The 72089-nt window shown below is 42.4% G+C and overlaps 5 protein-coding genes across 7 annotated transcripts in view; 1 reads left to right on the top strand and 4 right to left on the bottom strand.

Moving 5' to 3' along the window:
- LOC308298566 (mitogen-activated protein kinase kinase kinase 11) overlaps positions 1-9202 on the bottom strand; it is a 101208-nt gene extending 92006 nt beyond the window's left edge. The window contains exon 1 of the mRNA XM_080742207.1: positions 7098-9202. Within this exon, the coding sequence (XP_080598333.1) occupies positions 7098-7872 (775 nt within the window). The 5' untranslated portion in view covers positions 7873-9202. The remainder of the gene's footprint in view (positions 1-7097) is intronic.
- A 5083-nt stretch (positions 9203-14285) lies between these two features.
- Positions 14286-23492, bottom strand: drap1 (DR1-associated protein 1 (negative cofactor 2 alpha)). Its single transcript, XM_080742135.1, has 7 exons — positions 23344-23492; positions 22493-22565; positions 21923-22016; positions 21199-21327; positions 19335-19425; positions 16873-16958; positions 14286-15914 (listed from the first exon to the last, which is right to left on the bottom strand). Exons 1-7 carry the CDS (start codon positions 23383-23385, stop codon positions 15713-15715), a joined length of 717 nt encoding a protein of 238 aa, XP_080598261.1. The 5' UTR covers positions 23386-23492; the 3' UTR covers positions 14286-15712.
- Positions 23493-25391: 1899 nt separating this feature from the next.
- Positions 25392-28819, top strand: cUnh11orf68 (chromosome Un C11orf68 homolog). 3 transcript variants are annotated; one of them, XM_080742209.1, is made up of 3 exons: positions 25392-25500; positions 26582-26821; positions 27368-28819. In XM_080742209.1, the coding sequence occupies exons 2-3, from the start codon at positions 26636-26638 to the stop codon at positions 27941-27943; spliced, it is 762 nt and encodes a 253-aa protein (XP_080598335.1). In that variant the 5' UTR covers positions 25392-25500; positions 26582-26635; the 3' UTR covers positions 27944-28819. The 3 variants fall into 3 exon arrangements, with proteins under 3 accessions (XP_080598335.1, XP_080598337.1, XP_080598336.1); XM_080742211.1 differs by lacking the exon at positions 25392-25500 and adding an exon at positions 25522-25551; XM_080742210.1 differs by lacking the exon at positions 25392-25500 and adding an exon at positions 25646-25843.
- Positions 28820-28964: 145 nt separating this feature from the next.
- Positions 28965-59416, bottom strand: rela (v-rel avian reticuloendotheliosis viral oncogene homolog A). Its single transcript, XM_080742208.1, has 11 exons — positions 59220-59416; positions 52977-53012; positions 49876-50012; positions 46810-46955; positions 42698-42789; positions 41575-41709; positions 39521-39625; positions 34939-35154; positions 32807-32887; positions 32071-32157; positions 28965-31031 (listed from the first exon to the last, which is right to left on the bottom strand). The coding sequence occupies exons 1-11, from the start codon at positions 59224-59226 to the stop codon at positions 30187-30189; spliced, it is 1887 nt and encodes a 628-aa protein (XP_080598334.1). The 5' UTR covers positions 59227-59416; the 3' UTR covers positions 28965-30186.
- An 11427-nt stretch (positions 59417-70843) lies between these two features.
- Positions 70844-72089, bottom strand: part of LOC308298080 (tetratricopeptide repeat protein 39B-like) — a gene marked incomplete at both ends in the record, with an annotated part of 1671 nt that continues 425 nt past the window's right edge. The window contains one exon of the mRNA XM_080741641.1: positions 70844-72089. This exon is cut by the window's right edge and continues 425 nt beyond it. Coding sequence (XP_080597767.1) covers positions 70844-72089 — 1246 coding nt within the window.

Here is a 72089-nt window from a genome sequence, read left to right on the forward strand (position 1 = left end):
GTTCAAAGATATGAGCTCTGAAATGATGTGCAGTGTGTGGGTTATGGGGTGTGCACTGTGCACACAGTATATGAGGGATGGAAAGTAACTTTAACTGGTGCTTACATGATAATATGTAGGAGCGTCAATGTAAGAAATACCCGTTTCGTTTAATGGCTACAGAGATACTGTGTACCGATCTGCATGATTTTTGGACAACATCTGTAACAGGGCCAGTCACCCCGCCTCCCCCGCCCCCCCCCCCCCCCCCCACACACACACACACACACACACACACACACACACACACACATGCAGAATAGATAGTAGATACACCATAAAAACGCTAATATACAGCAAACGATTTGTGAAAGTGACAAACGGGCTTCACAGTTATGTTAGGTGTGTTCATATGTTAATGGTGATGCGATTTCAGATCAATTGCTCCAGCCACTGAGGAGAAACGCTGTTTCAGACAGACAGATTTTTGGAAAATTATATGTTTGATAAGTCGGGAAAATGTGTGCAAATCTTTGAATATATGTATTTGTAACTCAAATGTTGCTTCTGGGGGGTCCCTGGAACTAAATGTTTTGAGATGGGGGTCCGTGGCCAAATACATATAATTTTGGGGGTCCTTCACATGAGAAAGTGAGGAAGTGAGCACCACTTACATAGAACACATAGGTTTTTCAAAAAACCTTAGAAGGATTTGAAATATTCAAAGACTTTTTCAAAAATAGCAGAGCTACTGTACAAGCTCGCAGTGCCGCGCTATGAGTTTGTAGATCTGCTATTTTTCAATAGTTAAAGCACAAAATAATGCGTAATAATGCGATCCCAGTCTAAATGGGTTAAACCCTCCCCCCCGCCCTATGAAGAACATTCATGGGGGGCCCGCAGTGAATCCTTGTACCCAGGGCCCAGAATTTGGTGCAACACCCCTGATGCTGGGTAGAGGTATGTATCAGATGTTTGTCTACTTGTTGGAGAGAAGGAGAAACATGTTGATCCAAGATCTAACTGTGGCTTCTCCCTGAGGTTCTGAGTCTGCCAATGCTTAGCTTGGCATTTTCCTCTGCCATTTTCTAACTAAAGCCTCTGCAAATACACACCGCGTACCATGAGTGCAGCAGGCCGCTGCCTATAGATTTTGTTTTTTGGGGTGGGGTGTGGTGGGGGGTGGGGGAGGGTGAGAGGGGCATCTATGGGGGCTTTGTGTCATTAACTGACTGCAGGAACTCATTTTTTTACTTCAGTAAATGTTATCAATACTGCAACGTAGAAATACTCTGTTACAAGAAAAAGTCCGGAATTAAAAATGTAGGCCTACTTGAGGAAAAGCATGAAAGCTTTGGCATCAAAATGTACTAAAAGTACAAAATGTTTGAAAATAGCAGGTGTACAAGCTCACAACGAGTCGCGTCGCGGCGCTTGTAGATTTGCTTGTATTTTCAAATAGCGTAGGTATAAAATAGGGCTAAAGTGTTAAAGTATGTTTTATAATAATATTATACTTTATATCTGCAAAGTAACTAGTAACTAAGGTTTTCACATAAATGTATGCAGTGGAGTAAAAGCACACTATTTGGATCCAAGATGTAGTGGAGTAGAAGTAAAAGTATAGGATATTGGAAATACCACAAAATTGTACTTAAGTACAATACTTAAGTTAATGTGCTTAGTTACTTTACACCACTGAGAACTGAAGCAGGGGTTGACCACATAGTCGCTGTGAAGGGGTGGGGAGGGGACAATACAATCAAAAGTGAGCTAGCTAGTTATGGAACACAACCACCCTAAGGACTACAAACCATTGCGTGATCTCTAGTCTAGACCAGGGGTCGGCAACCCAAAATGTTGAAAGAGCCATATTGGACCAAAAAAAAAAAAAAAAAATGTGTCTGGAGCCGCAAAAAATTATAAAAGTCTTATATATCGTCGTTGTCGGGTGGAAACCTTGTATGTCCAAAACTTCATTTTGTATTTATCATTTAAAAAATGAACTAAACTAGTGAAAACAGCCGATCTACAAGCACACAACGCCTCGCATCGCGAGGCGTTGTGTGCGTGTAGATCTGCTGTTTTCACTACTTTTGTGTGTCAGTCTTGTATGATGAAGCAGGGGTTTAAAAAAACATACAAATTTGAAACTTGGAGATACAAGGTTTCTGCCCGACAGTGACGATAACAAAATCGTTAAAATAAAAAATCCTTTTTTCCCCCCATCTCTTTCCATTTTCATACATTTTTGAAAAAGCTCCAGGGAGCCACTAGGGTGGCGCTAAAGAGCCGCATGCGGCTCTAGAGCTGCGGGTTGCTGACCCCCGGTCTAGACCTACTGTCCCTACAAACAGAGCTGCTCCCTTTTAAACGCATTTTAAATCTGAGGCTTTGACTTGTATGCCATTTAAAATAGTTTTTCACCATTTGTGTTCCAAAACGACTTCTATTTGTTCCAAAAAGCTTTATACCCTGTATATAGTCACTGTCCAGCAGAAACCTTGTATCTCCAAGTTCAAATTTGCATGTTGTTGTTTTTTTCTTAACGTAAAGCCCTGCCTCATCATATGAGACTGTTGCACAAAACGAGTGAAAATAGCACACACTTTTGTAGATCAGCTATTTTCACTCGTTTAAAACTTTAAATCCTTATTTAAATGATAAATTCAAAGGGAACAGTTTTGGACATACAAGGTTTACACCTGACAACAACGATATATAACATGTTGTGCTGTAAACGACGAAATATGACATAGCTCTGTTTACGCAATGCTGCACCCCCTCCAACTGTATACATTCCCCTTTTTCATGTTTTCATCATATTTTGCAATGTAAACTATGTTTTCCCAGGCCAATAAAGCTCCTTGGCATTGAATTAAGTTGAATACACCGTGTCACACATCCATGCACATACAGTACAGTCCATAAAAACCAGAACGGAGAGATAAGGAGGGCCTACTCTCTCGCTCTCGTGTGTACTCGGCTGTGTATTTACCTTCAGTGGAATTCCACTTATGGTCCCTGGCTTATGTTCAAGGTCTCTCTCTCCCCCCTCCTCCCCTCTCCTCCCCCTCTCTCTCTTTCTTCAATGATCCTGTTTAATCAGCATCTTTCACACAGGCCAGTAGAGCCAACTAAACTACTGCCAGTAACCACAGTAGCTTTGGCTTTTGTTTTGCAAGTGCTCCGGGGATAATGACTGTTCGCCTTAATCAATCAATTATAACACAGCTTAGCTGATTCATTATGTTTCTCGTATTGTCTGGTGATAATCTTTTTCACATCACATTATGCTGTGCTGTAACACCTTGATTTCCCTTCGGGGGATTAATAAAGTAGCTCTCATCTTGTCTCAAAAGGAAGACGCTTTTAATAATTTAACCGAGAGTGGAGATATCAAATTATAACTTCATAATAAGTTAATGACCTTTGTCATTACTATAACTTCATGTGTTATGCGTCAAGTGCTAATCGTTCCTTTGTTTCCTTTAAGATATCCTTCAAAACAACAAGCAAGCCATCTCTTTATAAATTGAAGGCTTGTGTCAAATATAAATGAGACCTCTGCGGCTAGTTTCGCTATTTTTGAAAGTACTGTATTAGAACATTTTTAAAGTATAAAACATCATTTAAGTGATTAAAACTTGGAAAAGACAACAATCACCATATCACGACAACGATATCCAAAATCCCAGACGATATCTTTTCTCATATCATGATATCGATATATTGCCCACTGGCAGCCCCACCGCTCTTCTTCCCAACCTGCCAGCACTGTAACACACTCTGTCACTCTAGATTTTAACCACTTTTTTATACTTTAGCTATTAAAAGGTTGACTGTGAGCTTGTAGATCTGCTACTTTTTTTTTTTAATCGTGAAAATGTTTGCAAATCTTTGAATATATATATATTTTTTAAAGCGAACATTTATAACTCAAATCTTTCTTTCCCGGGGTCCCTGGGACAACATATTTTGAGATGGGGGTCCGCGGTCAAATACATATAATTCTAGGGGTCCTTGACCTAAAAAGGTTTGAGCACCACCAACATAGAAACATACATTTCATAAAACTGTTAGGATTTAGAAGACTTTTTTTCTTCTTTTTTTTTTCAAGACTTAAATGGCTTAAAACAAAGGCCTCCACTCTCTCCACAGCCTCCTCTCTCTCTCCACCACAACAGGATATACTGCTCCATGCCACACTGGAGTAGCTGTAGGGAGACAAGTAGTGGCAGGCCAGAGACAAACAAAACAAGATGCAGGAGGAGGCAGGAGGAGGAAGATTATCATCTCCACGGCACAGAGAGCCGGATTGTGTTCGCTTTAGCCCTGCTCTGTATACAAACAAAAAAAAAGTGCTTCTCTGGAGGTATTTTCCATTTCCCGGGGTGTGTTGTGCGTTGTGTGTGTGAACCCTGCACAGAGGTGAAGGGTGGGGAAGTGTGAGGAAGGTCTTTTGAAGCCATAAGACGAAGTGTAGAAAAAGTCACTGAATTGGAACAGGAAAGAAGAGTTAGAAGAAGGGAGACGTTATGGTGGCCGATCGGCGAGAATAACAGGAACGTTCGACCTACCACAAAGTCAAAGGAAGTGAAAATCAAAAGGGGCATATTTTTAGGTTATGCTGACCAAGCCGATCGTTCACCATTGAGAGAGACCTTGAACAGTGTGGAGTGTAACACCTAGTTCTCACGTCAAGGCCTTGTTCTCAGAAAAGAAACCGATGGAATGTTTGCACTTTGCAGTGTCGTTCGTTCTCTGTGAAACTAAAGAGCACTAGAGCAGCCTTGAACGTTTTCTATTTTTTGCGAAACACTCGGGGAGGGGAACGTATATGGTCATTATCCGAGGTGGCGGTGTTCTTTAGACAATTACCAGAAAGAGAGAGAGAGAGAGAGAGAGAGAGAGAGATGAGAGGAGAGGTGTCGAAAAACAACAAACTCCGGACCGTGAGATTCGGCAACTCACAGGGATTATCCACTGCGTCACAGGAATGATAATAATAGATAGGAACCTCTGAATTGTGGTGGCTCAGTGTTTAAGCTAGCCAGGAAAGGTGCCTACACTGAGTGGGAAACGTGCCACAGGGTTCAAAGAGGACAGAGCCATATTTATCAGCCACACTTCTTGGCAATGCAACAATAATGACAAGGTCCACAGAGTACGTGTCTACATACAGCTAGGGCCCGAAACACTGACGCAAGTCTTCCCACAACCCCCGGAGCGAGCGCATCAAAGTCCAATGCACCAGTTGTGACGGTGTCGGGGATAAAACGCTCCCACCAGAATTCCTGACCTTTACCATCAAAGTAGCCAACTTCTTTTTTTTATGAACGAAACTCTTTCATAATCTTCACGGGTTGCAACGTGAGCATCCGGCACACGGAAGCTTGCTTAAATGGCCTCAAGAGCAAAACATTATGAGTTACTAATGTGATGATCCAATCCAAATACGTACAATAATCACGCACAATCATCCGAACAAACTCGGAAATCAAGTCGATTATCCGCCTGCCACAACATCTGAAACTCAATTATTTATTCCCAACACCGTCGTTTCAAAAAGCAAACCGTAATTGAATTTTCCCCCCCCGCCGACTAATGACATGTTTTGAGTTTCTCCGAAAGATATTGGAGCCACACATGGAGTGGGGGAGAGATAAAGTTGCCTTTGTTCGAGGACATGCCATGCCACCGCCACCACAGGGTTGCCTACAGCAGGCAAGCAATACGTTTCACCAGGACACCATGTTCCCTCCGCGCCACAGGGCCCTTTTCCTTCTTCGCTCCAAAGCAGGGACGTGCTGGGCCCCTGATTCAGCCCGGGAAAAAGAGTTGTAGAGGCCCTCATTGCGCGCTATAGAGAGAGATCTCTCTCTATAGCGCTGCTGCTACTCAAAGATTTGCCATTTCAGATCATGGCAAGTGACAAGCCAGTGGGACAATTACTGTACATGAGTTATATTTTGTCGTTGTCGGGTGGAAACCTTGTATGTCAAAAACCGTTTGTTTTGTATTTATCATTTTAAAAATGATTTAAACTAGTGAAAACAGCCGATCTATAAGCACACAACGCCTCGCGGTGCGAGGCGTTGTGTGCTTGTAGATCTGCTGTTTTCACTACTTTTGTGCAACGGCCTTGTATGATGAAGCAGGGCTTTGCTTTGCGAAAAAATGTACACGTTTCTTTTTTCCTAATGGCCGGCCTGGACCGGCCGGGAATGAACCGGCCGTTCGGGAGTTGTCCCGCTTTTCCCAATGGCCAGCACGTCCCTGCTCCAAAGAAACCCCCAGCAAACATGTCAGCATTTTTTCATTTTTTTTTCACTGTAATTAGCAGGGAAGCTGTGCTGACTGGGAGCGGGTCAGATAGATGAATGACTCTCTACTTTGTACCATGTGGAGCCTGGGGAATTCCACCAGTAGTTTATTACACAGTAATATCCCCAGTGTTGCTTGCTGTGTGATGTCGAAGAGTGTACAAACAGGACCAAGAGGGGGATCCGTGTTGGGTCCTTTTGGTGCCGTTTGTACACGTTAATGGTGTGTTAAATGAACAGTAATGATTTTTTAGGAGACCAATCTGGCTGTTGACAACCATCTGCAGCCAACTATTGGTCCCCATGTGTAGTTGCTCTAGAGCAGTGGTTCTCAAAGGCCCCTTTTCCACCGGGGTTTTTCCAGCCTAATATTGAACCAGTTTAAAGTGTTTCCACTGAAAATGTATTGATTCAGAACCCTAAAAGTGGCCACTCCAAGGTTCCAAAAAACTAGAACGGAACCAGTTCTAGAACCAAAGTTATTTTGGTGGAAAAAGTGGATTCCAGGGCCTCTCTGGGTTCCTTCTGGCGGTGTCTAAATTGAGTCTGTAACTCTGACAGTAACTCTGAGTCTGTAACTCTGACAGTGTTACAAGTGGAACCAAATGAACCCGAGAGTGAGAGGGAGACGTTGAAATAAGTTTGAGAACCATTGCTTTAGACTTCAAAGAGTTGCGGCCCACATCAAGTCACATTTTGACCGATGTGGCCCCCAACCCAAAATGAGTTTGACACCCCAGTTTAGAGGCAGGTGTACTTGGTGTGCAAGTTTGCCGGCCGGCCAAAACTTACTGTTGTTGGACTTGAGGTCGCGGTGGATGACCGGCACGATGGCCTCGCTGTGCAGGTACAGCATGCCGCGGGCGATCTGCACGGCCCAGTTGACCAGCACGTGGGGCGCGATGCGCTGGCCTGCCAGCGCCCGGCTCAGCGCCCCGCCGGACGCGTACTCCATGATGAGGCACAGGTTGGGCTCCTGCAGGCACACGCCCTTCAGGGCGATGATGTTGGGGTGCGTGAGCATGGCGAAGAGGCGCGCCTCCTGGCGCACGTTCTGCGCCGTCACGCTGATGTCCTCGTCCGGGTCCTGCCGGGCGGCCTTGACCGCCACCAGGCCGCCGCGCCACGTGCCGCGGTACACCTTGCCGAAGCCGCCCACGCCGATCACCTCCTGCAGGCTCAGCTCGTGGAAGTCCACCTGCTCGGGCTCGAACGGGTCGACCACGGCGTGGTGGTGCCCGCAGAGCTCGCCCACCACCGTGCCCACGGCGCCGGGCAGCTTGCCGTAGCCGTTGGGCTTGAAGGAGCCATAGTTCGAGGGGAAGATGCCCACCTTGTTGTTGACCTTGCCCGCCCACCAGCCGTCGTCGCCGGAGATCTCCGAGTCCAGGGAGAGCACCTCCACCTGGTCGCCCTTGCGCAGGGTGAGCTCGTCCTTGCACGAGGCCTCATAGTCGAAGAGGGCCGTCCACACGGGGTTGGTGAAGTTCCCTCCCTTCTGGGACTGCTCCAAGTTCTTCCAGTTGGACAGCGGGCTATGGCTGAATATCTTCTTCAGAGGTTCCATGGAGCCTCCTCGAGCAGATGTTCTTTTGACCGCGTTTGATCGTGTGGTGGCCCGGGAGGGTTTGGAAATAAAGTACTACGGAGGAGTACTTTATCGCGCCTCTCTCCCTTTCCTGTCTTTCTTGTGGGTTCATCAGGGACCAGCGAAATGTGTTCAAAAGCTCCGAGCAACGAGTAGGCAGTATTAAGAGCAGGCGATTCAATGAGCACTGGATAGCAAGTGTCTTTCATTCGTCTCCACGTCGAGTGCATGGGTCTCCATTTGAAACAGCCATCATCATCATCATCATCAAACAAAGGTGATTTGTGTGACAAGGCTGTTCTTGCCCACTTGTCAGACCTCAGAAAGGCAGAATTGTCTGGCAGCCGAATAATGTGTTTCTATTAGTTTGATGTAGTGTGGCGTTGTTTCCCCAACATGCAACACATGGTTTGGAGTGCATTATCAAGCCTATTGTTGGCCCATACATGTGAGACACACAGCCACATCATCAGTGATTTTGGATATTTATATTCCCAAATTTGAAAAAGACGCTCTTATTTCAATTATATTTAGACAAATTAAATAAAAAAAAGCCTGCAAAAAATGTTTAACTTAAATAAACTCCAGAAAATAATCCTTTGTGCAATATTTAAAAAGAAAAGAAAAAAGTCTGCAATAAAAACAAAATTAAACTTTATCAAACTCCAGAAAATAAATCCTTTGTGCAATATACAACAACTCCACAAGAAGAAGTAGACTCCCAACTCCACAAGTGCATTTATAGCTTTCCCATTCGGTGGAGTTTTTCTATATTTGTAGCCATAAGTGCAGCAACACAGTGACCACCAGAAGCAGGAAGCAACCGAGAAGTGGAGAAGAATAGCAGGAAAAGGAGCATTCAGTCCTGCGATCCCGTGTTCCACTGGTTTACCAGAACTCACTGGCCAACAACTCACACACACACGCACGCACACACACACACACAGTCAGTCAGTCAGTCAGCACCCCCGGCCACATTTTTTTTTATTATTTCAACACAATCTCTGCTGCAAATCTCTGGACAAAATAGATCCCATAACCATCCATTCGCGTCAAAAAGTATCCATTTGTATCCTTGTTGTTGTGATCACTCATTAAGAAACGTTTTGTATCCACACCGAAGTTATAGTTTAACAACAGGAAGAGTAGTTTCAAACCTGCTGCAGTTTATAATCTCTCTCTCCACAAAGACACAGCAGCAGCAACAACACCAGCAGAACTCCACATGAATGCAGTCAAACCCCGGACAATAAGCTTGTTATTGTTGTTAGATCAGTAATCCAACATCATAGGAAGATAGATATGTACTCCATCATCTTCTTCCAATCCTCGGCGGTTGTGTTGTTCACTGCGTGTTGTCCCAGATCTCGCACCACTCTACGTCTGTGCTTACAGTCACACGAGAGGGTGGGGTTTGGGTTTGACTAAGTTTTTCTTTTTTTGCGTGTCTTTGGTAGATACTAGATCCCATAGCTCGAAGGAGGGGCAGCCACTGACCAGCACACTTGTAATTGGATGGTTGTGGGTTGTCCCAGGCAACGCGCTCAATAATATTGTCAGTCAACAGCAACATGTGACAGAACTATTTTATATACATATATACATATTAACCAGTAAGACTCCCTAATCGGGAGATAAGCGACCGTTGGTCGCTTATCTCCACAAATATCACAACCTCCACCTCTCACGTCATACGGGTAGCCATAGTTACACCTGGAATGTTGAATCTCCATAAATGGAGATAACCTACGCATCACACAAAGTCTGACCTCACCAGCCCATACTTGGGCATGGACGACTTATATCTCCATATACGGAGATGGCCATATATGGAGATACGATGACATCACAGAGTCCACAGCTGATGATGTGGCGTGATGTCATACAATACACAAACAAGCCCTATATAAAGGGGCAATTCTCACCAGGGAAGAGAGCATTGCCTGGAATGTTGAATCTCCATATATGGAGATAACCTACGCATCACACAAAGTCTGACCTCACCAGCCCATACTTGGGCATGGACGACTTATATCTCCATATACGGAGATGGCCATATATGGAGATACGATGACATCACAGAGTCCACAGCTGATGATGTGGCGTGATGTCATACAATAAACAAACAAGCCCTATATACTGATGCGATACGATGACATCACAGAGTCCACAGCTGATGATGTGGCGTGATGTCATACAATAAACAAACAAGCCCTATATACTGATGCGGAGATATGAGCAGGGCAAAGGTGTGACGTGTGACGTGTGACCGACCGACCGACGGACGGCCGGTGGAGGTTTTCATAGTAAACTGCTCCCTGACGGTCGCAATAACGTCAAACAAAGAGACACCAATGGCCAAATGTTGTCATAAATACCCTATAGCTAGTAGTCTGTTAGTTTAACTTTAGACTTTTAATGTATTTGTCTGTCATTCAATGTTAAGAGTTAAAGAAAAGGACCCCAATTTTAACAAGCCCAAAAGCTTTTTTCTTTTTTTGTTTGTATCCTTTTAGTCCTACTTGACCTTGTACCAGTGAACTGTACTGTCATGAAACTATTTTCCTAAACAAACTTCTAATAAAGTCTTCAATCAAGAACTTGTTAAGACCTTCTCATTTAGTATTATTCTCACCATATTCTCCATGAGATCTTTACAGATGTTGTGGCTTTCAACTACGATGTTAACTTTATTAAAACAACGACTATCAAATGCCTATAAACTTTTATATTCTGACCGCAAGGGCTAAAACCAGTGGGTGCCTGTGTCAGCTGTGTGTGTTAACAGAAGTAGCCAATCACAGCGTGGCCTGCCGTCCCTCCGATCAATGGGATCTGTACAAGTACAAGTAAAAATGCCTCAAAATTGTACTTGACTATGTTGCCAGTTTTCAATACTTTTACTTCTACTCCACTACACCTCAGAGGCAAATATTGTAGAACTACTTTGACTCCCCAACAATTATTTTCGAAAACCTTGGATACTAGTTACTTTGACGATTTTTGATGATTACAAAAACATACATTAACTAATTCAGCCCTAGATACATTTCGGCCATTTGAAAATAGCAGATCTACAAGCTCACAATGTGTCACGATGCAAAATACTTTTACACATTAGGATATATATTTTTATAAATTTGAAAACTTGTGAAACAGGACATTCTGCATAGTAGCCTACTTCATCCTTTTGGTATTTGAGGTACATTTTGATACCAATACTTTTGTACTTTTACTCAAGTGAATGTGAAATTCCGGATTTTACAGATTATTTCTACATTGCAGTATTGATACCTTTACTGAAGTAAAACATTCTAATACCTTTTCCAAAGAGAACTTTAACGGAGCCCTCTACCTGGATTAAACACTGTGTTGGAAATATTGACACATTTTTGAGCCCTACATTAAACAATAAATAAAATAAAAGATACTGACATTAAAAATTCCCCAACCAGGCTATCCAGCTGTGTGAAAACTACATTGAGACACTGTCATGTTTGTGTCTGAACTTCCTGAAGTGTTTGCGCTCCTATTTTAAGCAACAGGCACACTACTGACATGTCTATCCGTATGGCAGGTGTACCTTATTGTTCATGAACTGTCTGACACTTGGAGTGAATAAGCATTGGCAGACTTCCCCCCCACCCCACAAAGGAGAAAGAAAGTGCAAGGGGTCCAGCTCTTCATGGGAGGGGTAGTACATCTTTTTTAGCTTGATGAAGGGCGTGGGGGGGTCCACCTTTGGCCCCTGGCTGCTGTGTGGAAACAGTGTGCTTCCTTTCCCGCGAGCTCTTTGATGCTCCCCTCCTTCCCTAATGGCCAGGGACGTGCTGGCCATTGGAAAAAGCGGGACAACTCCCGAACGGCCGGTTCATTCCCGGCCGTCCAGGCTGGCCATTAGGAAAAAATTAAAAATAAAATGTCGGCCTTCGTTCCATTTTGGGGGCTAGGCGGCCAATAAAGTAAATCGTCAAAGCAGAAACCTCATATCTCCAAGCACACAACGCCTCGCGGTGTGAGGCGTTGTGTGCTTGTAGATCTGCTGTTTTCACTAGTTTAAATCATTTTTGAGCGGTGGTTACACCGTCTCCTATACGTGGCCGTGTGTGTATGCGTGCGTGTGTGTGTGTGTGTGTGCGTGTGTGTCTGTATGTAGCCTGCAGGCCTGCAGTACCTTTTATGACCACACATGTTAAGGGAGGGGCGCTGTTGTTCAGGCCAGGCCAGACCAGGCACACACACATACACACACACACACACACACGCACACAGGGGGGAAGGGGGGGGGGGGGGGGGGGGGGTAAACCACCGCTCAGTTCACACGGGTGTGATTTTTTAAATGATAAATACAAAACAAACGGTTTTGGACATACAAGGTTTCCACCCGACATTGACCAAATATAACTCATGTAATTGGCCCACTGGCTTGTCACATGTCATGATCTGAAATGGCAAATCTTTGAGTAGCAGCAGCGCTATAGAGAGATCTCTCTCTATAGCGCGCAATGAGGGCCTCTACAACTCTTTTTCCCGGGCTGAATCAGGGGCCCAGCATGTCCCTGCTAATGGCCCGTATTCGTTTGGTCACCCGACCGCCTAACTAAAGTCAACCACCTACGCCCCCTCCTCCAACCCACCCGCCCACACCCCCGCTGCCGGCATGCTGAGTCATCGCTTGTGCAGGAAGGATGCAGTTGTTTTTGTGGCCCCCTGTTCGGAGGGAGACCAACAGAGGCTGCCAGGGGCGTCACAAGGGGGGGGGAAAGGTGGGACTGAGTTACTAGGGCCCAAGGTGGAGGGGGCCTTAATTATTTTATACTTTAGCTATTGCAAAATAGCAGATATACAAGCTCACAGCGCAGCACCTAGTGCCATGCTGCAAGCTTGTAGATCTGCTATTATTGAAAAGACATGAAAATGTGTGCAAATCTTTTAATATATGTATTTTTAAGCGAACATTTGTTACTCAAATTTTGCTTCTGGGGGGGCCCCTGGAACGAAATATTTTAAGATGGGTGCCCAAATACTTATCATTTTGCGGGTCCTTCATATGAAAAAGTTTAGCACCACTGACATTGAAACATAGGGTTTTTAAAATAAAATAAAAACCTTAGAAGGATTTGAAATATTCACTTGCACAAATCTTCGGGATTTTTCTAAAACAGCAGATCTACAAGCTTGCAGTGCGGCACTCTGTCTCTGTGCCGCACTGTGAGCTTGTATATCTGCTATTTTTCCAACAGTCAAAGTACCCAGGGCCCAGAATTTGGTGTGACACCCCTGATTGCTGCTGCATTTAAACACTGCAGAACAAAACGCAGACACGGGAGGAGGAGAGGAAGGGGGCTGGCCTGGGCCTGGCCTGGGTGTGACCGTCCCCACTGAACACTGGGAGCAATGTGTGCGGCCGTGGCCCCAGTCTGTCTGAGAGTTTACATGGTGGTTGTGTGTTTCAGGTCAGGGCAATCTCTGAGACACTGTAACAGTCCACGCTCTGTGAGAGTCTCTCTCTCTCTCTCTCCTCCCAGACTTGTACCATCTTGTGCTTTATCTGATTTGCTTACCCATATAACCGACTGGTGGCAGGCAGGTCTGCGTGTATCTATTCTGCATCTAGCATGAGGCAAGACACAATTCAGAGTGAACATTTCTAACTCAAATCTTTGCTTCTGGGGGTCCCTGGAACAAAATATTTGTAGATGGGACATGACAAAGTTTGAGAACCGCTGCGTTGTTGTATATGCCGATTTCTTAAAAAAAAACCTATGTTGCTATATCGGTTCTCAAGCTTTGTCCTGTCCCCCAAAATGATATGTATTTGGCCGCAGACCCTCATCTCAAAATATTTTGTTCCAGGGACCCCCAGAAGCAAAGATTTAGCTTAAGGCAAGGACCCCCAGAAGCAAAGATCTAGCTTAAGGCAAGAGCCTTAAGCTAGATGCAGACTAGATACACTCGGCAGGTCTAGGACAGGGCGAAAAGCAGCCCGCATATAACCAGGCCCTTGTGACGCGTGAGGCCGTATGACTGAGTCACAGCCAGCATATCTACAGACGGTATGTTGTGTGCATACTTCGGTAACGTCCCCCGGAACTGCAAAAACAAAAAAAGCAACGTGTAACAAGAAACGTAGAAGGCAAGCCAGGTGTTAGCTGTCTGACGACAAACAATGGGTTTCATCACCGCATGCGAAACCATCAGGTTGAGGTCTTGCGCAATATACCGTTCCAAGTTCCAGGATCAGGCGTGCTGCCAGTTTCACTAGCCTCCGAAAACAAATAAACTTTTATGTGAAATGTGTGCATTGTCACAGATAAGCTCCGTGTGAAACATGTCAACACTCTCGCCCGGCTACGAGAAGCAGAAACAATAACAGCATCGCATGGGGGGGATTTTTTTGGACTGTTTTTTTTTTTAATTGAAATCGGAACTTTATCTCACCCATACAAAATAAAAAGAATGTTAAAAGTTTTACAATACAGTGTCAATTTCAACTGCCCATCTCGAGACATTTCATTTCGCGACAGACATTTACATGGAGGCCAATCTCTCTGCGTTTCTTCAATGGATACATTTAAAACAATCTAAAAGAAGAAAAAAATGTAGAAAAATTATAATAGACATTTATTCAAAATAGTGTGGGGGGGGGGGGGTGGCCTTAATAGCTGAGAAGCTTACAAATTATAATGGACCGGGGAATATGCTGGGGTGGGGGTGAAGGTTACACAAACTTTAAAAACAAAGTTCTGGTCCAAAGGTCAACATTGTGTGTTCTGACGGTTATAATGAACAAAACAATTACCTGGATCATCATCTGATGTGGTTTGACTTAGGGCTGAGGTGGGATGTCTTTGAGGAGTCATTAGTAAAAAACGTAAAACTAAAAATGGAAACAAAATCAACATCGCTGCCGTTGCCTACCTAACTAACCTATAGTAAAAAATATGATACACCTGCTTCCTTACACGTGTCACAGCCTATATTAAACCATTTGGAATACCAGAAAAGCTGCGACATAGCCTGGGAAGCAAGACCGACATCTTGACAACAGTATACTTGAAAGCGAAAACGTATACACCGATTTTCTGAGACGATGACCAAGCGTTCCCTTCAAGTGACGATTAACTTTCGTATAAATACTTCATAAGCTGTTGCCCTGAACTCATCTTGAGCCGTTTCCGTTGCATGATCAAAAAGGCTATATAAAGGCTTAAACCATGATTTCTGTGATTTATAACATAAGTTTCTTATACCAACCTGAGGGTTTGAGCGATGAGGTGTGTGTGATATGTATCTTTCAACAACCAATGTCCAATATTACAGAATACTTACAAACGAGAATGAGAGAGAGAGAGAGAGAGAGAGAAACCAATGTGCAAAGCAGAAATCTTACAAGGAAACAAAAAAACAAACCTATTCCTTTCTGAGGGGGTGTGGGGGGTGTGTGGGTGGTGGCTTTGCGAGAAAAAAAAAAACACTGCCGTTTTTTGTAGTCCAAATAGAATGACTGACTTTAAAAAAACACCCCGGTTGGATTCTTCGCTCTACCATAAAATAAGGACTTCTTTTTTTTTTTTATCTTTTAAAAATAAAAAGGAAAATTAAAACACTTAACAATACAACCAGTCCTAGTACATCATCCGTGGGCAGCAGCATCTCATACTGCCTGGTGTCTGACTGTTGGGGCTTCTCTGTCAACGCGGGCTCGTGTTAATCAAAGTCTTTTTCCCTCCCCGACGCAGAGCAGAAAGCCACCTTAAGAACAAACTTAAGAAAGGAAAAAATATAAAGGTAAAAGAGATGGGTTCCTTGGTGGGAGCTAAGAGTCATAGTCTTCGTCGTCGTCATCCTGGTTTTTGTGCGGCGCCGTGGTGGGAGGCGGCGGTGCGAAGGAAGGGTGAGGGGCGAAGGAGGTCAGAGGGGGCATGGCGACGTCGCTGGGGGCCTGCTGTGGCGCGGGGGCCGCCGCGAAGGGCACCATGTTGCCATACGACGGGTACTGGGAGGAGGGCACGTCTGGGCTGTGGCCGACGAGAGGGCAGAGAGATTAGAGATTAGAGATTAGAACAGTTCAAGTGTGTCTTTTGCAGTGTTGATTTCTTTTACCAAAACTATGACAAAAATGTTTTTCACTGACGAAAACTAAGTAAACTATATTAGGAAACTTCGTCCCATTATATCTCACCTTTAAAAATACCAATTTGTATTTCTTTATATATATTTTTTATCGTTGATTAGTCACATTTACAACAAGGTACAGCTCGTATGCATAGGGCATTCATGGAATGAGCAACACAGCCAAACATGTGCGTAGCTCCCTCCCAAAGAATTGTGTAAAAAATGGCCTGCAATTTGTACTGTTCTGTATTGTTATTCACCTTTGTTGCTTGGTGCATTGAATGATTGCACTCTCCCACAATAATAAGGAAAAGAAAAGACAACACATATTGGCCACTTTGTTCATTTTAAACCCAGTGTCAGGGAAGCCCGAAAAAGAGTGTGAATGCCAGCAGAACAGTATTGCAGTCCATTTTGGCAGATTTTCTGGGGGCGCTACCCACACATTTAGCTGTGTGGGTAGCGCCGCCCACACAGCTAAATGTTCCATGAATGCCCATTCCATGAATGCCCGATGCTTGCAAGCAGTACCTCGTGACTAATCAACAAGTCATTTTATGTTTGGTTCCGCTCGAGGAACGAGTTGCACTCTGAAAGTAGTAATCTACACGCTCACACGTTGTTGTGAGCTCCAGTAGAACTAAAAGACAAATCATTTGAAATAAAACAAAGATATCTAAAAGCTCACAACGTGTCGCCAGCTTTTCAGAAGACTGTTCAGGTGACCAAAACTAAATGAAATGTTATTCAAAAGACTAAAACTAAATCAAAATTCAAGTGTCAAAATGAACACTGGTACCAAAGTATATCGAGCAAATGTCACGTCAGTTACTGTATGAAGTGTGCGATGCATTTTCCCACCTGGCGAACCTGGATGCTGGCTGCAGGTTCGTGCTCGACTGCGAGCCGTCCTCCTCTTCGTCTGTCTCACTGTCTTCCGAGTCCTCCTGTTTCCACGGCAACAAGGACAACAGTGAGAAACAGCAACAAGTATCAGAGCTCGCATTGTTTGCCACCGACAATCTCCCACATCTCTCTCTCTCAAACACACACACTCATAACAGCCTATATATGCAAATGCCAAGGTTTAGCCCCTACTAGGGCTGTCACGATGATGACATTTTACTTGACGATTAATGGTCATACAAATCATAGCACCGAGGTCTGATGTCATTTACACATCCTACCAGGGTCCTGGTGTTTTCCCTCCATTCTGAATTCCCATTACATAGACCTTTTTCATATTGCGTCATTTAAGAAATATAGTGGTAACAGTCTAGGCTAGCACAGGCATGCACTGTTGTAAATTCCGTGTTGGTCCGGGGAAAGGGGGTGGACGGGTTTGTTTTTTCTCTTCTCTTTTCTTGTCTTGTTATTGTTCGAGTTGTATGTCTGTAATTTGTATTTTTTTCTGATGATTAATTATTCTTTATTTTTTCGTATTCTATTCATATGTATGTCTGTAATCTTGATTTATTCATGTTATAGAAAAACAAAAAAAGAATTGATAACAAAAATATAATAATAATAAATGTGCTCCAAAAATAAACACATTTTCTCTGAGCTTTGACTCATATGGATATGAAGAATCAACTGACAGTGAGAAACCGCTAATGTTACTGCCGCTTAATTAGTCACATTTTCACCAGAAACAGACTATCAAATATGAAACTGGCTATCGTAAACGTTACAGAGCCACCTCCCCGTTCTTGGACCAAGATTATGTAACAACAAAGATGACCCAATGTTATTCTCCATAGAGATATTACTTCCAGGAACCAGGGGATGAACGAGTGTTGTCAGGTCTTTGCTACTCTATACAGCAGGGGTCTTCAACGTTTTCAGGCCAGGGACCCCCAAACTGATGGGGAGCAGGGACCCCTTACCTCGTAGGGTGGGGGTGGGGCTACAACATATATTGGATATTTCTGTATAAAATTGTGTTTCATGTGTAAAAACATACCATGTTATTGTGCATTCAATTCTATGCTATTAAAATAATAGATTAATATATACATGCTTTTATTTTAAACACATTGTGGCCGTACCACTGCCGTTTATAAACATACCTTATTAACTCATTCCCAGCCAAATATTATTTTGTCATATTTTCTAGGAAGTCCCAATCAGCCAGGTCATCTTTCATCATCTTTTATCACATTGTGTTAACACCTGTGCAGAGGGATTAATTCAACAGGTACAGATATTTGACTGCACAGGTGTTAACAGAATGTGATGGAATATGATCAGAAATATGATGAAAGATGATCTGGCTGGCTGGGACTACCTAGAAAATAAGAACTGAGAACCAATGTCAATCCTATCATTCTATCACTAACAATCTGTCAATTGCACAATAATCATGTATACAAGGCAAGCTATTCAAAAGAAACAAAATAATGTTTTTTTTTTTATATATATATTTAAAGACAAATAATGTTGTTTTCTTAACTCATTTAATGCCACCCTTTCACCACTAGAGGGGGCCCAGTGTGCCACAGACAATCCCATAGAGATATGCTGGTATATGCAGAAGCCCTGCAGCCATGACTTGCCTAAACACTTTCCTTTGTGCATGTACAGGAAGAGGATGAAGTTAGCTTGAAGTTAGCTATTGGCTACCAAGCATTTTAAAAGCCTTATTTTCGTCAACTTAGCCATGATTAAACCTTGCACACCTCATGCATGGGAAAAAAACAGAGAAGAATGAGCTCTAAAAAATCCAATGCAATCCTGGATTGCATTGTTGTGGGTTTGTGCAGTTTGTTCACAGCTTTCAAACAAAAAAATCCGATTGGAAATCCGTTCAGGCATTCTTGAGATAATAGCCATTATGTTTTACACTGTTGTGAGCTTGGAGGTCTGCTACCTGAGTTGTATGGGGGTTGTATGGGGGTTAAACATGCAAAATCGCGATTGAAATCATGTTCACTAGTTTTGATGGGGTCCAAAAAAAAAAAATTCAAAAAAAAATTTTCAAAAAAAAATTTTTTTTTTTTTTTTTTTTTTTGAATCACGTGTATATACGTGATTGGCACTGTGGGATGCGCTAATATATCACGTGTATATACGTGATTGGCACAGAATGAGTTAAAAAAAGAAAAAGATTATGTTTTTTTTTTTTTTTTTACCAACAATATCGAGGACCCCCTGCAGTATCTCCGTGGACCCCCTAGGGGTCACGGACCCCCTGTTGAAGACCCCTGCTACTGTATACAGTGATTAACGATTTCATTGTGTGGCCTTTCGGGCCTTGTAAACACAAGTTGCACAAGGGCAGGTATGACAAAACTGAAATACACAAACAAAGCACCCGTCCGTACCTCTTGTTCCGACTCTGTGCCCGACAGCTTCTTGTCCTTTCCTTTGGAGCCGGCTCCTCCGTTCTTACGACCAGTCCCTGGTTTTCTTCCTCTGGGGACGACAAGATAATAAGTAATGATATATATGATATGAAAATTTCATATCACAATTATTGTTACTGATAAAATAGCGATTTCAAAAGATCCCCAACCAGCTGATCTACAAGCTCACGCGCTGCGTTGCCATTTTACCAATAATAGAGGCCTGTTTGCCAACCCCACCTAGGGTATGGGGACTGATGATGTGGAGGAGAACACGCCCCCAGCGTCCCCCGGCGGGAATCGAGCCCAGGACCTTCTAGCTCTGAGGCAACAGCACTACCGACTGTGCCACCTTGTCCCCGTGAGTGTTTTTTATCACGATAAACAATAATAACGATTATCGTCCCATTCCTAAAAACAAGTATTCTGAAGGTGGCTGTGAGGGAAGTTTATACCAGGGACGTGCTGGGCCCCTGATTCAGCCCGGGAAAGAGAGTTGGAGAGGCCTTCATTGCGCGCTATAGAGAGAGATCTCTCTATATAGCGCTGCTGCTACTCAAAAATTTGCCATTTCAGATCATGACAAGTGACAAGCCGGTGGGCCAATTACATGAGTTATATTTCGTTGTTGTCGGGTGGAAACCTTGTATGTCCAAAACCGTTTGTTTTGTATTTATCATTTTAAAAATGATTTAAACTAGAGAAAACAGCCGATCTACAAGCACACAATGCCTCGCACGTTGTGTGCTTGTAGATCTGCTGTTTTCACTACTTTTGTGCGACTGCCTTGTATGATGAAGCAGGGCTTTGCTTTGCGAAAACATTTACACATTTGAAACTTGGAGATACGAGGTTTCTGCCCGACAGTGACGATTTACTTTTTTGGCGGCCCAGCCCCCAAAATGGAACGAAGGCCGACATTTTATTTTTAATTTTTTCCTAATGGACGGCCTGGACTGGCCGGGAATGAACCGGCCATTCGGGAGTTGTCCCGCTTTTCCCAGTGGCCAGCACGTCCCTGGTTTATACACACACACACTCAATGCCACAGATGTCAAAAGCACTGATCCGGCATGTCCTAAATGATGATGTTATTGCTCATTAGACTAGTGCCATATTTTTTTCCTGCTGAGTCAGCAGAGTTAACTTTTCTCTTCATTATGGCTGACGGTTTTTGTCAAGGTAATGGCTTTATAATTGAAGGACTTTCTAACTTTGTTTACGCGGTCACGATTTCCGTAACCCATAAAATCTGGGAAATCATCCATGTCGTTTCGGTTAATATAGCGTCATGTCAGCGATCTTAACCATGTCAACCAGTGTCTTATACTTAACTTTGGCTAATCAAAAGTCTAATCTTTTCAAACATATAAAGTTTTAAAGCAAACATTTTTTAAAGCAAACAAACTCAAATATTAACTCCCTGGAACAAAATGAGATGCCAGATACATATCCAGGTCCTTGACATGAAAAGGTTTTGACCACCACTGATATGCTAACACACATACATATATATATATATAAATATATATATATATATTTTAACTGTTAGGATTTGGAAGACAGTTGTAGAGATTGTTTAGTCTTAGGGCTAAAGCTTAGTCCACTTTTAGAGCAGAATTTATTTCTGTTCGGCTCCATCTAAACTACAATAACCGAACCGAAACAAATCCGGCTCTAAAAGTAGAGTATGCATCGGCCCTTAGTCAACTAAATATCAAATTCGTACTCAAAATAATTAACACGGCCTCAGGTCTTAATGGGTTAATCAAGTGACTAGCAGGGAGGCAAATTGGGGTGTGTGTACACGTGTGTGTGCGTGCGTGTGTGTGTGTTCCTGCACCTGCGTGGGACCTTCTCTGCTGCTGCCCCCTCTGTGTGGTTCTCCTCGCCCTCTCCCTGCATGTCTGGTACGGTCGCTACCAGGTCCTTCAGAAAGTCAAACTGCTGCTCCAGCTCTATACACTGCTTCCTGCATGAAATGCACACGCACGCACACACACACACACACACACACACACTTACTTTACTGTGCCATTTCTTTGGCACAGACACTTTCTTTTCGGGAATCGAACCGGCAACGCCACCAGGCATCAATGCCTATGTGCTATGCGCCTGGACCTATAAGCCAGCGGGCGCCCCGGACCAGACACTTTCTGAATGTTTTTGAAGTGTGAATGTCCAGCAAGAATGCTGTATATTCATACTTTGCTGCACACAAAATCAATGACACACAGAGTGTGAGGTCATCTGGGCGAAGGTGTTTAGCTCGAGGGGAGAGAAACGTTACAACACATTTTGGACAAGCAATTAAGAGACCGAGGTGGCACTGCTGTAGGCTTGTTATCGTAATTGGAATGCATGATTGGATTAGGAAATATTCCAAATTAAATCTGCGGATGGGCGGCTTTAGCTTTCACCCACAAGATCACATTTTAAAGTGAGCAATTTGAGCAAAAGCTCAGGCTTATTGAAGTGATATACACACTCCAAAAGACATGCATACAGTACACACACACACACACACACACACACACACACACACACACACACACACAAACACTTACAGGTGTGATGTTGTCATTGTCTTGGCATTCCGAGACTGGGTGACATGACAGGCCTTGGTGAGGAGAGAATCCAGGAAAAGTTCCAGGGCTCGTGCTTAAGTAAATGTTAAGGATAATACCACACATTATGCTTATGTTCAACAACAATCCAATGCATTCACCTGTCCAATCTAATTCCCAGTGACACAGAGACAAAAAGTAGTGAAATTTGAGTTAGAAACATGATCTATTTTATTTTATCATTGGTCTTAAAGGACGACTTCAGACATTTTCAACCCATCTAACCAATTCTGGTTGAACCAATTCTGACAACCAATACAGTGCACCCAATGTGTAACTTCTATCTATAGGCGCGACTGCACACAAAATAAACAATAACAAGAGACCTATCATCGCAAAGTACACCAAAAAAGTAATGTCCTCCTCATATTACATCCTGCTCACTGATACGCAACGCAATGATACCAACGTTTTGTCAGATAGTGTTGCATCAGTGAAGACATTTAGGAGTGAAACGTCACAAACAAGGCTCACTGGAACTTTAAAAGTGTTTTAAGAGGGAAAGGATACATATAATGACTGGTACTGCAGCGGCCACTTTGCCTATTTCTTCATCAGTCTGCATAATCTTCTTAATCCTTGCCTGTAAATGAGAAACATTTTAGAAAGAGAGACAGACAGACAGACAGACAGACAGACAGACAGACAGACAGAGATAGAGACAGAGGCTAGTGATTGTTGATTGTTATCATCTGAACGACCAATAAACAGAGCTGTGTGTGTGTGTGTGTGTGTGTGTGTGTGTGTGTGTGTGTGTGTGTGTGTGTGTGTGTGTGTGTGTGTGTGTGTGTGTCAATGTAAACAGGGCCATAACTGAGCATGTCAGTCTAGCTATCTTATATGCCATGATCCAACACACCACCACCAACTGCTTGCAGCAGCATTTATAGGTAATAAAAGTCACTATCAGTGACTGTTAGTACAACACTGATTAAGTGCATATTGCCACAAAAGGTCACGTTAGTGGCAATGCAACTGACAGCTCAACCACCAGGCTAAGCCAGCTTAAACGTAGCATTCACTTTAGCCGAGCTTGCTAAAAACACAATATAACAATAATATCATAAACATAATAAGCATAACACGAATCCCAACACAATGAGCTCACATTTCACAACTCGTGTTGGCTGTCAGTCTGTCACACTGAAACGTGATCTGCCATGAACATAACCTCTCATAATAATACATAATATTGATCTGGACCAGTTAGCATGTCAGGCTAACAACTCCCTCCCTCCCACTCATGGGAGAGAGCTCAGAGCAGCCACTACACTACTATAGCCCATTAGCCTAGCATTAGCCTAGCCTAGCATCAACCGTTGCTGTGCTGCTGGCTGTAGCCGTTAACCGTTGGGACTCACCGGAGGGAACCTGGCGTTGTATTTCTTCTTCTTGCTGGGCATGCTTACGTCCCCCGGGCAGCTAACTTTAAAATAATAACAAACAAATCGCCTTCACGAGTCCTCCTCCACCACGCACACACACATACACACACACACAACGGCAAGCAGATAGCTGCAAAGGCTAAGCTAGCTCCTGAGGCTAGCAGCGCGTCGTCAATAACGTCACTCTCCTCGCGCCCCACCCCTCCTCCGTCTACTCGGCGTCCACGCGGACATCGGTGACCCGTCGATGTCGGTGACCGCTCGAGGTCGCTGTTTTTTGATTGATTTTAACGACTGATTTAATTAGACTGCGCTCTGTCGCTGTGCCAACTTGCAACCTGTGCACTCCTCGCGCCAGTAGAGCGCGCAAGTAGGGTGATGAACTGATGATAGTGTAGCAGAGTGACTCGATAGTGTAGCAGAGTGGCTCCGCTTTGTTCACTTGACCGCGCGGAAGTGCAGAAAGTCGGGGGGAGACGGAGATGATTCTGTCAAATTTGCCAATAATGCCAGCAGACTACAACAGACTGCCAGTTTGGAGCCGCTGTAGTAGTAGTTTGTTTGGTGTGAAGTCACCTTAACATACATACCCAGTAGGCTACCCACACATACCCACAGACAGCTATCATCACCCTATTGTGTGGGTAACAAGTCTGTTCGCCCTCTCGGCCAAGAGGGTCTCACGCTCACCGCGCTGACCGCTTGGTGGGGCTGTACTGTACTTAACTGTACAAAAGTACACTTTTTAGGTATTTTTTATTTTACTTTACTTGAGTAGCCTATTTCCAATTTGCATGACTTTTACTTAGACTCCACTAAATTTCGGATCCAAATATTGTACTTTTACTCCACTACACTTTGTATTTAAAAACGTAGGTTTTATGTTTTAACATTACGGCGGTCGGCGGATAGAAGCCCGGGGCGAACGGCCAGGAGGGCGAACGGACTGGTATTCCTTGCGCGCTCTGCTGGCGCAAGTAATAAAATATTTTAACCCTGGCATTGCAATACATTTTGGGCATGTCATAAACCCGGTGTAATGGCACCGCCTCTGGAGAGGAGGGTCGAAAATTTAAAATAAATATTGTAAAATATTTTGGAAATCATTCGATTTAAATAATAACTATAGATTTTAATTGTGGTTTTAAAGGTATATTTCACTTCAAACGTCAACTAAACATTAATATATTTATAAATAAATTACAAAATAATGGAAAAATCACAGCCCCATTACTGATTTTCTTTTTTTGAAGCGGTGAAAACCGCTTCCAATGAATGGCTTTGCGTGTATCACGCCCATATATGGTCATTTCAGTCCAGAATGAACAGGCTTTTTCAAAAACAGAATGTCCGTTTAATTACCATATATGGTGATCTCAGTCCAGAATGAACAGGGTTTTTCAAAAACACAAAGTATGTTACCTTATGTCCATATATGGTCACTCCAGGCCAGAATGAACAGGTTTTTCCTGTCCCGTACGTGTAAAATATCAGTCCAGTCAAAAAGCAAAATGTGTGGTGTCCCTCCCGGTTAGATGAATGGATACTTTGAGGATTGGTCAAGCTTCACATGATAATTTGGCCTTCAGGGTTTATCTGTCTTGTACATGCAGTATCTATTGCAGATTATCAAAACAGATGAAAAATACATTCAGAATAGAGGTTTTATCTGTCCACCGCTTCACTTCGAACCGAGGTTTGATTCTTTTTCCTGCAACAGCCATACTCAACAACCCACAGGGCCCGGGGTAACATACTTCGGTTCAGGCCGCTGGGTCTGAGTCTGGGGAATAGGACTGCGCTGAATATGGTAGGGATATCGGAGGGGAGCACTTTAGGTGTATTTTATAATGTGTGGACTTCTAAATCGCTAAAGCATAGCGCTCTTAAGGAGCGCAATATAACCCTGAACTGTGGAGGGCAGCATTACGCTTCAGCGTACAGCCTGCCGGAAACCAACAGAAGAAGAAGAAGAAGAACAACATACTTCGGTAGGTTACTGATAGCGACGTAACACCCCGCTAGCAACACAGACAAGCACTGGCAGCGAATCGCGCCGGTCTAGTCAGATGTGATCAATGGAGTTTAATGTTGAAATGACTCGTTGAGAATCGATCCAGAGATTGTTGTCAGGTAAGGTGACGGTGCTGTGGCCTCAGGGCTGTGACAGACAGAACAAAACAGGTTGTGTGAGTCTTTTAAATACCATGCATTCTCATCATCACACACTGAAAGATGTCAACTTTTCGTGCTGCTGCTGCTGGCTGCATCCTTTGTTAAAACAACTCCGTATGAATAAAGTTGCAAACATAAAAGAGAGTCCGAATATGGAGGATAATATTGTGACACGGTTTTATTCCAAGGGAATGCTGCCAAACTGGTCTTAACTGTCAATATCGAAGCCCTAACTGTCGGGTTGGTGTTGTGTAAAAGTGTACCAGTGTGAGACTGTTCGACTGGATAAGCGTTTTAAAAAGTGCGTATTATTGTACAAATGCATGCACAGAGAAAGTGAAGGAATCAACTAACTAGCAGCTAATGCTACAGTTAGCCACAGTGTGGCTAGCAGCCTTTGATCAGTGTAAACTCAAGTCAGCTCTTCAGACAGTGTGGAACCTACAAGTAGCGTTATCAAACGAAACCTGGCTACAGATCCATCTTTTAAAAATTAAAAGAAAATAGAATCGAAATATTATAGAATATTGTGTTAAAAGCAGACACCAAAGGACCCCAAATCAAGCAACTCTGTCTTGACTTCAGAACTAATAGGTTGACATTTCTGTATAAATCCTTGTTTTGAGTGGTATCGTGTATATTGTAATATCTTTTGAGATATGGATTTCTTTATTTTCAGGGGCTGTAGGCCTATGCCATAAAAAAAAATCCAAATTAAAACAATAAAAAAAAAAAAGGTTTTGAATATTTCACTGCATGTGCAATGTACCTAGAATATTATGAAAGTTTCAATTTCTGAATTATATTAGAGGAAAATTAGCTTTTACACAATATTCATTTTTTTTTTTAGATGGGTCTGTATATTTAAAACTTAGAAAATAAATGTGAGCTCAGGTATATAGGCCTAATTAAAGATTTTAAAAAAAAAAGAGTAATAGTAGTATAATTAAAGATGTGTAAAAAGAATATGTTGTGTGCATTTTTCCCATTAAAAAAAGTTTAATGCGCTAATGTGAAACCTTTCCCCCGCTCCCAACAGGTTCAGCTTGCATTGGAACCCATTTAAAAGCGTTCACTTTGACAGCGACCAGCCATGGAGGAGGAGGAGGTGGTTCCAGAAGAGAGGTGTCGCCGGGGGGAGAAGCCAGATGTCTTCACCGCAGACACCCATGCCGCCGAGGCCATGGCGGCGGACATGGACCCCTGGATCATCTTCGACGCACGGAGGACCCCCAGGGCAGAGTTTGACAGCTGGCTGGAGAGCAACAGGCCATCTCAGGTAGGGATGGGAGACGATAATACATAGTTCTCGTTTATCGCAGTGGTTTTCGGGTCCCTCTCTTATTTATTTGGCATTTGAGCCATGGACCACCATTTGATGACATGTGGCCTCTCAGGCCCAATACTTTCCACTCGCAAGAGTTCAATATCCATGAAGGTCCATTTGGTTACCAACTGTCCCTCATTTAGCTGGGGACCACCTGGAACCCCCCCAAGGACTTGACATCCAAATGCCCATACATCCAAATAAAAAAGTCTTATCTGATTGCATTAAACCAGTGGTTCTCATAAGTGAATTCCAGGGACTCTGTGGGTTCCTTTAGGGGGTTCAAAATTGACCCATACAAGTCTGTAACTCAGACAGTGTACAAATGGAACCTGTCAGAGTTAAGGGGAGACCTTGAGATTTGAAGGTTTGAGAACCACTGCATTAAACAATGTTAAACTCGATTTGCCATTCACTTTATGCATGCGCAATTGCGCATACCCTCTATAATCATGAATGACACGTCATTCTCGCATCGTCCCCATCCCCCAATCGCAGGTGCCTCGGTTCGGCGACGAGGACGACGGCAGGGGCCCCGTGGGCTGGATCGCCGTGCTGGGGCCCGACCACGTGCCCAGCGACGGCGACGTGGACGGCCTGCAGGACAGCTGGGACGAGCTGCTGGCCAGCGGGCGGCCCGTCAACCACCAGACGGTGAAGGAGCTCGCCCTGAACCACGGCGTGCTCTCCGGCAAGTGGCTGATGATGCTGGACACGGGCTTCAAGGTGGACCACGCCTGGGAGTGCGTGGCGCGCGCCACGGCGGACGGCAAGATCAAGACGTGCAAGGTGAGCCCCTACGACCCCAACAGCAGCAGCAAGAAGCACGTGATCTGCTGCTACAACCAGAACTTCACGGAGGAGAACGAGGTGGTGCGGCTGGACGCGGCCATCCGCGCCACGGGCGTCAAGTGCTCGCTGTCGTACAAGCCCGACGTGTACACCTACCTGGGCATCTACCGCAACAACCGCTGGAAGCTCCCCCCCACCATCTACGAGAGCAAGTTCGACCTGGAGGGCGTGCCCCGGCGCTCCCTGGTCACTAACAAAGTCACCGATACGGAGGTCACATAGGAGGCCCCCCCGTGAGAGCGAGAAGAAGGTGCATCTCCGGCCCTGAGCGAGAAGGTGCATCTCCAGCCCTGAGCGAGAAGGTGCATCTCTAGCCCAGAGAGTGTTGTAGATTAAAATGAGGAGCACTTAAAGGAGTTCACCCTAAAAGAATGACTTATTTTGTATCAATTAAACACCCCGTGAAGCCTTGAATTCATGCAGAAGTTTCAGTTGCATTCCTCAGACAGTAATTCGATGACCGGGTGCCTGGAAAGAATCCCGGAAACTCAAACTCATGTTCATCAAATTATTGTCTCTGGAATGCGACTGAATCTCCCATGAATTCAAGGTTTCATTGGTTTCATTGATAAAAAATAAGTATTTTCTTGGGTGAACCACTCCTTTTAAAATATAGTCACATTATGCTGTTTGGTTCTACAACTAATCATGACTGACATAGCCTACAAGAAAAAGGTTTTTTGTTTCAATTTTGTCTGATCATTCTGAGTCATTTCTTAATGCCTTTTATTGGATGTTCAGATATTCTGTTTAAAAACAAATAATCAATGGTTCTTTGTTTATTGGACTATAATTATGCTAACATGTTTGACACGTTTTACAAAAAATGTTTGAAAGACATTTCAAGGCAGGATATGTTTCTATTATGTTTCTTCATAATGTATGAAGTTTTGTTAACTTTTTTTCTTTACTTAAATGCTGTTTTTTTTCTGCAAAATGATTGACATCACTGTTGATTGTCAGGGATTGAATGTGTACTTTATACTTTTGGCTTACAAACCAAAAAAGATTTTGTTTCAAGTTGTCTTATAATTCTGAGCCATTTCTTGTTTGAAAATACACTTAATAGCTACCTATCTGACACGATACTGAAGAACAAACCTTGCTTTAAGGAAACATGTGTAAGGCAGGATATGTCTTTCTTCATAAGTGCATGCATTTCCTTTACATTTTCTTTGCTTTCTTCTTTTCTTTTTCAATAGCTGTTTATTACAGAATTGCCAAATACAGATTCATTTTGAAGTGTCTTATAACTCGTGTTTTTTTATTGCTCAGTGTTAGTCTTTTGTATTGTGACAAAAACAATAACCACTTTACAAATAGAATTTGCATAGATACAAATAGAATTTGCATAGATAGAATTTCCTTAAAATCTTATACAAAATATTAGATTACACGTTCATCTGTTTCCGAGAGGGCTGATGTGGCCTCGACTATGTAGGAAGGTGACCTCGATTCTGAAACTGAATTCACAGGTGCTACGTTGTTAAATTAATGTGTGGTGAATTAACACGTTTACTTGAGTATGAATATACTGTATATTTCACATATCGATGTGTTCCATTTCTCTATGTACATGTTCACCTCCTATACTGTCAAGATGATATTTCCTTAAGAGCATCAACGATAATGGTACATAATATAAAAGACAAGATTCTGTCTCGACAGGCGCAACCTCCAAGTCATTCTACCCATATTAAATTCAGAGCTAATGTTTAGGGACATTAAACATTCTGAAAATGATACATTCCTCTGCATAGCCTTTATACTGGGGTGAAACATGGCACTTGCACAGATTGGAAAGCCATATCCACAACATGGGCCAAATACATCCACTAGATATTTGTCTTTAAATTGATTAGAATTATTCAAAAAGGACAAAATCTAAAATCATGTTTTTCAAGATTCCATAAGAATTCCCTTAAAAGGGCAATATTCAATATATTGATATTATATTTTGCAGAGCAACACTGTTTTCTTAATGGACATTCTTACACCACAATGACAGTGGTTGAACATTTTAAAGGATGCTGAACTGTGGTTGAGCATGTTCAAGTGCAACCGTCAACAAAAGTAATGTTTATGAGGGGACATTACATACTGTATGATTGTCTCTCTTGAGTTTGATTATTGATTGATCACTGCCTGGCTGGTAAAATAAAAAAAGATATGACCTGATAAAGTCCACACCTTATCAACTCAGTCCACATCAAATACCACCGAGATTCTTCCAGGCATTTCCATGCACATACATGTCTTCAATGAATATCTTTGCTGCATTCCGTCTCAACCAGCTCTTCATATTTCACCATATTTCCTTATTTTGGATTCATTTAGAGAAAAAAAACGCCGGAACATTGAATGGGCGAGTGAGTCCCCCAAACCAAAATGACGTGTGTGTGTGTGTGTGTGTACATGGTCTGGCTTTACAAAATGTCTAGGAAAAAAATAATGCAGGTGAGCTCTTAAGTCGGATGGGCAAAAGCGGCCTGACTCCCGCTGTTCAAAATGGACATGAGGCGGTCCTCGTCGGCCGACATCAGCTCGTCGAACTCGTCCAGGACTCCGGGGCGCTGCCCGGCGCCGCTGGGCGAGCTGTCCATCATGGCGTCACTGTGCAGCAGGTGCTGGACGATGCTGTTGGGATATTGCATCCAAGTGCTCCCCGGGTTGTTGCTGGCCGTGTCCGCGGCGTTCTGCTGGGACCCTGCATTGTTCTGGGCGGCAGACGTCGCCTGGTGGCACGACGGCGCCGCCGCCGCCCCTGAGCCGGCGTTCCCTCCCTCGCCCCCGAGCCTCTGACTCAGCAGGCTCTCGAAGTCATCCATGATGAGGCTCTCCAGGTTGCCCGCCGCCTGGGCCTCCGAGAAGCTGGGGAAGTCGGGTATGTCGTCGTCGCCCAGCGTGGCGTCGTCCACCCGGAACTGGGAGAAGGAGGAGCTGGGCTGCAAGGAGGAGGAGGACGTGGTCCCCTGGGTGGAGGAGGCGGTCTCTTGAGCGGCGGCGGCGGTGGAGAAGGTGGAGAAGGAGAAGTCGTGGAGGTCCGACAGGTTGACCGTAGGGTACTCCTGGTTGGACGCGGCCTGGGATGATGAACCGTAGCCGGTCACCGGGGTGGCTTTGGGCTGGGAGTCCAGCGTCAGGGTTTCCAGGAACTTCCATGGCTGACTGGAGGAGGAAGAGGATGAGGAGGCAGCCTCTACCTTGGGCTGGACAGTGAAGAGCTGGCCAGGCTGGATGTAAGAGGTGTAGGATGTCTGAGGCTTCCCTGCTGCTGCAGCACCACCAGGGGGCACCCCTGAGTTCCCACCTGCAGGAGGAATAACACATCTTTAGTCAAGGGGTTTTCAGAGTGGGTGACGGGGCGACGGCAGTCCAGGGGTGCCGCGAGATAATTTAATAATATTCCGAATTTATTTGGACACTTGAAGAAATATTTAGTATCATTTTAAACTTGAAGTACAACGTTATTTTCAGTCAGTTCTAACCAAAATGGCTGTTATCTCAACGTTTTCCTCGCAACATAATCACTAAAATATCGTCACTGTCAGGCAGAAACCTCTGTCGCACAAAACTAGTGAAAACAGCCGATCTACAAGCACACCACGCCTCGCGAGTGCTTGTAGATCTGATGTTTTCACTAGTTCAGTACATTTTATAGATGATAAATAGAAAAAGAAAGGTTTTGGACATACAAGGTTTCCACCCGACAACGACGATATGCTATAAATGCCTCAGATTAAAAAAAATATTTATAGGGTGCCCTGAGACAAAAAAGTTTGGGAACCCCTGCTTTAGTCATCTCCACTTTTCACTACCTTTTCTCTAATACTATGGAATATGTTTTGCATAAAATCATCAAAATGCAATGCACATGATTCCTCAACTCATTTTGTATTTGTTCAATTAGACCAGTGGTTCTCAACCTTTTCAGGCCTCAAGCCCCAAAATAATCATGACGAGCACCAAGAGTTGAGTCATTACATTTTGTACTGTGGTTCTATTTAGCCGATCTACATGCTCACAACGTTGTGAGCATGTAGATCGGCTATTTTCACAATTTCTGCCTCTAATATTTGACAATTAAAAAGTCCTCAAATTGTCAAACAGACACCCTCTATACACTTAAACATGTTGGTTTGTTTACTGTTGAGTGAGAAAACAATATTGCACATTAGGTTAATCATCTAGGGACACCCCAAAATAATTTGGGGACCCACATGGGGGTCCTGACGCACAGGTTGTGCGTCAATCACTGAATTGGACTATAAGGATAACACACTAATAATAATACAGTAACACACAGAAACGCATGCAAAGCGATGCTGTGACAGAACTGAAAGGCTCACCAGGCTGTACGACACCCATTACTTGAGGCTTGACTGCGACTGTTCTCCTTGCAGTGGTTATGGGCCTCCTCTCCTGTGGAAAGCCCACTGAGGAAAACATACAACAAATGCATTACAAAATGACTGAACAATAGTACAATAAACCCTCAAATTCAACATGGTTTCATTGCTTTATAAAAAAGAATGATGATCTAGAAGAGGGGTTTTCAAAGTGGATGAGGGGGCACCCTGGGGTGCCGCGATGGCAGTCCAGGGGTGCCACGATATAATTTGATAATATTTGGAATTTATTTGGACACTTGAAGAAATATTTAGTATCATTTTAAACTTGAAGTACAAAGTTATTTTCAGTTCTAACCAGAATGACTATTATCTCAACGTTTTCCTTGCAACAAAATCACTAAAATATCGTCACTGTCGGGCAGAAACCTCTGTCGCACAAAACTAGTGAAAACAGACGATCTACAAGCACACAACGCCTCGCGATGCGAGGCGTTGTGTGCTTGTAGATCTGCTGTTTTCACTAGTTTAGTACATTTTATAGATGATAAATACAAAACAAACGGTTTTGGACATAGGCCTACAAGGTTTCCACCCGACAATGACGATATTCTATACATATAAGGTGCTGGAAGTGAAAATTATAATGAAGGGGTGCCTCGGATTAAAAAAATATTTGTGGACCCTCAAGATTTGTATTTGAGGACCCCTGATCTAGAATATTGTAGAAACCTACCTCCTGGTAGCATAGTGTTCAGTTTCAGGTTCTGGAAAATGTCCCCCGTGCGTTTCCTCTTCTCCATGAGTCGGTACTCATCTATTTGGAACATTTTAAACAAATGTAAAAGACATCATGAGAATGATATACAGTATAATGACATAATATAGTAAAAACCCAACGCTCAACAGCATTTGGGGGCACGATCTCATAATTAATTATTTCATCTTTCCAATATGTTTAGCTTGTGTGCACGGTACCGTTGTAGGGTAGGGATGGACATCGGAATCGGCCAATATAAAAAATCGGCAGGTATGATATCAAACCGGCCGCATCGGTGACCGGCAGGTCACTGACATAAATACCGGTTTTATGCCGATTGTGTCTATGGCACTGCACAGCATGATGCTCTGGTCTACAGAATACAGATGGCGCTGATTACCTTTGCAATGTAAGGATATATTCCATAATCCTGTGTCAATGTCGCCTCCTTCCTAGTCCAGACGGTCATATTAGACTGGATATTGTCTGTGATTTTGGATACTGTACTATTGTGATTGATTTGGCATTAGTGTTCTTCTAGCTTATTGGTACTCAAATTGAAGTATGTCTTGTAGGCCTACTTGGCCTGAAAAAATGGGTATTGGAGCAACCCTATTTTCTAGTTCTTAGCTAAATAAATCGGTATCAGAAAAATCGGTTTTGGCAGGTCAGACCCTCATAAAACCGGAGGATCGGTATCTGCCAAGAATTTTGCAATCGGTCCATCTTATCTGCCCTACAAAGGCAGAGTGCAGTAACTACGTTTTCGAATTTCACCAAAACATGGGTTTAAAAGTGTTACAGCTTATCAGCCAAATGAGATAAAGATATAAAAGTGATATTACACTGATTGTACATCTGTTCTTGAGGTAATTGTTCATCCCCCAATATCATGAAGGCTAATTTGACCGTTGGGCGACACAAATAAGTCGGTGTGTCCCAAAACGTAGTTACTGCACTCTGCCTTTGTAGGGCAATATTGTAGGGGCACACGTAAGGTTTGCAACAGGTTTTCAACTGCCGAGTTCAAGCACATTGTTAGCTATGCCAGTGGTTTTCAAAGTCTGGGCTTCATCCCCCCAGACTGGCCAATTGAAAAGAAGAGGGGAAATTAAGAAGCTCATCTTTCTGGCACACGTACAAGCTACGCAGACAACGAGACCAAAACAATCACGTTTCATCACTATACAAAAGCATTATTCAACCTGTTCTGTTGTATTGCTCAGCATGTTTCTTCTGCATCACTACTTTGACCTCTTGCCATCTGGGCGAAGATACAAATCCTTGAAGTGGCACAAGGTTGGGTTCAGCGGGAGTTTTGTCCCCTCAGCCATTGCTGCACTAAACAAACTGCCTCGCCCCTGTCGCTAAGAGGGTTTTCTGTCTCCTGATGATCTGTTGTGTTATATGTTTCTGTTGTGTTATATGGTTATGTGTTGTTTCTATGCTTGAACAGATGAATACCAGTAGAGTCGCCGGAATGAAACTCACAGGGAAACGGGGGGTGCTTTCGGAAAAATGCACACCGGGTGGCAACGGTGTGCTTTTTCAGTCTGAACTCTGAAGGTAAACTTTCTGAAAAGCAGCAGTTGCTAACCTAACGTTGCTATTGATGTTTATAAACTAGGGTAAATTGTAATAGAATATTAGAATATTAATTCATGTTGATACTGAAGAAGGCATAGTGTGATTGTTTGTCCTACTGTACATGTTTGTTTCTAGCATTAACATTTGTGATACTGTGAGATTAAGACTATCACCATAATTTACCCTAGTTTATAAACATCAATAGCAACGTTAGGTTAGCAACTGTTGCTTTTCAAAAAGTTTCTAGCATTAACATTTGTGATACAGTGAGATTGAGACTATCTCCATAATGTACCCTAGTTTATAAACATCAATAGCAACGTTAGGTTAGCAACTGCTGCTTTTCAGAAAGTTTACCTTCAGAGTTCAGACTGAAAAAGCGCACCGCTGCCCCACCCGGTGCGCATTTCCGAACGCACCCGCCGTTTCCCGGCGAGCTTCATTCCGGCGACTCTACCGGTTACCGAACAGACTTGTGAAGACAAATTTCCCTTCGGGGACAATAAAGACTATGATTCTACCTGGGTCGGAGGGCAGGAACTGGAAGTCCATGGGCTCGCTGACCTCGCGGTCCGAGGGCCTGCGGAGCTGCATCTTGACCCTGACCGGCTCGGTGAGGTTGGCGTCGCGGTAGGGCGGCGTGCGGAACACGATGGCCACCTGCCGGTGCACGTCGGCCTGGGAGAACGTGCCCTTCCCTTCCCAGGTGTCCTGGAAGAAACGCACCTCGATGTCCTCTGTTAGGGCAGAGAAGGGCCGCGGCGGGAACAGGCAAGGAGGAGAAAGGGAAAGGACATGAATGATGGAATAGTCTGTATATGCAATGACATTATAGCTAGGGCTGGGACTTTAACTGATTAATTGCGATTAATTAATTGCAGAAAAGTAACGCATTTTAATCGCACATAGTTTTTGCACCACAGAACCTTCAGTTTCGGGCATACCGATCATAGCGATGCACCAACCAAGAAGAGACAACAAACGCAATGGGAGAAGTAGCCGATCAGAGCACTTTGCTTGGCCCAGTGGATGCGAAATTTAGAAATTTAAAAAACTCACTCGTTCATTCACTCATACAACAAAATGTGTTTTACTTGAAAAAAAATGCTTCTCGGGTCAAATATTAATATGTGATTAAGTTGCGATTAATTCATTACAAAGCCTGTAATTAATTCGATAATTTTTTTTAATCACATCGACTTTAATTCTGTATCAAGCCACCGAGAACGCATATCCGTGTCACCACTTTAACCATTATTTTATGCTTTAACTATTACAAAAATTGCAGATATACAAGTTCGCAGCGCGGCACTTGTAGATCTGCCATTTTTGGAGAAATCTTGAAAATGTGTGAACATCTTTGAATGTATATGTTTTTAAAGCAGGCATTTGAAACGCAAATCCTTCTTTCTCTTGGTCCCTGGCACAAAATATTTTCAGATGGGGGTCCGTGGTCAAATACATATAATTCTAGGGGGTCCTTGATATGAAAAGGTGTGAGAACCACTGACATAGAGACATGGGTTTTTCAGAAAACTGCTAGGATTTAGAGGACATTTTTTAGGTATTTTTCAGGCCAAAATGGGTTAAAGCTGAAAAAGCATTTACCTCTTTTTTATGAATACCAGTAGTACATTAAAAGTAAACTCTCAAGAACACATTCTGTGGAACAAAACAGCAGAGGGCGCCGTTTTTCCCATTTTTTTTTGAGACCCTGGTGGTAAAAGATATGGACCGTGGGAACCGTCAAGTGACCCATTGGTTTCTATCAGAGCAAAAATGAAGCTTATAAGATTACCGGCCGGCTGGCTGGTGCTAATTTATACCTAAACTAAATCATAGGATGGCATCCCAAAGTCATAGCGTACACTACTAAAATTGCTTGTTATTTTTTGGCATAGTACATCGTCATACGACTGCTGTTAAGTAAAGATCAGGCTTTAAAAGCAGACAGACGATGTGTCAGTGTGGACTGTGTGTGTAATGTTGGACCACGTTAAGCTGGTGAATTACATTTATAACGCCCTTTTAAAGTGAACCATAATGCTGTTTTCACTGCTGCGTGGCTTTGAATCCTAGCACAGAACCGATTGTAATTACCCTTTCATTTATTTTCTTTTTTTGCCGTGCCGTTAACAATAAGTGGTAGCATTCAAAAACAGGAAGAAAGTGCAGTGGTTTCTTGTATGAGCATGAGCCACAAATAGAGAAGATAAGTTAGTTAGGTTACTTAGCCAGTTGCTCGGTATGTTGTTTGGAAAGTATGTCATTTAGAAAGATGCCAACGTTGTCGTCTATTTGTTATTCCAGTTACTTTGCAGCACACATGTCTTATTCACACTAATATTTAAACCCCTTCCTCCTATACACTGTTATGCTGTGGTGGGCACTGCGCTGGCATGGCTTGGTGTTCAATCCATGCACAGTTCTTCTGAGCGATCTCCTTTATCCTATTAAGACATTATTTTCTATATGGACGAAAATCCCCCATCCACATGAGATGACGTGTCACTGAGCGGTTTAAAAAGTGTATATGAAATGTGAATGTGAATCATATAATGCTATGGCTTTTGCCGTCACCAGATCTCAACTCAATTGAACACCTATGGGAGATATTGGACCGACTTGAGTGACACGTGTGCTCCCGCTCACGTTGTGTATCTGGTTGTGTGGCACCCGTGTGGTTTCCTATTTATAGTCTGGATAGCGAAAATGTCATGTGAAGCTTGAGCCAATCCTCAAGCCTGCATACAGGCATAGCAGACAGACACCAGACATTTGCTCGATTAGTAGTTAGATGTGAACGTGAGTCATATGCTATGGCCTTTGCCGTCACCAGATCTCAACTCAATTGAACACCTATGGGAGATATTTTGGACCGACTAGAGCAGGGGTGGGCAACTTTGACAATGGAGAGGGCCACTATATTTTCACACTCACTCCAGAGGGCCACAATGCATATACAGTCAAAAATAGCCGATCTATAAGCTCAAAACGCGTCGCAGTGCGACGCGCTTTGAGCTTTTTTTTTACAACAAGGGTTCATATTTTAGATTGTAATTAAAGAATATAAAAGATGAGTGTTAAATTGATTTCATTTACTTCTTTCTTGTATTTTTGCTATTTTTGAATTGGAATCCTATTTCTTTTTCTTGAATTGGAATCCTGAAAAGTACTTTTTTATTATTTATTTCAAAAGCATTTATATGTTCTTATGTTAACTTTATGAACTTAAAAACAAATACATTGGACATAAACAAGACTAGTGCTATGTCATTAAGCTACTAATATAGACTGAATGAAAGCGGGTCATGTTTTGGAACAGTCACTAATCACTGATATATTATTATAGTATTCCGATATTAACCTGAGGGCCGCATTAAGTGAAGGTGGGGGCCGCATGTGGCCCCCGGGCCACCAGTTGCCCATGTAAGGACTAGAGTGACGGCACTCTCCAACACCATCGTCAAAACACCAAATGAGGGAAATAGCTTTTGTTAGAAATCCATCCCTCCAGTAGAGTTTCCGAGACTTTAATCTATGCCAAGAAGCATTGAAGCTGCTTATCTGGCAGCTCGTATTGGCCCAACACCTCACTGGGACACTGTATGTTGTTACTTGCACCAGCAGAGCGTGCAAGCAGGATGCTGTCTGTATTCGGCTGACAGTACAGAGGCAGGGCCTTTAGCCAATGAGGGAGCAGCGTTCTCGTTGACGTCACCACCAACCAACAAGTGTCGTCACATACGCATATACTCCACTGTCAGCCGGATACAGATAGCACCGATCACTAGGGATGGAGCTTGTTACTTTTTATTGATAATGATCACCTTATCGATCCTGCTTATTGAGCCAGGCTTTTATCAAGCCCACTATTGAGCGTTTTCTAATATTTTGTGGAAAGACGTGAGACAAATTCTGTCTGACCACCATCTATGAAGATGACAGTCGACAAAAGTAACAAATATTATCATTAAATATCATTAGAACAATCATTCATTAGAGTGCAATAAATGTTAAATGGCTTTATTATTATGAATAGCGCTATGATAATGTCTTGATCGCCTCTTGTCTTGATTGTTTAAATATGGATGTCATGGGTCGATATGCTCGATAACAAGCTTGATAAGCCCAAAGCGTATTGATACCGGGTAGTCCGGGTACTCAATACATTTTGTTATCGAGTTTGTAGAAGACCCTTGTTTCGAGCTCCATCCCTACCGATCACCCTACTTGCACGCTCTGCAGGCGCACAAGTAGGCCATATTTGGCTATGAGTGCAGTAATTGCAAGTTGGCACCTCCTCTTGTTTTTTGAGCGCTCATACTTCTGGCTTTGTGTGTATGTCCGTCCTTATGTCTGCACAGTTTGGCATTGGAGTTGCCCAAGGAGTTTCCCAAGGAGTTTACTGGGGAAAAGGGTGTTAATGTGGGCTTCACTTCCTTCACACAGCTGATTCAAATCACTTATCAAAGCACCTGCAGAGATGCAGGTGTCACAGGCTGACAGCAGCAGCAGCAACCAGTCAGAATGAAACAGCTAAGAGGAACAGGAAGTGATGTCCACATTTCACACAGGGGCTCATGGGACCACAGATATAAAAAAGCTAGATGCCTCATTCGCCTCTGCAGATTTCCTGGAAAAACCAAGGGATCGCTGCCAGTCAAAGTGACTACTGGCCAATCACAGCGCGTCTTTTCTGGGACTTAACAATCCATCCATTTCCTGATGTTGCGCGGCTCAGCTGTTCTTACAGGCTGCGTACGTAAAGACCCGCCCCCACCTGCCTCTGATTGGCCTACCAACGTCCGTATGTGTGACGCACATGGAAGCGATGCACACGGATTCCCTGGGTCCCCCGATGCATATGCACCAGAGCCGAAGGAGGCGTCTACTTTTCTATGTCTATGCATGGGACACTGGACACTTGTGGATAAAGACACCGCTCACTTCACATTGGGTACACTGTCTTTACATTTGACTGTTAAATCTGTTATGGATGTTTGAGACGGCCTCCAGTCTCTGTTTACATTCTGTAAAAGTCTATGGCCAAGTTAAAGAAAGAGTGCCTTTTTATTGCCATTTGGACATAGTTTACTGCACCTTTTTGCACTTTGTCACACAGCAGGAAGATTTCATCCCCTCCTTTGCAACTTCCAGAGTTGCGGTTGACCCTGCAGATCTTCAGCTCAGCTGTGTTTGGGGCTCCTGGAACAGACAGACACGTTTGTTATTATAGCAATGAATAATGCAGTAAATGCACACACATGCACAAACACATCCCTTTAAAACAGATAATAACACTAGACAGCAGCCAAATGCTCACTTAATAAAACGAATAGCACATGTCACAATACAAAATGTAGGCACGGGCAGGTGCAGTACAAAATTAAAACACAATCGAAAACACTACAAAGTAGCTCCTAAAGAAGCTGACTTTATTACATTTTGCCGTACATGCCTTCTTCGGTATAAGGGAACTTTATGCAAACGAAGAAAACCCAAATGTAATATTACCAATATAGTTCCCTTTTTAAAAGGAAGATTTAAAAATAGAAGATCTCCTGAAAACTTAGGATAGGATTTAGAAGGCGTAAAAATCTAATTTGGTTAAAAACTCAAGTGTTAAACGTGATCTCCTCACTTGACCATACCCTAGGTGGGGTTTGGCGAAAGGGCCTTTCTGTGTGGAGTTTGCATGTTCTCCCCGTGTTTCTATATCAGTGGTTCTCAAACTTTTTAAAGTCAAGGATCAACCCCCAGAATTATATGTATTTGGCCACGGACCCCATCCCAAAATATGTTGCTCCAGGCCCACCCAGAAGAAAAGATTTTAGTTCAAATGTTCGCTTTAAAACATAATATATTCACCAGTAAGACTCCCTAATCAGGTCGCAGCGTGATTTTAGGGCAAAATGTGTAAGATTTGCACATTATGTTCATGATTTTTCAAAAATATCAGATCTACAAGCGAGCTTGTATATCTGCTATTTTTGTATCGCTAAAGTATCAAACTATGGTTTAAAGGACAACTTTGTTTTTTTACAACAAGGGTTCATATTTTAGATTGTAATTAGAGAAAAGAAAAGATTAGTGTTAACATGTTTTCATTTACTGCTTTCTATTGTTTTAGTGATTTTAGTATTTTGATTTCAGTGGGTGGGGGCATGCGTGCAAGTGGCTAAATCTGTCTTTTTAAACACAAGAAACCGGCAATTTCTTTGTTAGTATGTACACCAGCCCCCATAAGTCACATCTGTACATGAAAGATTGCGGTGCATCTTGGGAATGGGCTTATTGTGTCTAAAAATACATATTTAGGCACTTGCATGCATGCCTCCAACCTGGGGGCATGCATGCAAATCAAAATCGTTAAAATCACTAAAACGATAGAAAGAAGTAAATGAAAACATTTTAACACTTTTCTTTTCTATAACGACTATCTAAAATATGAACCCTTGTTGTAAAAAAACAAAGTTGTCCTTTAAGTGGTTAAATTCTAAAGCGACACAGATGTGTTCCTGGTCTAAATGGGTTAAATAAACACAAAAAAAAAAAAGGTTAACAAACCCATTCAGAACGGGTACACTATATTGTGTATCATTATTTTATGCTTTAACTATTGAAAAATAGCAGATATACAAGCTCATAGCGGCACCGAGTGCCGCGCTGCGAGCTTGTAGATCTGCTATTTTTGAAAAATCTTGAAAATTAGAATTTTGACCCGATTCTATAAGTGTCTTTTGAATCCTTCTAAAATACTTTTTGAAAAACCTATGTTTCTATGTCAGCAATCTGGCCAGCCATCGTCAAAGAAAAGGTCCTTTTCACTTATATGGAGCTCAGTTAGTCTGTTCTACTATGTGGTTCTCAAAACTTTTTCATGTGAAGGACCACCCAAAATGATATGTATTTGGCCACGGACCCCCATCTCAAAGTATTTCGTTCCGGGGACAACCCAGAAGCAAAGTTTGAGTTACAAACGTTCGCTTTTCAAAAAATAGCAGATCTACAAGCTCGCAGCGCGGCACTCGGTGCCGCGCTGTGAGCTTGTATATCTGCTGTTTTTCACTGGTTAAAGCATTCAATAATTCTAGGCCCTAAATGGGTTAAGAGTTAGTGTTTTGTGTGTGCCGCTCTCTCTCTCTCTCTCTCACTGTTGTCATAGATGGGCTGGGACACCACGGGCTCCAGGGCAATCAGCTCCCCGGTTGGCAGCGTGATGGAGGCTTGGAAGCACAGCCTCACCGAATTCAGGTCAAACTCCTCCTCCCATACCTTGGCCTCGGGAACTGCAGTCAAAACACAGCGAAAAAGAAATGGGTGCGGTGCACACACACACACTGCACAGTCACGCGGCCACAACTGCATCCTATCATAAACGGAGTGAAGTGCCTTTTAACACAATGACAGGACAAAAGAAAACACAGAAAGATAATACAATGGCACTTAAAACTTGCAAGGGAGGTGTTTTGAATGGTTTTTTAACTTCCCTCGTGTTCTGTGTGATGCGTGTTCTCTTGTACTTCTATTCATCTTGGGTAAATGTACGTAATGTATCATCACTGTCTGGCCAAAACCTCTTAACTCCATTTTTGAGGTTTTTGATTTTTTTTTGGCATAAATCAGAGCTATTGAACACCCTTTACATCTGAGTGTTGTTAAAATAATATTGAACCAATGTAAAGTAATAAAAAGTGCTTGGGACAAAACCTCCTAACTCCACACTTTCTGCCAAACCAGCTATCTCCACCCGATTGGCCATCTCTTTTTTTCATAAATATGTGCTATTGAACACCCTTTACGTCTGTGTGTTGGTTAAAATAATATTGAACCAGTGAAAAGTAGATTTTGAGAGGTTTTGACCCTTTGGTCAAAACCTCCTCACTCCACTTGAGCTCATTTACCAGAAAATGAACATTTTGGAGTTAGGTTTTTGCCCGAGAGCAGAGATATAAAGAGAGAAGTAAAATAAATGTTATATGTATAGCACTTATCACAGAGAGAACTCACAACATGCTTTACATACAACAGAATTATAAAACGGCAAGAAACATTCAAACATTCAGATACAAAAACAAAGACACTGTGCAATGCATTTCAGAAAAAAAAGAAATGGCAGACACACCTTACACCAGTAGGAGAGGCTCCGGGGTATAGCTAGGCATGTAGTTATAGGGGTCAAAGTTATAAGGGTTAGCTGTTAAGCTGTGGGAAATGGATGTAGTCAATGGAAGAGTGATCAAGGTGTGAGCGAGTGTGTTAACTTTGTATACATACTGTTGAAGGGATTGTTGTGGGTCTGCAGCCTACAAGTGATGGCTTCAGTCACATCCTTTTTCTTCACACACTGAATGCCCAGGTTCTGAAAACTGAAAGGAGTCAAGAGAGAGAGAGAGAGAGAGAGAGAGAGAGAGAGAGAGAGAGAGAGAGAGAGAGAGAGAGAGAGAGAGAGAGAGAGAGAGATGAAAGCTAACCACAAATGGGTGGCATCAACACTTACACTAATTGTAGCTTTCGGTACAATGGGCGTGGATGAAAACGCTGTAGAATAAGCCATAAATAAGTCTGAATGCAATTTAGATGTATTTCTCAACCATGTATTTGTATGTATCAGTATTTAATCTCCACAGAAAAGGATATAATGTGTGCATGACTGCATGTACATGCATTTACAGGTTACTTTATTCTGTTATCACAAGTCTTGGTTGAAAATGCTGATCCGCCTCTGTTTATGTTGTAAAGGCTGCAGAAACGAATACATTTGCTTAAAGCAATACTAATTGCGACCGTCAGGTCGCAGTTACTATCAAAACCTCCACCTACTGTCTGTCCGTCAGTCCGTCCGTCCGTCGCGTCACACTTTTCCCTCACTGATATCTCCGTAACCGTTGCCCCGATCCATGCCAAACTTTGCACACACACTCCTTGACTGCCAAACCACAACCTACACCCATTCACTCATTTCTCACATTCCCCTCTTCTAGCGCCACCATGAGGCCGATTTTTGCAAAACACATTTTTGGACACTGCTCCAGCAGATTTTGCCCTGAAATAACGCAAAGCGGTACACAGTATCTCTAAAGTCATGTCATCAACATGCATCTGTGCCATCTAGCGACACCATCAGGACGGTTTTTGCAAAACACATTTTTGGACACTGCTCCAGCAGACTTTGCCCTAAAATCACGCAAAGCGGTACACAGTATCTCTAAAGTCATGTCATCAACATGGATCTGTCCCATTTCCCAAATTCCCTCCTGATTGCCTACCATTGCCTTCTAAAGTTTCTGTATGTGACCAATTAGGGAGTCTTACTGGTGAATAAAATGTAATTGTCCAATCTGTATTGTATTGTATTGGATTCAATTCATCCCCTGAGCAAGCAGCACAATGATAAGCATTTCAGAACGTGCACAGGAGACCGGATTCAAATCCAGGATAGATGAGAAAGTTGCATTGTGCTGCTTTAAACTCAATGACTTTTAGAGAATATCAATGATCAAAAGTTCAATTAGTGGAATTCAGGGATTAGGGTTTTTTTTTTCCTATGGAAAAGTCATGTGTGATTACATCAGTGGGTACTAACCAATAGAGATGGGATTTATGGCTCTATGAAGTGAGCCGGATCTCTGAGATCCGTTCCTTTCAAAGAGCCGTTCAAAAGACTGGCTCATTTTAGTTAATGCTACTTACTTTGTAGATTTTGATTGCAAATCACTTCAACCCTATAGGCCTATACATTTTGACCATAGGATACATTTCTGCCATTTGAAAATAGCCGATCTACAAGCTCCCAATGCGTTGCGTTTGCGACGCATTGTGAGCTTGTAAATCTGCTATTTTCAAAAGATTTTTCTAAATTGTATTCATTGGAAAACTTGTGAAATGGGACATTCTGCATAATGAGAACTTTCTACTATTGGTACTTAAGTACATTTTGATACCAATACTTTGATACCATGTACTTTTACTCAAGTGCATTTTAATTCCGAACTTCCACTTGTGGCAGAGTTCTACATTGCAGCATTGTTACTTTTACTCAAGTAAAGAATTTGAGTACTTTTTCCACCACTGTTCATTAGAAAGGAACGGCTCCCTACTGTGAACTGGATCCCATCGTTCATTTCAAAGAGCCGTTCAAAAGACTCTATTCGTTCGCGAACGTCCCATCTCTACTAACCAATTTTGCAGAAAAACTATCAAACATATACAGTAGGTGCTTGGACGATAATAGCCCAAACAGGGCAAACATGCTAGGTCAATAGAGAAGGGTTCTCCTGTGTCGATTGTGAACAAACATGGCTGCCGCGTTTCACAAATAGGCTTGGGCAATATACTTTTAGCTTTTTTCATCGTCATGATTTGTCATGATCATGACAAATCGGTGATACAACATAAATAAACCCATGATTCACCCTGTTGTTGGGGTTTATTTAGCATTTGCACATTATCCCTTACAATGTGTACAAGAACAGAAAGTTGACAAGAGTTATCTTGTTTGTTTACATTTCGTCACGCACTGAGATTACACACAGACATCCTCTGTCTGGCTCCATACACATAAACTCGCTCACACAGACAAATAATACCAGTAAGACTCCCTAATCGGGAGATAAGCGACCGTAGGTCACATGTATACACAAAGAGTAGGGAGCAGTGTCCCCAAAAAATGTGGACGGATCCATGTTGATGACATGAGTGTAGACATACTGTGTACCGAGTTGAGTGATTTTAGGGCAAAAATTGGAGGAGCAGTGTCCAAAAATGTGTTTTGCAAGAATCGGCCTCATGGTGGCGCTAGAAGAGGGCCATGTGAGAAATGAGGGGTGGGGTCTCCGCGCCGCCGAGGCGGACGAATAGGTACCGGCCCCGGCTCTCCCGGTGGCTCCTAGGCCAAGTTAGGGCATTTTATGTGCGCTGCAGTGGCAGGGGGTCCTCCACTGGGGGCGCCACCACTTTTGCATCCGTTCTGGAGCACAAGGAGTCGGTGGTCCCCGGGAATTCCCCGTGAGCAGCCCCGTTGGGGTGGACATTTGGTCATTTTTGCACATTTGGTCATTTTTTACATCTGGGGGTCCCCCAGGGACCTGGGGGTCCCTGGAGCTCCGGGGGTCCTTGGAGGTTGTAGTTTGGCAGGCAAGGAGTGTGTGTGCAAAATCTGGCATGGATCGGGGCAACGGTTGCGGAGATATGAGCAGGGCAAAAGTGTGACGTGTGACGTGTGACGGACTGACTGACGGACGCACGGACACCTGGTGGAGCTTTCTGTAGTAAGTGCGACCTACGGTCGCAATAATTTATGTATCAGTGAAAATAACCCAAGTTATAACTGAAGCATTTTTTTTAATGGGGAAAGCATCATTTTAGATTTTAGCTATTCAAAAATAGCAGACATTTGTGGTTGTATATCTTTGAATATATGTGTTTTTAGAGAGAACATTTCTAACTCAAATCATATCATCATTTTGGGAGTCCTTGCCATGAAAAGGTTTGAGCACCGCCGATATAAACAAATGCATTTCAGAAATCTGTTGGGATATAGAAAACATTTTGTAGAATTGGCGCCAGTTCTTATGATAATGGCTTAGCAAGCTACAAAGTCGTAAGAGAAGGATATTTGAATTAGACTTTAAACCATTTAGGCCTGTTACAACTTATGCCTTATGCCTTGATAGGACAGTAGACTGACAGGATATGGGGGGGGAGACGGGGAGCGACATGCGGCAAAGGTCATTCGAATCCGGAATCGAACCGGCGACGCCACCAGGCATCCATGCCTATGTGGCAATGCCTAAGAGGCATGCGCCCGGGCCAGTAGGCCAGCGGGTGCTTTAATGCTTTCAATGCTTTAACTATTAAAAATAGCAGATATACAATCGTTGAGACGATACAATGTCTCCACGATATGCCTTTTCAGAGGTATCGTATATATCGTGATATAATTGAGGGAGCCTTGTAAGAAATTCTGTTTAATCATTAATACAGAGATTCATTGCAGAATTCAATTTAAACCTGCATTTTGGTCTAAATCAGTAGTCCTCAAACTTTAGAATGTCAAGGTCTCCACTTAACTCTGACAGTATACAAATGAAACCAAATGGACCCGTAAGGGTCCATTTGGTTTCATTTGTATACTGTCAGAGTTACATACTTGTAAAGTTCAAATTAGACCTCCCAAAAGGAACCCAAAGAGTCTAGTTTGTGTCCAGTAACTTGAAAAATAACCTTAAAAACCAATGTGAAAAAGAATTGTGATAAAATCGTGTATCGTGATACAGGTTGGGAAAATATCGTGATATTGTATTTTTCCATATCGCCCACCCCTAGAATCAGGTCAAAATATTCAAAGACGCTAACAGCTTGTACACATCATGCTCCAGTAAGCATACCTGTGTATCCTCCTCTCCTGCAGGTCGGCTTCATAGTAACCATGTTTACAGTCCTTGCCCACCAGCTCATGAGGGTGAGGCTTGTGTGGAGCGTTCTTGGTCACCAGGGAGATGCGAACATGCAAGGGACCGCTGTAGTTGTGTACCTGGCAGGGACAACATAAAAAAAGAAAGGTCTCATGTGATGGCTTTTTAGTGTCACGTTTTGGCACTACTCTCATTCAATAGAGTACCTTTATTGAAAGGACAAACCCCTTGAGAGGGGGTCCTTATATCAGGTATACAAGGAGTACAATAGACAGAACAATACAACACATACAGCCATACATACATAAACAAGAACAACTTAACAAAAACTAAGCTGGTTCTCCTGTAAAGCCTGTATCATAGTCAGGTCCGCGGTGGAAGGCTTTACACCGCGGTGTAGTCTTTTCGAGTCTTTTTGAGTCATGAAACTACAACGTTACATCATTCCTCACGGTGGAGAGCTTTCCACCGTGAGTCCCAACACATCTCTCTGTTTTTACTATCAGACAGACAGGCTCTACACCCCGTTCACTGATTGGTCGACCTGAACCGGTCTAGACGGGGTAAAGGACTTCACCGTGGGCCGTGACTATGATGGCCTGCACTTATTTTCTGACTTGAGGTGGAAAGCTTTCCACCTCAAATTTTCGGTGGATAGCTCTCCACCGTACACTCTGATACGGGCTTAACTGTCCGCTCCCACCCCACCTGATCACCCACGAAATAACAGACTTCATGCATTAATAAATCCATGTAAAGCTAAATGAACACAAACTAAAACTACCGATTGTTACATAGATACATGCACATGCTTTACCATGCATTAACATGCCCATATGAATACACAGAATACAAACATGCACATGCACCTTGGTAATTACAGTGTATTCTATATGATTCAAGGGACAGATCATTATAGAATCAGAGGCAATTAGAAATAGAAGCTGGAGCAGGATATTTGAAGATGAGTATAAAGGATAGATGCTTTATAGCAGTGGTTCCCAAACCTTTTAGCTCAAGACCCAAAAGAGAGATTAGACGATCGCAAAGGACCCAAACTAGTGAAAACAGCAGATCTACAGGCTCACAAAAGCTTAGCAAAATGCAAGGAATCGATTCCCAATGAAGCCAGTCAATTTGCCATAAGGCCCAAGTGCGCGCCACCAAAACTGTGGGAGGAGCAGTAAAAAGAATCACACCCAATGTGAAGTGAGCGGTGGTTGTGCTTGCATAACGTCTTCGATTGGTAATTGGTGATGTAATACAGGCTACACACACACACACACACACACACACACACACACACACACAAACACACACACACACACACACACACTGCTATGGCAAAACGCGGAGGGAAACACATTGCTATGGCAAAACGCTGAGGAAAAAGACTAGGATATAAGTCTAGGATGTAATTGGTGATGTAATATGGCTACACACACACATATTGCTATGGCAAAACGCTGAGGAAAACACATTGCTATGGCAAAACGCTGAGGAAAAGTGGCTACAGATAGGTCAAGGATGTAATTGTGATGTAATATGATGTAATATGGCAACGCACACACACATATGGCTATGGCAAAACGCTGAGGAAAACACATTGCTATGGCAAAACGCTGAGGAAAAGTGGCTACAGATAGTGGCTACAGATAATTTGTGATGTAATATGATGTAATATGGCTACGCACACACACATATTGCTATGGCAAAACGCTGAGGAAAACACATTGCTATGGCAAAACGCTGAGGAAAAGTGGCTACAGACACGCGCACAGCCACCGCTCAAAAATAAGTTTATCTGGGAGGGATGGAAGATGGATGGATGGAATAAAGTCAGACAAGTAGGTCTACTATAGTCTGGTTGCGGGGGCCTATTCAATAAAACAAAATCTATAATCTGTACATCCAATATATACACACTATAGCTTCGATAAGATGCCATGTCAAAAATGGCCTGACATCAGTCTATATAAACAATGCTATCTAAATTACATGTATGCTCATTGAGGTGCTACGGTAAGTGCTATGGGCTACCGGGAAATCAACACCCGTTAGCTGCTGGTTATCACCTAATATATATTTGTCATCGGCTGCCAGGTCTGTCAACAGGTAACCAAAGATTTGTCCTTAATGCAGTAGACCAATAAAATGAAGTCACCGGTGGATTTCCAGACTTATGGTTGCACTTTATTGCACTCCTGCTTCAGCGGAGGAGGAAATTGAGTTGTTACAGCAGCCAACATAAAATAATAAAAGGTCTCTCTCTCCTTATCAAGCACAACGTGTATGCAATCAATGCATTGTTACTTACATACCTACACATGGCATTGTCAATGATTAAAAACATAAGCCTGTAGCATTTGCCCCAACCTTGACGACCTTGCAGATTTATGCAAAGGCTAAAATGTAACTTATGTTAGGTAGACAGGTGCCATGCCATTGATGACCCGGCATACTACAGTGTACTGATTTTCTGGTTATTCTACTGTAAGTAATCTAAGATCATAAGTAAACCAATAACCAAGGGACATGCAGAGAATGTTAGAGAGGCAGGGGCTGAAATTTCTAAAAGGGCCTTTTGGTGAAAATATCAAAAACAGCAGACCTCCAAGTTCACAGCGCGTCGCGCTGCCACACGTTGTGAGCTTGGAGGTCGGCTATTTCCGATGCTTGATTTCTTCACAGAGAGGGCAATTCTTTCAACATAAGATGCATTCAGGTTCAGGAGAGTTTGGACATGGCAATTCCCTTGAATGCTGCCTTCAGGTATGGCATGGAAAGAGGACATTTGCATTTCTTTCTCCATGGTAAAAACAGCATTCCTGGTCTGGAGACGGCACTTTTTTACGGACGGATAAAAGGACAGGGACTCAAGCCCCCTTTGATGTGTATGTGTGCATGTGCCTGCAATAATCATCAGTCTATTTCTATGCATTTAATGTATTACCTTGTGCTGTCCTTTGCTTGTTGTAAATCGCTCTGGATTAAGAGCGCCTGCTAAACTGTAAATTGAACAGTGAAGAGTGAACCCACCTTGATGGCTGGGTGGGTCTTGGTGGTGTCGTTGCTCTTCTCTCCTGGGATGCTTCCGGCCGAGCGGCCCTCGCACTTGTACCTGAACCTCATCCCCCGCGCCTTGGGTTGTTCAATGATCTCTATGAAGGGGTTCCCTGCATGGACAACACCGGTGGACACAGATGAGTTTGTTAACCACTTTAATAACACCATTAAAACTGGGACAACTTCTATGTAAAACCACTTTGAGCATTAATTTAAACTTTGGCCATTCAAAAATGGCAGATGTAGATCTGCTATTTATGAAAAACATTGAAATGTGTACAGATATTTGAAAATATATCCTATGTTTTGGTTTTTTTTTTAACTCTCCTACTGCCAGATTATTTATTTATTTATTGGGTCTGGCGCCATCAAAAAGCGGCTTACCTTTGCGACGTTATAGTAGATAGACAGACAGACATTTATTTATTTATTTTTATTTTTTTTGGTTGTGCAATAGTGCACTTTGGTCTGCCAGGCAGCAGAGGGCGGCCTCATGCGAGAATGAATGTGAATTGTCCTGCTATGTGTTGCCGTACATTCAGAGCAGTCACTGGCTACAGAGCCTCCGGGCCAGAGGAAATCAACAAGGAAGTGAATTGTTCTCCGTTGATCTAACGCATAATGGATTTTTTACACCATCACAGCGGAAAATGTGTTTACAGTAAACGGCCGCGCGACCCCTCATCAGCTTACAGTCATCAGACGAACGAACCGAACGAGCGCCGTATTGGCATCGAGGTTCTGTAAAAAATGGGGCGAGCGTTATCGTTCAAAGCGTGGGGAGAGTTAAGCAAAGATCTTTAACTCAAATATTTGCATCTGGGGGTCAATTGGAAAACATATTTTGAGATGGGGGTCCGCAGGAAAATACATTTTGGGGGTCCTTTGACAAAAAACCTATAGTAACATATGTTTTTTCAGGAAACTGTCAGGATTTAGAAGACATTTTTAGAATCGGCCTCCAGTCTTAAACGGTTAAACCTTGCATAGAAATGTTGGGCATGTCATGATGACATTATATAGGGAAGAATTTAAGAAAGAAATTCGAACATTTCAAAAATAAACATGTCGATCTACAAACTCACAATGCATCACGTTGTGATGCATCGTGAGCTTGTAGATTGCCTATTTTCGCAAAGCGGTTGCATTTGCTGATTAATCTGTCGTAATGATAAGAACTCCTGCAGAAAGGGTCTGAGAAACAGTAAATACAGGTATCACAGGGCTCCATGTCCAGCATACTGTACCAGAACTTCCTGTATTGCCAGTTAGACGCTGCAGAGATTAGCTCGCTTACATGTTTCCCAGCCTACATCTTCCATAGAAGGTTCAACGCAGGCCAAAACAATATGACTCAACCTTTTTTTTTTTTTGCACACTTTTGCATTAAAAATTACCCTCCTAATACGTGAGCAGGCTGTGTTTTTTCGATAACTTTTTTCATTTATTTTTAATAATTTTGTTTTGCATTTACATTTCCTCATTTTCCCAAATAATTATTACAAATAAATGAAAAAGGTTATTGAGAAAACACAGCCTGCTCACGTATTAGGAGGGTATTATGAGTCACCAGAAAATATAATGGGTGTTTTTAATGAATCTATCATGGTTAAAATGGAGTTTGAAGTTACAATGGGTGTGTGTGGAGAGGGGCCCTGGGCCTGGAGGGCCTGATAACATTTACATCAAATATCTAAATATCGAATATCGAATGAATATTAAAAACTAGCAGATCTACAAGCTCAAAACGTTTTGAGCTTGTAGATCTGCTATTTTTTGCTTCTTTTGTATGAGATAGTAGAATGACAAAGTAGGACGTAGCAATATGCAATGTGGCCCTCTGGAGTGAAGGTGGAAATATAGTGGCCCTCGCCATCATCAAAGTTGCCCACCCCTGCTCTATAGTAAAAAGCCATTTTGGGGGTGAACTACAACTAATGATTTTTTTAATAGTGTTAAACATAGGTGGAGGCCTCGTATAAGTCCTTTGGGCTTCTTGCCTCCTTCTGGCAGTATTTTGTGGACTGTTTTTGTATAGTTTTCACATTTTCTAAATTCTAAACAGTAAACCCATCATATGAATTTGATTATCGTCACATCATGTATACACAGTGTGATAAAAACAGCAACTTTTGACATTTGAAGATGGCAGGTTTAGAGTAGGCCTTCTCCCACACACATTGTTTGCACAGCAGAATGATCCGTTATCAACACGCAAGATTCCAATCAATCAACTCGCACACTGTGAATGATAGTCTACAGTGTATTGCTGGAGGCTCAGCACATAACCACAACTTCCACAACTTAAGCATTAAGGTCCTGACTGAGCAGTAACCTCATTCACAGCGTTATCTCCATGTCATGAGGAGATAGAGCACAGGAAAAGAACAACTAAGGTTTCTGGTTTGCAGGAAGTACAAGGGCTACCTTTTGTCCAGCCAACCAGAGGCTTCCTGTAGCCATGTACTTCCAGTTAAGATACATTAGGTACTTGTTTTAAAGGAAAATAACTAAGGGTATGAAGATTTGATAAAACAAAAGACAAAGAGAGAGAATAATAATGTCATTTTTGCTACTCGAAACTGGTAAAAGACATAGCCTATCCTCACCTCCCCCTTTCTACTGTAAATATATATTTTTCTTATCTTTTGTTTTACGACTTTTTTTTCTTCTATTGATGATGATATAGTACTATGTTCTATCTGTCTGTCATTCAATGTTATGAGTAAAAAAAAAAAGGTTTCCAATGTAAATAAGCCGCGTAAGGCTTTCTTGGATCTCCTTTTAGTTGACCTTACACAAGTGAACCGTACTACTGTCATGCAACTGTACCTTTCCCTATGCAAACAAAAAGTCTTCAGTCAATCAATCAATCAATCAATCAATACAAATAAAAAAAATATATATAGCCTACTTTAGGTTGGGACATACACGTTACCCAGGTTACATGCTCAATTCTGGCACTGTGTCCTTCCAGTATATCACCGGTGCACAATTTACTTATTCATTTAATTTAGTTTAAACATAACAATCAATCATAACACTTAATCGTTTGGGATAAAAGTGCTCCTTACCGTGGTTTAACGGGGTCGAGCCCCATCCAAACAGCCCTGTGGTCAAAAGAGAGAGAGAGAGAGAGAGACACGTAAACCAAAATACAATCACACACATATATATATATATATATATATATATATTACCAGTATTGTGGTAGTGACAGATAGTTGTAGTGTAGAAGCAATAAATGAGTAATGTTTCGTCAACTGAATTGTAGGGCATTATGATTTCCACGCTGGCTGCTACAAAGCTATCAGGCTACCATTCTTTTTCAAAGTAAGCCAGCAGCGCCACATGAAGATACTGTAACCGATGTTTGTAGCTGTTGCAAAGCCATGCAACAGATATAAAACTACAAAGAAAGTTGCACTGGTTTCAACTTCAGCTACAAAGATCCAAAGCAACAGATATGCTGGGTATCTTTTAATCTGCCAATGGCAATGCACCATTATGGCAAGTACATTTGCATATACATACACTGTACCTGGAATTCACTGTCTTCTGTAATCAACCTCTTAAATCGTCTAGTCGGTGAAAAGGACTGGAGTTGCATCTATACTAGGGACGGGACGATACGCGATATTACCGTTTATCGTGATAAAAAAACACTCCCGATAATCGTATCATGGAGATTTAATTTATCGTGATATCGTCCTCCGTCATGCACCGGGATCAATTCCTTTTATTTGCCGAACTGCATATCCTGTACCACTTAAACCTTCTATAATTGGTAAAAGGTACTTGATGATATAGGTACTTGATACAGTTTTTTTTCCACTCTATCAAATGTCTTTGCCAAAAAATAGCAGATCTACAAGCTCACAACGCATCGCGATGCGACGCCCCGATGCGATCCCCCCGGGATAATGGATTTTGATTATCGTGAGAATATCGTAAATCGCGATTTCTTTTGTCACAATAATCGTGATATGAAATTTTCATATCGTCCCATCCCTTATCTATACTATTACTTTACTTTTTTTCTGTCTGCACCAGATTTCTTGGCAAAATAAATTGCTGATTGAGCTCAGCCTGAGAGCTTGTAGATCTGCTATATTTGGCAAGTGTTCCCCCCATAATAGACTATAATGGTTGCTGTGGGTTCAAGTGGTTACAGTTTGTTAAACCATATCCTAACTATTAGGAGCAGTGAGCGAGGGATCATAATGGTATGATGAACTAAGCACAAATGGTGCTAAACAACACTAAAAGTGGCCGTTGTAATTATAGGGGAACCCGTTTTGGCGTTATTAGAGGTGCTTTGAAGTTTGAGCTAAGCTTAAGAGACACTGGTTCTCAAAACTTTTTTGTGTCAAGGACACCCAAATTGATATATATTTGGCCGAGGACCCCCATCTGAAAATGTTTTGTGTCAGGGACCCCCAGAAGAGAAGATTTGTGTTCAAACACAAACAACTTCCAAAGATTTTTCTAAAAAGCTCAAAAATAGCAGGCACAAAGTGACACGCTGTACATCTGCCATTTTTGAACAAACAACGTATAAAATATGGATAAAGGGGTTAAATGATTGCGATGCTATATTAACCCCGCCCCCCAGGACCCCAATTAGAACCAATGCACTAAAGCATATAGGGGGTCTCTAAATTATTTGGGGCGGTCCCCAGTTAATATAATGCTCTAAAGCAGTGGTTCTCAACCTTTTCAGGCTGCGACCCCCAAAATAATCATATTTTAACTGGGGACCCCCCACCCTGACAAGCACTAAGAGTTGAGGCATTATATTTTGTATAACACGGTTCTATTGTGAACATAGCAGATCTACCATGCCTCGCGTTGCTTGGCGTTGTGAGCATGTAGATCGGCTATTTTCACAATTCCTGACTCTAATATTTGACAATTTGGCCAATGTTTAATTTGTCATTTTAGAGATATTAAAAAGCCGTTAAATCGTCACTTTGGAAATGTGCAGATATACCCTCTATACACTTAAACTTTATGTTGGTTCGTTTACTGTTGAGTGAGAAAACAATGTTCGACATTAAGTTCCCGACCCACAGGTTTAGAACCACTGCTCTAAAAAACATACAGGCCTGAACAGGTTATACTGTACGACAGACAGTGGTGCTATATATACTGTATAGCACGTAAAGCGCCACAAAGAACTACCCAAGAACTGCTGAAGAATCAACATTCTTTGTGTGCGACCTTCTGGTTCAACTTCCTGAGCCTCTGCCTGCTGATCAGGGGGTCTTCAACGTTTTTCTTTTTTTTTTTTTTTTTTAGGCAAGAAGAGCCCCTTAGGGCCAGAGAGAGAGAGAGAATAAAATTGTGTTTACACTACACATTATCTTTTCTATTATTCTGTTGGATTCATCTTAATGTGTCTGTTCATTCAACCACTTGGTAAAATAATACCCAATACTTGGTCAAACTCGACCTTATGGGCTCTGTACTTGGTCTGCTCTTTTTCCCCCTTCGTCCCAGACCCCCTGTTGAAGACCTATGCTATAGATCTAACATGGAGCACAAAAACAGGCAACTAAAAAACACTGCGTGCTTCGGCGCATATTTGTGGTTTCAGCAGAGGTTTTTTGGGTTGCGTCTCATGGAAATCTACTGGACACAACAACTTCTGGACTACACAACACGTAGTCATGAAATTACTACTAGGGATGTGAGTCATTGGGCCATATGACATTTCTGGTCAATATCCCATATAATTAATCGATGATATGGCCGATAACTGATATAAATTGATGTTGATATGAGCACGAAGGGTTCCCAAAGGGTTCCCAGTTCGAATCCGGGCTCCCCCTGAGTTAATGTCGAGTCCTTGAGCAAGACTCTGAACCCCTAGTTGCTCCCGGTGAGCAGGTTGGTGCCTTGCATGGTTTCTTCCGCCATCTGTGTATGAATGAATGGGTGAATGTAATGCACAATCTATGTAAAGCGCCTTGGATAAAAGCGCAATATAAATGCACCATTTACCATTTATCTCACTCTGTACTAAAGAATATATGATAATTATTTTGTCCATTCTGAAAAAGGCATATAAACGCTGGATTTGAAAAGCAATAGCTCTTTATTCCAAAAGTACGGATGCACCGTTATTTAAATGTTGGCTCATATCTCAACATAAACTTGAACTTAAGCTTGAACGTAGTATTTAACTTGTTGACCCTTTTGAAAGCTTCCCCATGAAAACATGGATAGAATCTGCAGCCTTCATCGTCACAAAGGCAGAAATCAACATAATAAAAATAAAATATCGGCTAAAACTGATATATTATTTTGATATCGGTTCAATACCGATATTGCATTTTAAGGCCAACATCGGCCGATACGATTATGATGACCGATTAATTGTCAATCCTTAAGACATGGGTCTTCAACAGGGGGTCCGGCTAGGGGGTCCTCAGAGTTACTACAGGGGGTCCTCCAAATCTTTGAGTGATAGAAAGTTTTTTTCCTCCTTTTTTATATTAACCACTTAAACCCTAGTGTCCATATTCTGAGAACTTTAGCAAAAACGAGCAGATCTACAAGCTCACAACGCCTCGCTCTGCGAGGCGTTGTGTGCTTGTAGATCGGCTATTTTAGCTTAAGAGCTTTGGTGTAGAGGGGAAAAAGAGCAGACTAAGTACAGAGTGAAAGGTCAAGTTTATTAAGTATTGACGGTTCAAGTGGTTAAATATCTGAAAACACAAATTGTCATGAAACCAAAATACACTGATGATCGTGCTGTCAAACAATGAAATTAAATGGGAATCTATGAGAAGGTTGTGGGGGTCCCTGCTTCATCTCTCTCTCTCAACTAAGGGGTCCTTGGCCTGAAAACATTGAAGACCCCTGCCTTTAGGATTAGAAGAATTAGGCTACCGTAACCTGCCCGGGACGGGGGAAGAGCTCTTTTAGCAGCAGTGTATCAGTAAACACACAAAAGACACGCAGGGTGTAATACAGGTGTTGAATGACTGCGCTTATTGTCAAGGCCCCGGCAGCCCCGCCATTGTGTCTGAAGCTGCTCAATGGGATCTGTGTGTGTGGAAGCGTTCCAATTTCACTCATTTAACTCTCCTGCTTTGTTCCGCTTCATGAAAGAAGAGAGATGCAGAGCAGTGATTTATATAATGTCTGTGATGGTCAGAGCTCCGCCCACGTAGCTCTCTGTTCATTCTGAAAAGGTAAAAAAGGACTCGCTTCCATCGTGTCTCGACACGCCTCTTCCCTTACTGTGCCAGAATGTGGACATTATTGTGTGTTTGATGGTCTGTCATATATGAGTGTGTTAAGAATGTGTTTGATATTAGGGGATAGGGGCCATATATGATCACTAAAGTGAGAAAAAACTATATCAGGTAGAAGTAGCCGGTGGTGTGTGTAAGGTAAATAAGTACATAATACTCAAGACAGGTACTGTACGCAAGTACAATTCTGAGGTGTTTTTCATCTTTCTTTAGTATATACTTTTACTTCTAACCCACTACATCTCAGAGGGAAATATTGTAGGTGTACTCCACTACAATTATAAGAAAACTTTAGTTACTTTGAAGATTTTGATTATTATTACAAAACACACTAACCACTTGCCACTTCAGCTCTATCTCTCTCTCTCTATATATATATAGACCAATATTTCAGCCATTTGAATATAGCACATCTACATCTACAAGCTCACAGTGTGCCACGATGTGACACATTGTGAGCTTGTAGATCTCCCAGTTTCAAAAGATTCTTAATACATTTTGAACTTGTGAAATGGGACAATCTGCACAACGAGAACTTTTACATTTTGTAGTATATTTTGATGCTGATACTTTTGTAGAAGTCTTACAGTAAGTAGCCTACATATTGAATACGGGACTTGCACTTGTATCAGAGTTAAGGCCCATTCCCACTGGGCCAGATAAACAGATAAAAAAATGTCTGTCTCCATTCATTGCAGTAAGTAGCCTAAAAACATGCAAGTACTGTACTTCTAATCTTCTATACGGTCACTGGCAGTAGTTTACAGAATGAATGAGCTCTTCCTTCAATAGTTCAAACCGAAACACACACACCCACACACCCTAACTTTCTCTCACACCCACATCTCTTTAGCCTTTTGACAGACTTTCAGGCCAGATCGATTGGTGGAGACAGGCTGACACAATTACAGCCTCCTTGGGCCTGAATGCTACTGCTGCTGCTGAGAAGAACAACAAAATGAGTCATGTTTCCTTCAGTTTAGGCCTCTCACATCCGAGTAAACAAACACAGTAGATTGCCTGTAACAGTGTTATTACCAGTGGTGTACTAAGTACATTTATTTGAGTACTGTACTTGAGTATAGTTTAGAGGTACTTTTACTTTACTGTTGTATTTCCAATTTCCAATAATGTTACTTCTGTTCCACTTGCAGAGGCATATTGTAGACCTACTTTTCTTCCACTAGGCCTACATTTATTTGAAAACTATATAGTTACATTGTAGATTTTGATTATTACAAAAAAAAAACATACATTAACCACTTCAGCCTTTTGGCCATTTGAAAATAGCAGATCTACAAGCTCACAATGTGACACATTGTGAGCTTGTAGATCAGCTATTTTCAAAATGTGCTGTTTTCTAGAGATGTGAAAACTTCCTACTCATTACCTACATAAGTAGCCCTTTTAGGCTTTTACTTTTGGTGGCCTACTTTAAGTATACTTTGACAGCAATATTTGTACTCAAGTACAATTGAATTCCAGACTTTTATTTGTCAGTAAACGGAGTAGGCCTATGTCTACTTTTCCAGTAGGCTACTACTAGTAACAGTGTTATTGACTTGTTACAGTGTAGCCTATGTTACAACTGGCTGCTGTAACTAAGCAGCATGTCAGCCATTCCCATGGGGTTGGGTGTTCTTCGGCGGCTCTTTTGATAATACGCATTTATGATCGCACACTAGTCTAAAAGTTAAACCCATATATGAAGGCCTGATTCTTCACAATCAAAGTGTTTTTATTTGAATGGCAGTGGGCCCAAAACCGACGTTTACGCACGACCGCCTGGAACATGAGATAGGCTATATTCAACCGAAATCAACAGGATAAAACAATCTCAAACGAATAAATCACGTATACAGTGAGAGAAAGGCAACTTCCTATAGTGACAAGCCAGAGAGATCACCATGTATAACTCCTCCTTTGCCATGAACACAAAACCAATGGCAGCAGCGGGGGCTTTCCCTGTAGTGTGCGCAAAACAACTCGCCATGAAGTTAACTCCAAAAATGCAGCAACAACACTTGTGATCAGATCCATACTAATACTCACCATCCATGATCTGATCCGAGACACGCCTCGATCTGATCCTTTATCCCCGATAAATGTCTTTTGTTTGTCTATGTGTTGGTTTGTTTTGTAGGCTAAATAATATCCCCCTGCAACGCCCAGCCAGCCACCAGTGCGAGGTTGGGTTGTGAACTTCTTTACAGAATGCTCTTTCGTCGCTCACAACCTCCTCCTCCTCCTCCGCCTGCTCTCTCTGTGCTGTGCGTTTCAGAGCAACTTTGCCACCGCCCCCTCGAACGGTGCGGAAATACCCAGATGACGTGCGTTAAGTTAAAGGAACAGTTAGGGGAGGCTGAGGCAATAGTATGTCATCAAACGTTTGGTTGTTGTACCCCTATGTGTCTGACTGTCAGTCCACAATGTGTTCAACTTCATCCCCCCTCTATAGCCAATATCTGTCAGAAGTTTCATCTGGTTTCAGTTTCACAATTCAACCCACTATTAAATCTCAAGACAAGTAAAAGTATCAATATCAGTATCAATCTGCAATACTCTGACTGTTAAGTAGGCTATTGGTATCGAAATACACTTAAAGGTTAACTAGGTAACTTTGCCATTTTTTTTTTTTTTTTATATTAGCCAACTATATAATTATGCTGACTCATCATCCCTCTGGCTGTATTTGGGGTTTGATCCACTCTGTTTAATTGTTTATGACATTGACATCCACTGTTTACTGTATGTTGACATTCATCCCTTGCTCGGCCAGAGCTCTTAATTGATCCCTTTGAACTTCAAAGGGGCTGCGCACTGAGTTGGTTGATTGGGCCATAGCCTACATGTGTCAGCAACATTTTCTAGATAAGCGACCCCAAAACATTGAATCACCAATGTACCACTGGTCGCAGGTGAACGCTAACCTGGTGAATGCTAACCCAAAGCCTAAACCTTACCCTAACCTGGGACCTCGAAACAACGGGACATCGAAATATCGAGATTTTGCCCATGTCTCAAACTGGTTCTGTGCTCCTTAGTGCTCTAGCTCTCTAATCAATGAATGCATCAAAGACAGTGTGTGTACACACACAGATGAGTAGCGAGATAACTCACAAATAGATTGAGACCAGAGCCTCGGGTTCATTCACTATACACCTACATCAGCTATTTGAAAATGGCCGATTGATGCAAAGCGTTGTGAGCTTGTAGATCTGCCATTTTCAAAGAGAAATCTTGAAAGAAAAACAGGCCAAAAGTCGCTTATAATAAGCAGACTTGGCAACGCTGTCTGAGGAACATGTACGTTCTCCATTCATTCCTTCCAGTCAGTTCCTCATGTCTGACCTGCGTCCCCCTTGTAATGCTTGTATGTTGTTCTCTGCTCTTTCTCACAAACAGCCATAGACTGATATTGATATTTGTCTGGTGTTTTAGCACCGGCTGTTGGACACAAAGTGCAAGAGCAAGTTCCCCTTGATTTTTGCCTACACACTGTAGGCCTATTAATAGGCTATTTTATTGTATTTTACATTATTTTAGTGCAGCGCCGCAGGTTAAACCTGAGGCAATAGTCCAGTGAAGTGTGATGTCACTTCCGTGAAATTGCGTGAAATGTCGCCCTCTACGGGGTTCATGCTGGTATTGTTATGTATTCAAATCCCCATAGGAGAATCTGCGAACGCCGCATATAAGGTTTGTGTTAAAAATATAAACACACCATGCTCTCGGATTGACCCAAATGGATATGAAGCATCGACTGAGGTGGAAATGTACAGATTTACCCAAAGAGTAACACAATAAACGCTAGAAACGAGTTACAACAGGCTATATCAGATATGAATGAATATCATAAACTATGCAGAATCCCCCCGCTGACAGAAACGCGCACATGGTGTGTTTATATTTTTAACACAGACCTTATATGCAGCGTTCGCAGAATCCCCTATGGCGATTTGAATACAAAACAATACCAGCATGAACCCCCCAGAGGGCGACATTACGCACAAATGACGACATGGCTTCGTTTCTCTATAGTATACAATCTATACATCATACTTTACAATGCTTAAAGGGATATTCCACTTTCAAAAAACTTTTGGTCATTTTATCGTCTAATCAGGCTTTTATGAACACCCTGAACAGTTTTGAATTTGCTTCATTCAATATTTAGATATTTGATGTAAATGTTATCTGGTCCTCCTCCTCCAGGGCCTCTCCACATACACACCCATTGTAACTTCAAACTCCATTTTAACCATGATAGATTCATTAAAAACACCCATTATTTTTTCTGGTGTCTCATAATACCATCCTAATACGTGAGCAGGCTGTTTTTTTCAATAGCCCTTTTCATTTATTTTCAATAAACTATTATTGTATTTAATGTTTTCCATTTTCTAAAAGAATTATAAAAAATAAAAGAAAAAAGTTATTGAAAAAACACGGCCTGCTCACGTATTAGGATGGTATTATGAGTCACCAGAAAAAATAATGGGTGTTTTTAATGAATCTATCATGGTTAAAATGGAGTTTGAAGTTACAATGGGTGTGTATGTCGAGAGGCCCTGGAGGAGGAGGACCAGATAACATTTACATCAAATATCAAAATATTGAATGAAGCAAATTTAAAACTGTTCAGGGTGTTCATAAAAGCCTGATTAGACGATAAAATGACCAAAAGTTATTTTGAAAGTGGAATATCCCTTTAAGACAATAATTTTTGCCAAAATAGCCAAATATACATAGAGGTGGCCAGATGTCTCATAGTTCCCACCTCAGGGGTTGACACTAAGCTCTCAGATGCACAAAGTAAATTGTCCATTGTAAATGATTGGTAATTAATTACCGCTCAATTTAACACTCGTGTCTTTACTTTCTGGGGCTGTGCGATAAAAAATGTCATACACTATACCTCTAAATACAAATACCAAATACCTACATAGCTATGATTGAATATGTCTGTGGTTTCACACTTCTTATATTCCACAGACCAGAAAATGGAGCGCGCTGGCCATGTTCAGGTGTTTAGACAGATATCTGGTGTTGTGTTTAGACAGTTGCGTACCCTCTCAAATGAGCACTTGCCCTGTCAGGCAACCTGAAAGCAAACTTCACCTGCCCGAAAGTTTTATTTACCTGCCGGGGGAGGCAGGGGCGTCAATTGGGTATGGAAGGGGTATGCAGCTGCCATACCCTGGGTCCAGCCCAGGGGGGAAAATAAGTTACTTCCAATAAATCCATGAATGTCTCTTTGTCTATCTGCGCAGGTTATTATGTTGTTAAATTACAGTAAAATAACTACAAATGCAAAATGTAACAAAATGGTCACTTTAACAAGGTATTATAATTATATTCTCCACACTTTTATTCTCCCTATTTTGACAAAATGGTATATTCGCAGGTTCCGCAGGTCAGCTGCACAGGTGCAATTCATTACTGTTAATAATGCATTATTGCTGCACTTGAAAAACCATTCCAGGCTGCCATGTCCAGCCCAAGAAACCGTAGAAACCTTTGTAAAAAACTGAAAATACTAGTTTTCTTCAGACATGTTGTGAGCATGTAGATCTGCTATTTTCACAATAGAACCGTGCAATGCCTCTTTTCCATGAGGACTCCCATCTTTGATACCCTAGCTTTTGCTGAACTGACGCCACTGGGGGCCAGGTGGGCAAGCCTTAGTGTCAATGCCTGCAGCCCTGCACCTATCTTGTAACCCAACCTGAAGACCTGTTGAGGGTCGAAGCATCGTCGTAACTAATACATTTTGAGAGGTAGGCTTAGGCTAAGTTGCGAACTCTTTTTTTCTAAATGATATAAGAATTCACTGAGGGAGCAGGGTGTTGAGGTCACAGCAGGTCAGACTAGTGACCGGGTTTAGAATAGCCTATTGAAGGTCGGGCCAATTGGGACAAGGGCCCCTGCGTTAAAACGTTGATAATTTCCCCATGTGCCTCCTTGAGTCTTACTCTTAAGACTCTGTAGGCCTAATTAAGTAACAAAGTTCACAAAAATGCTAATAAACAGCTTCACTTTGGAAAAAGTAAAGCATTTTACATGTATCCTATAAAGACAAAATCATATTTTCTCTGAAATGTATTAGTTGGCAAAGAGGCTTTGAAACACCTTTGTGGATTAACATGGTATAGTGTGTATATATATTTTTTTTCTTCATCTTTATTTAATATGATTTGTTTTTATTTAGTTTCTACAATAAATCTTTAATTCAGCAAAAGACATGAGAATAAATGATTATAATTAGACTATAATGATAAAATTCACTCAGAACAGGAACTGTGTCAGTCTGTGTGTAGTATCACTTGTATAGTATACTGCAAACGAATAGATTAATAAACATGTGTTTGTGTGTGAGTGAGTGTGAGTGTGAGTGTGTGTGTGTGTGTGTGTGTGTGTGTGTGTGTGTGTGTGTGTGTGTGTGAGTGAGTGAGTGAGTGAGTGAGTGAGTGAGTGAGTGAGTGAGTGCGCGCGTGTGTGTGTGTTTGTTTTAAGGAGGTTATAAGCATAACAAACGACATGCAAAGTCAAACTACACAAGACAACATTCATTGCGTGTGTGCCTCATGGCGCCGTCTTATCCCTCCTCTTCCCCTTCTCCTCGTGGAAGACTTTTCCATCAGGCTGCTTCTTCCATGTCAGCTTGACGTCTCCACTCATCCCTCTCTGCTTCAGTTTCTCTTCCATCTGAGGAGACACGAGGCAGAATCTTAACCCATTTAGGCCTGAACACATTATGCATTATTTTATGCTTTAAATATAAAAAAATAGCAGATATACAAGCCCACAGCGCGGCACCGAGTGCCGCGCTGCGAGCTTGTAGTTCTGCTATTTTTGAAAAATCGTGAAAATTAGAATTTTGACCCGATTCTATAAGTGTCTTTTGAATCCTTCTAAGATTTTTGGAAAAAACCTATGTCAGCAATCTGGCCAGCCATCGTCAAAGAAAAGGTCCTTTTCACTTAACTGGAACTCAGTTAGTCTGTTCTTGAGAGACTACTATGTCAGTGGTTCTCAAACCTTTTCATGTGAAGGTCCCCCAAAATGATATGTATTTGGCCACGGACCCCCATCTCAAAATATCTAGTACCAGGGACCCCCCAGAAGCAAAATTTGAGTTACAAACGTTCGCTTTGAAAATACATACATTCAAAGATTTGCACACATTTTCACGACTTTTTCAAAAATAGCAGATCTACAAGCTCGCAGCGCGGCACTCGGTGCCGCGCTGTGAGCTTGTATATCTGCTATTTTTCACTGGTTAAAATATACCAGTGTTGTTTTTGACAGCATATTTTGATTTAGTTTTAGTCTTTAGTCTTTTGAATAAAATGTCTTTTAGTTTTCGTCATAATTTAGTCACCTGAAAAGTTTTAGTTTTAGTCTAGTTTTAGTTGACTGAATATCATTCAGATTTTAGGCAACTGAATCTACAGTTGATTTAGTCAACTGAAATGTATTTTTGGCAGGCCTTGATGGCATCGTAATGGAGGAATGACTGTTTTACACTTGGTTGCGTGCTGAAAATAGCCAATCTACAAGCTCACAACGCGTCGCAGCGCGACGCGTTGACCTTGTAGATCTGCTATTTTCAGCACACAACATAGGAGAGCAACCAAACATAAAATGACTCTCTTCTCCACTGGTCCCTCCCCAACATTTTAGTCTAGTTTTTATTTTATTGACGAAATTGTCAATATATTTAGTCTTAGTTTTAGTCATCACAGCTTATTTTTTATTTTGTTTTTATTTAGTTTTCGTCAGTGAAAAAAACGCAGTCGACAAACATTTTTCGTCATAGTTTTAGTCGACAAAATCAACACTGAAATATACCCTTTAGGATTAAGAAAAAACAGGTGGCGAAAAAGAATTCACCCTATGCGCGTGGACCCCCCTTTCCTACTAGACTAGAAAGCCTTGTCAATCTCCTCAACAGACACCCCTCTAGTACAGTGGTTCTCAACCTTTTCAGGCTGCGACCCACAAAATAAGTACATTTTTACGGTTCTATTGTGAAAAAAGCAGATCTACGTGCGTTGCGAGGCGTTGTGAGCATGTAGATCTGCTATTTTCACAATTTCTGCCTCTAATATCTGTCAATTTGGCCAATGTCTAATTCGTCATTTTAGAGGTATTGAAAAGTCCTTAAAATGTCACTTTAGAAACGTGCATATACCCTCTATAGTCCATACACTTAAACTTCATGTTGGTGTGTTTGAGTGAGGAAACAATGTTTCACATTAATCTAATCATCTGGGGACCCCCCAAAATAATTTGGGGACCCCCCTGGGTTCTCAACCCTCAGGTTGAGAACCACTGCTCTAGTACCCTGTTATGGTAGTCTGGGATCACTTCACTTTTCGAGGTTTGATCCGGTCGGGAGAGGAAACCACTTTACGTCATGTTGTAGTACTCAAAGGACTACAATTTCCCGGAACTATCAAACCGGATTCAGTTTTAACCCAAAATAATTCCCCTGCGCTCAAGGACATACTTTTAGGGCCTACCTAATAAACTCCTTGATGCGGAGTAGTTTTGCTTTCGAAAAATGTGTTTGGTATTATGCATCTTTTAGTCCAACTGTTAGCAACTGCAAGACTACACTAGGCTACTCAAGCATTTTAATAGGGATTGGGGAAACAAGCGGAGGGGACCAAATCAAAGCGACGCTGCTTCTTCTAGTGGTTTCCTCGCTTTAGGCGGAAACCAAACGGCCTGTTGTGAACGAACACCAGGCTTTCTCTCAGAAAGCCTGGTGGGCGAGGTTACTGTTATGGTCCTCAACAGACATTACCCCACTGCACTGGTACTGTACCTTGTTATTCTCCTCAATCAACATAAATTAGTCCCTCTGGTCCAGCTGTGGTTTTGGACTTGGACTTGAACCCACAGTCTAGAGCACTGTTTCCCAAACAGTGGGTCGCGACCCATTTGTGGGTCACGGACAAATTTGTATGGGTCAAGACATTTTCTTTTCCTACAAAAACGCGGCACGAAGCGGTGCGTTGTGAGCTAGTAGATCTGCTATTTTCACTAGGTCTAGTGACCCTAACCTGCTTCAAGATGTCCTCCATCACAGCAGGATCATTCAGGTCCACAGTGGGGTCGTCCGCGCTCACCTTCAGTTTCAACACCTTCTGGTGGGATTCTGTGGAGATGAGGGGAGAACTCTATGGAGGCTGTGTTTAACTCTTCTACGTCGAGCAGCAGCATTTTTTTTTAACCAGTTGTAATGTCAACCAGGCCTGGAGTTTCATCATTTTAGGGGCAAGGCCACTTGGCCTTTGGGTTTCTCCATTTTGTGAGGGCACAAATACCAAATGCCAAATGGCCTCCCTGAAATTCCTGCCCTGATTTCAACAGACTTTGCTGAGACACAAACATCTACTAATCACACTAATCCAAAGTGGATGTTACTGATGCTCAATAACAGAACAGTAAACTGTATACAGTACATCGACATCTACTGTTGTTACACTCAGTTTCTCTGCAAAGAGAAACAGTACATCTACCTGGCCTGGGTTGACATCTGGGCACCGAGCACAACTCCCAGCGTGTCTCTGAGTCAGTGGTGTAGCACCATGGCATCTTTACACTGCCTGGATTACGGCAGTAGTTCTTGTCCAGGCCTCTGACAAAAATGTAGGTACAGTAGTATGTAGACAGACAGACATACAGACAGGCAAGTAGACAGGCAGGCATAGATAGACTGGACAGACAGTCAGACAGACAGCAGCAGACAGGCAGCTCCAAACAGCCAAAAACAAACTAATTAGGGTCCTGCTTTAACCTTCCCTATCAGACTCACCTCACCGCTACTCACCAGTTAGAGTGGGGTGGCTCAGAGTAGATGACAGTACAGCAAGATACACTACACCACTAAGATGGAAAAATACTTTATAAACGTTAAGGATGTCCATAAGCGCGCCACCGCCACAGATCACGTTCAACGCAGAGTCACCTCAAAGAAAGGGTCAAACTCGTTCTTCTGCTACACCACAAAAATGTGGAACGCCTTACCGAAGGCCTTAAAGGAGTGGATCACTAGCATCCTTTGCACTGAAAAACCTCTTACAGGCAGCAGCCGTTCGCAAGTGGTAAAAACAAACATAGCCCAGCCCTACCCTCCCCTGCTCCTTCTTTGTATTTAATTACTGTATTTTTTTCCCCTGACTATATCTACTGCATAGTACTGTGTTCTATCCGTCTGTCATACTTCAATATGGAAATAAGCTTAGTCTTTTCTAGGATCTCCTTTTAGTAGACATTGTGCCAGTGAACTGTACCGTCATGAAACTGTACCTTTTCCTATGCAAACTTCTAAAAAAGTCTTCAATCAATCAATCAATCAATCAATCAATCAATCAATCAATCAATCAATCAATCAATCAAAGGCAGACAGACAGACAAGCAGGGTGTTCTTACCCGTGTGGGTAGTCGTCAGGGGTAAGGTGATGTTGGTGAGGTGTCTGGGCCGACCAGCTCTGGCAGGTTTTGCCAGAGACCGTCCTGGCAACCGTCCCCCGATAGTTTCTGCCTTCGAAAGTGTAGCAGGTCAGCTCGGGTTCGATGGCAGCTGTCTCTGACGCTGAGGACAGGGAAAAGGTAGATGAATACCGGGGCCACACCCTGGCCCCGGTATACGTGTTTCTTCTGAGGAAGACCCTGAAGCCCTGACTACTCCCCAGTCACATTTAGGCCTAGAATTATTGACTGCTTTAACTATTGAAAAATAGCAGATCTACAAGCTCACAGCGCGGCACCGAGTGCCGCGCTGCAAGCTTGTAGATCTGCTATTTTTGAAAAATCATGAAAATTTGTGCAAATCTTTGAATGTATGTATTTTTAAAGCAAATGTTTGTAACTCAAATTTTGCTTCTGGGGGGGGGGGGGGTCCTTGGAACTATATATTTTGACATGGGGGTCCGTGGCCGAATACATATCATTTTGGGGGTCCTTCACATGAAAAGGTTTGAAAACCACTGACATAGTAGTCTCTCAAGAACAGACTGAGCTCCAGTTAAGAGAAAAGGACCTTTTCTTTGACGATGGCTGGCCAGATTGCTGACATAGAAACATAGGTTTTTCAAAAAAAAAAACCTTAGAGGGATTCAAAAGGAACTTATAGAATCGGATCAAAATTCTAATTTTCACGATTTTTCAAAAATTGCAGATCTACAAGCTCGCAGCGCGGCACTCGGTGCCGCGCTGTGAGCTTGTATAGGCTATCTGCTATTTTTCAATAGTTAAAGCATAGAATAATGTGTACCCGTTCTAAATGGGTTAATAGTGCTCACTGCTCCTAACAGTTATGATGGGTAAATTGACTGTGCCCGCAATACACTCATACAATACCTGTCAAAAACTAGTAACTACTGCTCCAAAGTGAGTGAAACCATGAGACAATGGCAAAATGTGGAATGCCTTGTCTTGACACCATACTTTATAGGATGTACTGTGTATCACTGGTTGTCCCCATTTCACGAATTTCCAGATGTATAAAAGCCTTTAGGTGCTAGGTGCTCAGGAGGTATAGCAGCAAAGTTAAAAACGTGTGGTGGGTGCTCCTAGGATCAGTGGGATAAAAACTTGAAAAAGAGAGGAAGGATCCGAGCACTCAAAAAGTTAAAAAGGAGGGGAACGGACGTAAAAGCTGTGTACTTTATTTCATAACAGAATAATAAAAGCCAACATGTTTTGACCCACTCAGGGTCTTCATCAGGGCTCATATATGACGTCCGTTCCCCTCCTTTTTAACTTTTTGAGTGCTCGGATCCTTCCTCTCTTTTTCAAGCCTTTGAAAATAGCTGATCTACAAGCTCACAATGCGTCACTGAGCTTGCAGATCTGCTATTTTCAAATGTCAAGTATATAGCGCTGAAGAGTTTAATGCGTGTTTTGTAATAAAGACACAGAATCTGTAAAGTACAATATTTACCCAACAATGTCCTTAGTTAAGTACAGTACTTATTATGTACTTACTTATTTTCCACCACTGGTGATTACCTAGCAAAAATGTCCAGGTCAGCAAGATCGCCAACATTTTCCACATCATGATCCTTTCCTTGATACCTGTTTGTCTGTGTATTAAACACACGCACGCACGCACGCACGCACGCATGCACGCACGCGCACAATTCTTTTTTTAATCATTATTGACAGATACAGTATTATGTTTAAGTATAGCTGGCAGGCATATGCATTTTTGTCAGTAAGAAACGTCAGTTAATCAAACAAAATATCTCCTACCTTCAAAGCGCACAAATCCAAGCCTCTCAGGGACCGAATTTCTTCTCAAAGGTTTCTTCAGAGATACGATGGTGTGTCTAGTCTAGGCACATATTTACATATCTAAATGGTCACATGTTTACATATCTAATTATGCATGTCTCATTTTCATATACCTCTCTCCCCCTGCATTCTCCCTCCCATACTGAAAACTCACCCATTCAGACTTCATCCACAACCTTAACACACTATTGTTCTAGAGCAGGGGTCTTCAACAGGGTGTCTGGGACCCCTAGGGGGTCGTCAGAGGTACTACAGGGGGTCCTCCAAATCTTTGAGTGATAGAACGTTTTTTTCTCCTTTTTTATATTAACCACTTGAACCCTAGTGTCCATATTCTGAGAACTTTAGCCAAAAATAGCCGATCTACTTGCTCACTGTAAATCGGCTATTTTTGGCAAAGAGGTTCGGTGTAGAGGGGAAAAAGAACAGAGTGAAAGGTCAAGTTTATTAATTATTGACAGTTCAAGTGGTTAAGTATCTGAAAACAAATTGACATGAATCCAAAATACACTGATGATTGTGCTGTCAAACGATGAAATGGAATGGAATCTATGAAAAGGTTGTGGGGGTCCCTGCTTCATCTCTCCACTCAACGTTGAAGACCCCGGCCCTGTTCTAGAGGAGAACTTTTATGCCAGATAAAGTGAAACTGTTTTTTTGTTAACCTTTTGACTAAAGTTATCTGGGTTGTAAAATGTAAGGCCAGATATCATGGACAATATAATGTCCACAGGATTGGTCATGCTTCACTTGACATCACAATATGACATGAATCACAATATGACATGAATGGTCAGCGTCAGTGCAACCACACTTGCAATTTCCCCGAATTGCACCTTTCTAGGAACAACGCTACGCACCCATTTTCAGGTGGGTTGCCAATTTTACCCAATCAGGAGTACCCAAACTTTAATTACTTATATATTGAATCAGACACAAACCATTAAAACCGGGAAAGTGTCATTTTAGATTTAAGTTATATAGGCCTATTGTCTCTGTCAGGTGGAACACTCGAACCTAATTCAAAAGTAGAAAAAGGAGCAGATCTACAAGCTCAAAAGGCGTTGCTTCGCACCATGTTTTGAGCTTGTGGATTTGCTACTTTTGATGATTTTGTGTGACACTATAGTATGATCAAATAAGTAATGAATTTACCAACAAAAAAGAAAAACACACAAAAAGAGTTAAGAGTTTAAGAGATAAGGTTTCTGGCCAACAGCAATGATTTACAGCAACAAACATTTTTCCTTTTTTAGAAAACTGTCAGGATTTAGAAGATATATATGTATATATATATATATATATATATATATATATATATATTAATCTGCCTCAGGTCTTAATTGGTTAAAGGTGTATTTGTTTTAGAGGCTTCGAGGAGGTGCGCTGGCCGCCATGGCCGCTAGCTCCTTGAGGCTGTTGAGCGTAGCATGGATTCTGAAATGGAGCTTATCTTCCATGGAGTAATGTTTATAGTTTCTCTTGGCTTTCTCTATATAGGCAGTAGCCTTGGTGACGTCTCCCTGCTGTTTGCAGAGCAAACCCAACTCAAACAGAGTGAAGGGCACCAGGTAATGATCATACCTGATTCGATGCTCACTGGACAGTACTTGTGTGAAACACAGCTCGGCCTGCAGGAGTCTGCCCAGGTGCTTGAGGCAGACACCTTTCAACATCTGCACCAAACAGCTGTCATCCGCGTGGAACTCTGATGGGTTGGGGTCACTGCGCAGCATTTCCTCCGCTTTCTCTACAGTGATGAGGAGAGCTTCGGTACAATCTGCTCTGCTCTTCCCAATTATGTCGAACATATACATCATCTCCAGTGCAGGTATGACAAGTCTGACTGGCTCGGTTGCTTTGTATCTTCTAGATTTCCTGATAACAAACTTCTCCATGGGTATAGACCTGCCTACCACATGCTGTTTCAATCCCTCCACCTGCCTGAACAGCTCCACCAGGTTCTCTCCCGTCTCCACTACTTCATCTTCTGACATCATACTGAGAATGGCCGCTTTCTGGTACAGGTAAAACGTTTTGGACATGTTGCTCTCGTTACACAGAAGGTCGGCATACTGGTAGGCCTGCGTCCAATTCTGCTGGTTGGAATGACACCACATCAACTCCCAGTAACAGAGATGATGGATCTGTCTCCACTCCTGCTGGGAGCCAATGCACTTCTCGTACCCGGAGGTGGCCTCCTCAAAGTTTCCTTTGAGTGTTGCGATGCGGGCCGAGAAGAAGACGAACATGGAGCCGTCGGGGTATTTCTGTCGCCATGGCTCGAGTAAAGCTTCAACTTCCACGAGATCGACTTCTCCTGTTCCAAGTATCAAGTTGGTGTATGTGTGATAGGTGAGCAGCTTCAGCACACACATCACTGACCGCAGAGTGCAGCTAGACACTACCTCTCTGAGCTGAGACAGACCGTAGTCCCTGTTTCCAGAGAATCCAATGAACTCCATCAACCTCAATTGTCTGTGAGGAAGGAGAGACAGCAACAGGTTGAAGGAGCCAATGCCAAACTTGACTCCACCAGCAAACTGTCCAAACAAATCAGAGCTGCCGTCTAGATCCCGAGTGGCATTCATCACTTTCTGACAGTCCTTG

The sequence above is a fragment of the Nannobrachium achirus genome, assembly GCF_963921795.1.
Source record: "Nannobrachium achirus genome assembly, chromosome: 14".
Classification (NCBI taxonomy): Eukaryota; Metazoa; Chordata; class Actinopteri; order Myctophiformes; family Myctophidae; genus Nannobrachium; species Nannobrachium achirus.

Excerpts from the sequence above, each read along its gene's own strand:
- drap1 (XM_080742135.1), bottom strand. The coding sequence starts at position 23,385 with ATGCCCAGCAAGAAGAAGAAATACAACGCCAGGTTCCCTCCG. Across the intron at positions 21,328-21,922 it reads ACAATGACAACATCACACCT|GAAGCAGTGTATAGAGCTGG; the intron begins GTAAGTGTTTGT and ends CATTTCATGCAG. Across the intron at positions 16,959-19,334 it reads GCACAGAGTCGGAACAAGAG|GAGGACTCGGAAGACAGTGA; the intron begins GTACGGACGGGT and ends CCGTGGAAACAG.
- cUnh11orf68 (XM_080742209.1), top strand. The coding sequence starts at position 26,636 with ATGGAGGAGGAGGAGGTGGTTCCAGAAGAGAGGTGTCGCCGGGGGGAG. Across the intron at positions 26,822-27,367 it reads AGAGCAACAGGCCATCTCAG|GTGCCTCGGTTCGGCGACGA; the intron begins GTAGGGATGGGA and ends CCCCAATCGCAG.
- rela (XM_080742208.1), bottom strand. Across the intron at positions 39,626-41,574 it reads CCAGCCCATCTATGACAACA|GAGCCCCAAACACAGCTGAG; the intron begins GTGAGAGAGAGA and ends TGTCTGTTCCAG. Across the intron at positions 32,158-32,806 it reads GAACACTATGCTACCAGGAG|TGGGCTTTCCACAGGAGAGG; the intron begins GTAGGTTTCTAC and ends TGTTTTCCTCAG.